General features: G+C 38.2%; 1 protein-coding gene across 18 annotated transcripts; it reads left to right on the top strand.

The window, feature by feature from the left end:
- Window positions 1-40,784: 40,784 nt before the first annotated feature.
- CDCA4 (cell division cycle associated 4) lies at window positions 40,785-54,923 on the top strand. 18 transcript variants are annotated; one of them, XM_043989502.1, is made up of 6 exons: window positions 40,785-40,942; window positions 41,460-41,740; window positions 42,106-42,207; window positions 43,050-43,138; window positions 44,575-44,751; window positions 52,595-54,923. In XM_043989502.1, exons 5-6 carry the CDS (start codon window positions 44,665-44,667, stop codon window positions 53,348-53,350), a joined length of 843 nt encoding a protein of 280 aa, XP_043845437.1. In that variant the 5' UTR covers window positions 40,785-40,942; window positions 41,460-41,740; window positions 42,106-42,207; window positions 43,050-43,138; window positions 44,575-44,664; the 3' UTR covers window positions 53,351-54,923. The 18 variants fall into 18 exon arrangements, with proteins under 18 accessions (XP_043845437.1, XP_043845449.1, XP_043845440.1 ...); XM_043989514.1 differs by lacking the exon at window positions 44,575-44,751 and adding an exon at window positions 51,366-51,519; XM_043989505.1 differs by lacking the exon at window positions 44,575-44,751 and having other exon boundaries at window positions 42,338-43,138.
- The last annotated feature ends 15,703 nt before the right edge of the window (window positions 54,924-70,626 follow it).

The following is a 70,626-nucleotide window of genomic DNA, read 5'->3' on the forward strand; positions in this document are numbered from 1 at the left end:
AGATCGAGAACAGATTTCTTATAGCATGGAAATTCTAGCCTTCCTAAACCTAATTTAATTAATTTAATTTAATTTAACCTAATTCCTAAACTTGAAGTCCTGCCACCAAACTGATGTCTCGCACCAAAAAAGGCAGAAGTCCCCTGCCAGCATCAACTTCCTCCTTCATGTTCTCCTCCCAGAAATGGGAGGTTCTTCAAGCTGATTGGCTAGTATCATTCAAATTCATTGGTTCACTGGACCCTAAAGTGGTCTCCAGTTAAGTTTAAAGTTTTTAGCTTCTGAGAACAATACCCTCTTAAGGGCCAGCCAGATGTGCTTACAATCTAGTTAACTGGGAGTAGGCTAATCAGCAGTCAATCACTCTCACTTAATTCAATCAGTTTAGATTAATCTCCAGGTGGGCCTTTGAGTATCAGCTAAATCCCCTTATCTACCACATTCCATTATCTTGACACAACCTTAAGCCTCCAAACCCTGCCAGGCACTGTTACTTGCTCATTACAGGAAAAGCTGATACAAGCAAAGTGCTATGAGAAATCTGAGACTGTAGACACATTTCACTTGGAGTGAGGTGGGGAAAGGTAAGGAAGGAAGGTTATTTAGAGGAGGTAGCATCCTAGTTGATCTTGGAAAAATGAGCCAAATATCAGCTGACTAATGGAGGGACAGATCAGTTTGGGCAAAGAAGATATGGAGTTTGATGGAAGGCACAGGGGTAGCACACAGTCCAGTTTGGTAGGAACCCGGAGTATGAAATGGGTAGTAGCATGAAATAAGGCTAAACAGGTAGGTCAAGCCAAATTATGAGAGCCTTTGAATGTCTGTCAGGAGTTTATACTGTAAGTGTAGCTTGACTTTCAAGGATGTCCAATTCCCTAACTAATAAATGGTCAAAGGATATGAACAGGCAGTTTTCAGACAAAGAAATCAAAGTTATCTATAACCATATGAAAAATGCTCTGGATCACTACTGATAAGAGAAATGCAAATTAAAACAACTCTGAGGCATCACCTCACATCTATCAGAGTGGCAAATATTTAAAAAATGGAAAATATTGGATGTTGGAGGGGATATGGGAAAGCTGGGACCCTAAACCACTATTGGTGGAGTTGTGAAAAGATCCAACCATTCTGGAGAACAATTTGGAACTGTGCCCAAAGGGCTATAGAACTGTGCATACCTTTTGGTTTTGGTTTTGGTTTTGGTTTTTTTGCAGGGCAATGGGGGTTAAGTGACTTGCCCAGGGTCACACAGCTAGTAAGTGTCAAGTGTCTGAGGCCAGATTTGAACCCGGGTACTCCTGAATCCAAGGCCGGTGCATTATCCACTGTGCCACCTAGCTGCCCCCGCATACCCTTTGATCCAACAATACCACGGCTAGGTTTATATCCCAAAGACATCCCCAAAAGAGAAAAAGACCTATTTGTACAAAAATATTTATAGCAGCTCTTTTTGTGGTGGCTAAGAATTGGAAAATAAAGGAATGCCCATCAATTGGGGAATGGCTAAACAAATTGTGGTATATGATAGTGATGGAACATTATTGTGCTATAAGATATGACAGGTAAGATGATTTCAGAAAGGCTTGTATGAACTTTTGTATAGTAAAGTGAGCAGAACCAAGAGAACGTTGTTAACAGAAACAGCAATATTGTTTGATGAAGAACTGTGAATGATTAAACTATTCTCAACAACACAATGGTCTAAGACAATCCCAAAGGACTATTGATGAAGCATACTATCCACCTCCAGAGAAAGAACTGAGAGTGATAGAACACAGACTGAAGCATGCTATTTTTCACTTTCTTTCATTTTTTTCTTTTATTCAAATTTTCTTGTACAAAATGACTACTTTGGTAATGTTTTACGTAATCATATATGTATAACCTATATCTGATTGCTTACCACCTCAGGAAGGGGAAAGGAAGGGAGGGAAAGAGGAATAAAAATTGGAACCCAAAACTATAAATAAAAATGTTGATTACTTAAAAAAAAAATGCTCAAGTTTATATGGAGCCCATGGAACCTGTTGAATCCCCTACCATATGGGTGACAACTCTTTCTTGACTTCCTTCATATTGTAGTGGCAGTCTAGTAAGCCTGGGTCCAAGTTAGTGTCATGGGAGGATTATGGGCCCCAGTCACCCCAACAATTCTCTGGGGAGTTCAAAGAACTTTTTCCTTGAAACCTCAGGGGTTTTTCCCTTGAAATCAAGTAGGCCTCTCCTTGAACACAATCAAGGACACACACAGGCACCTAAAAGAGATAAGCGGCACAGATCGTACTGAGCATGCTCCAGGACCATCACCCTTCATTCCAGTCATCCTAAGCATCTGGATGAGGTAATCCAGGAGAAGACCACCTGGAACCGCCCATCAGCAGACTGCTTAGACCCATCAGGACAAAGTTGACACCCACCACCAGATCTCTCAGGAGGGATTCTTCCTACCCCCCCCCCCGCCCCCGCACAACTCGGGAAGACCACCAGCCCCTCACTCAATAAGAGACTCTTACCCACCCCCATCTAAACCCTATAAAATGGCACCCCACAAGTTAGCCGGAGAGGAAAGCGTTTTGTTCTGGCAAAACCTTCCTCCCGGCCGGTTTCTCTTGTATCCCAATAAACCTGTTCACTTATTCCTGATTAGGTCTTGTGCGAGAGTGTAATTCTTTACAGAGGAATCCTAAGGACCCACGTGCTTTCTCCTATCGGTTTCTCCCCCATTTCATTAGGGATACTTTGACCCTGGTCTGACCATGGAGAAACATGGTTGATCAACTTGCTGTGGTCAGTTAGAGATTACTCTTTCCTTGGAAAAGCAAAGTAGTCAATTAACCAGATAGATAGTGGTTAGTCAAACAAATAACAAAGTAGACATGTCACAGACACCCAGAAAGTTGGGCGCCTTGAAATTTATAGCATGAGCCTAATTGGGAACCAAATTGTATTTTCTATGTGATTAGGACCAGGTAGTGACAATAATCTCAAGTTAGGAATGTGGCATATTTACTATTTCATGTATCCCACTCCCCAATAAAACATAAAATAAAACATCCTCATTCCCCCAAAAAGCTGTAACTTTTTAGTCCTAAGTCTCTCCCCTCTCCCCTTTTCTCCTCTATAAAACTGTCATCTCCTTTGTTCAGAGTGTTGAAGTTTATACTTCTCCTGACCATGCCTCTGTGTGCCAAATAATAAAAACTTCTATTTAAATTTTGACTGGACTGTGTGTGTGCAAGTAATTCCTTGATAGAGGATTATTTTCAGATCCAGTTTCAAGGTGTCAATACTGTCCTCCATGAATTCCCTGTGAATAGATGCCTCTCAAAGCTCTGTTCTTGGCCTTCTTCTTGTCACCATCTTTTTTGGTTACAATCTTTAATAACATTTTTTCTGCTGTACCCAGCCTAGACACCATGAACTGAACCAGTGAGGGGTAGGGATTTGCCTTTCCCTGCTTCTATCTCAGCTCCAAGAAATGAGTCTGGTGGTATTTGTTTCTGTTTTGTGTTATATGAACTACTCAGTTTCAGGTGCCAAAAGTGATCCTCAAGAGACTGGAAAGTTTGAGCCATAGAGGCCTTGGAGCCAGGATTGATTTACAAGTGAGGTGGTACAGCAAGCATAGAAACCCTGAGAAGCCAGAGTGCCTTGGAACTCAAGCCCTGGGGCAGGTTTGGACTTGGAAGTAGGATTGTGTTCTATGGGAACTGAGATAAATGTGCACCTAATCCCCTTCCTCTCTAGAGACTAAGGTGGTTCTAGGGGTGGGAGATTATGCCTTCCATTGTTGGGGAAGTATGTTTGTATATTTGTGATTATATTTTTGAGCACACATCCCTTAAAAAGTTCAGGCATTACATAAGCCACTAGGAGCCACTGAAAATTTTCACCAATAAGATTCTATGTGAAGCAGCATAAAAATAGTACAAAGTACACTGAATATAGAATCAAAAGACCCAAATTCAAATCCCAATTCTGTAATTTACCACCCATATGACCCTGAGAGAGGTAGTGAAATTCTCCAACAAAGTTATCTCATCTGTAAAATGGAGTTGAACCAGTTGATTTCTAAGGATTTTTCTAGCTCTGAATTCTAAGATACATAACCATTAAAGAGATTTGTAGTTTTTGTTCTCAAACTCTGAGTTTCTGACCTTAAAGGCAGGAGAGATGGAGAGATGATCTCTAGAAGGCCTTTCTTGCTTTCTTTAGGAACTTTAAACAAGAGAACTATAAACTTCACATCTGCAAATCAACTGTGGTTCCTGCCACAAGAGGGCAATAGAGTCCCAGAGCATAAAAACTGGTGACATTCAGATGCTCCTTGCAGTGTCTGTTTTGTTGGGAAAGCAAAATGTATTCTATCATTGAACAAGGCAATTCATTTACAAAGGAGCTCTAAAAGGGAATGCAGTATAACTAGGTGTTTCTTGGTTCTGTTATACTTTCTGTGAAAACGACTGATTCTTCTATAGTTTTGGCAGAGCTCCCATTTCTAGAGAAAGATCTGAGCTGATCAATCACCAGAGAACTATGAACCAAAGTCCTCTTGTCCCGATGCCTCAGGGTTTGTGCTCTGACTGAACCCTGTGCCTGGAGCAACCCAGACCAACCTAAACCAGTCTGATCCTGGTATTGCTGACCTTCACCAACGTCCTGCCTCTTTGTTCTATCCATTCCATCCATTCCAAGAACTCCCCTCCCCCAAACTGCCCCTTTGTTCCCCTTCTGTGGCTTTAGTGCTTAAATACTGTTTTGTAATCCTATACCAGTGAGCACTCTTATAGTTCTGTATTTGTGGTATCTCAGTGCACATATCCCTGGTACTATCCATATTAAAGGTACACTTCTCTGATTTTTACTCTTGACTCCTTTGGTATTCTTTATACCGCATCTGGGTTCGACACTTCTTTGCTGAAGTGAATAATGAGATAGCTAATTCAATTTCATAAATATTTATTAAGCACTTTCTATGTTGCAAGGCTCAGGGCTGGACACTAAGAGACACAAAAATGAAAAATAATACAGTTTCTGCTCTCAAGGAGTCCACAATCTAATAGTAAGGTGAGACAAGTATAATACAATGTAGAAAAGGCAAGAAATGCTATATTATTGTCTGCTTCTTCCTTAGATTCCATACTATTCTCTTCTGGCTTTCCTCCTACTTCTCTGGCCACTCTTTCTTGTCTTCCTTCATGCCTTCCTTCATATATTCCCTTTATATGGATATCCCTCAAGGCTGTGTGCTTGGTCCTCCTCTTTTCTGCCTCTGTGGAAGATTGTCATGAGCAAGCTCATTCACTCCCACAGCTTTATGACCTTTATGTAAATGATTCCCAAATCTATATCTCCAGTCCCTCATTCTTCTTTTCCTATTTCTGACTGCTCTGGATATTTCTACCAGAATGCACAACTGTCAATTCATATCAAATTCATCTTAAAATATTTTTCCCCTTATATTTCCCATCTTACCAACTTCCCTATTTCTACTGATAATACAACCATCCTCCCTGCCATTCAGGCTTGAAAACTAAGACTTCTTATTGTTTCTTTTCTCTTCTTCACTCTCACATCCAATCAGTTGCCAAGCCTTATTAAGTCTACTTTTACTATATATTTTTAAATGTGTCTCATTTCCCCCAATTACAATGCCATCATAGTAGTTCAGGCCCTTATCTATCATTCATTACCTTTATCATTATCATAGTCTCAACATGGTCTTCTGCCTCCACATTCTTCCTTCTCTACACAATCCTTCAGATTGCTGCCAAAATAATCTTCTTAATGTACAGATATGACCACATCCTTCCCCTACTCAAGAACTTTTTTGTGACTCCCTTTTGCCTCATTTTGGACTCATTTTGAATTTCTTTGACTTCTCCATCATGCCTCTGTCTGAGGAATCATCACCTCACCCCTCATTTTTAGCTTTCTTATGTATTATCTTCTCCCTTTAGATTATGAACTCCTTGAAGGCAGGAACTGTCTATTTCATGTTTGTATCCACACCGTTTAACACAATGCTAGGTACATGGTAGATACATAATGAATGTTTACTAGTTGACTGACAGAGAGTAATGAGACATAAAGCTGGAAAAGCAGATTGGATCCATATTATGGAGATCCTTAAAAGAGGAGTTTATATATTTCATTTTCTATTGTCAAGGGAATGCAGAGAAAATGCATGGAAAATCCTTGTCATATAGACCAATTTCCCTAATGAATATTGATGCAAAAATCTTAAAGAAGATTAAATAAACAAGGAGATTACAGCAAGTGATCACCAGGATAATACACTATGACAAGGTGAGATTTATACCAAGAATGCAGGGCTGGTCTAACATTATGAAAACTATTAACATAATCAACCACATCAATAAGAAAATTAACCAAAATCATATGATTATCTCAATAGATGCAGAGAAAGCTTTTGACAAAATACAGCACCCATTCCTAATAAAAACACTAGAGAGTTAGGAATAGGTGGAGCTTTCCTTAAAATAATAAGCAGAATCCACCTAAAACCATCAGCAAGCATTATATGTAATGGAGATAAGTTAGAGGCCTTCCCAATAAGATCAGGGGTGAACACAGGGATGTCCATTATCACCTCTATTATTTTACAACAAACATTTATTTTTTTTCCAGTTACATGTAAGGGTAGTTTTCAACATTCATTTTCATAAGATTTAGAGTTCCAAATTTTTCTCCCTCTCTCCCTCCCTTTCCTCCCCCTCCATAAGATTGCAACCAGGTTATATATGTACAATCCACAAGTGTTCTTTTTATCAGTTCTTTCTATGGGGGTGCATAGTAAGCTTCCTCATTAGTTCCTTAGGATTGTCTTGGATCATTGTATTGCTGAGAGTAGTTAAGTCATTCACAATTGCTCATTGAACAATACTGATGTCACTATGCACAATGTCCTCCCAACTCTGCTCACTTCACTGTACATCGATGTTCATTAGTCTTTCCAGGTTTTTCAGGGATCATGCTGTTTGTCATTTCCTGTAGCACAAGACCATTCCACTATAATCATATAGCACAGCTTTTTCCATCATTCCTCAATTGATGGACATTCCCTTGATTCTCAATTCTTAGCCTCCACCAAGAGTTGCTATAAATATTTTTTGTACAATTTTTCCCCCTTTTCTCTTTTTCATGATTACTATTGTTTTTTTTAATCAAATTAACCAATATTTTATCTATTTTATTGGTTTTTTCATAAAACCAGCTCTTAGTTTTATTAATTAATTCTATAGTTTTTTTGCTTTCAATCTTATTAATTTCTCCTTTAATTTTCAGGATCTCTAATTTAGTGTCTAATTGGGGATTTCTAATTTGTTCTTTTTCTAGCTTTTTAAGTTGCATGCCCAATTCATTAATCTCCTCTTTCTCTTTTTTATTCATGTAAGCATTTAGAGCTATAAATTTTCCCCTAAGCACTGCTTTGGCTGCATCCCATATATTTTGGTATGTTGTCTCATTATTGTCATTCTCTTGGATAAAGTTATTGATTGTTTCTATGATTTCTTGTTTGGCCCATTCATTCTTTAGAATGAAATTATTTAGTTTCCAATTGATTTTCATTCTACTTTTCCCTGGCTCTTTCTTACATGTAATTTTTATTGCATCATGATCTGAGAAGGATGCATTTACTATTTCTGCCTTTCTACATTTGACTATGATGTTTTTGTGCCCTAATACATGGTCAATTTTTGAAAATGTGCCATGTACTGCTGAGAAAAAGGTATATTCCTTTCTATCCCCATTCAATTTTCTCCAGACATCTATCATGTCTAACTTTTCTAGTAATCTATTCACCTCTTTCACTTCTTTCTTATTTATTTTTTGGCTAGATTTATCTAATTCTGAGAGGGGGAGATTCAGATCCCCCACTAGTATAGTATTACTATCTAATTCCTCTTGTAACTCATTTAACTTCTCCTCTAAGAACTTGAATGCTATACCACTTGGCGCATACATATTTAATATTGATATTACTTCATTATCTATAGTACCTTTAAGTAAGATGTAATTTCCTTCCTTATCTCTTTCATGATTACTATTGTTAACTGTTTCCCTTCCATCCTATTCCCTTCCCAATGATATTTATTCTATTATACATCTTCTTTCATCCTATGACTCTTTAAAAGGAATTTGATTCTGTCTGTCCACTCCCCCACTCTGCCCTTCCTTCTTTTGCCCCTCTCTCTTTATCCCCTTCCCCTCCTATTTTCCTGCAGGGTTAGAAAGATTACTTCACCCAATTGAATGTGTACATTATTCCCTCCTTGAGCCAATTCTAATGATATTGAGGTCTTTGAGCCAATTCTGATGAGTGTTAGGCTCATTTACTGCCCAGATTAAATTGATTATTCCACCCAGTTGGGTGTGTCTATTAGTCCCTCCTAGAGGCAGCTCTGATGAGTTTAAGGTCTTTGAGCCTTTTCTGTAAAATTCATGAGGGACCTCTCCTCTGGACAAAATTTCCTTTCTCCCTTTTCTATATTGTTATTAACATATTGTTTGTTGGCATAGGGTATTATATTTCTGTAAAATTCATTTACTGCCCTGCTCCTCTCCCATCTCTTCCCCCACTCCCATAAGCCTTTTTCTGTTTCTTTCATGTAGGGTTTCACCTCTGTCCTTCCCCCTCCCCCAGTGCATTCCCTTCACCCCTCAATTTAACCCTAAAGATGTCATCACCTAGCTAGGTGACACAGTGGACAAAGCATCACCCCTGGACCCAGGGGGATCCCAGCCAAAACCCAGCCTCAGACACAAGACAGTTGCCCACTGTACAACCCCAGGTATATCCCCCAGCTCCAATTTTTCTTTTCTTTTTTTTCTTTTTTTTTTTTTTTTTGGTGAGGCGATTGGGGTTAAGTGACTTGCCCAGGATCACACAGCTAGTAAACGTCAAGTGTCCGAGGCTGGATTTTAACTCAGGTCCTCCTGAATCCAGGGCCAGTGCTCTATGCACTGCACGACCCAGCTGACCCCCAGCTCTAATTTTTTTTTTAATTGAGTCATTTGGGGTTAAGTGACTTGCCCAGGGTCACATAGCTAGTAAGTGTTAAGTGTCTGAGGCCAGATTTGAACTCAGATACTCCTGACTCCAGGGCTGGTGTTCTATCCACTGTGCCACCTAGCTGCCCCGCCAGCTCTAATTTTTTATGATCCTCTAGGGTCTTGTTTTTGAAAGTCAAATGTGCCATTCAGTTCAGGTCTTTTAATCACAAATATCTGAAAGTCTTCTTTTTCATTAAAGTCCCATTTTCTCCGCTGAAAGGTTATGCTGAGTTTTGCTGGGTAGGTGATTCTTGGTTGTAATCCCATTTCCTTTGCCCTTTGGAATATCATATTCCATGCCCTCTGGTCCTTTAATGTAGAAGCCGTTAGATCTTGTGCTAGCCTGACTGGGGCTCCACAGTACTTGAATTCTTTCTTTTTGGCAGCTTGCAATATTTTATCCTTGACCTGAGAGCTCTAGAATTTGGCTATAATATTCCTAGGAGTTTTCTTTTTGGGATCTCTTTCTGGAGGTGATTGGTGGATTCTTTCAATTACTATTTTAGCTTCTTCTTCTAGAATTTCAGGGCAATTTTCCCTGAGAATATCTTGGACGATGGTGTCTAAGTTCTTTCCTTGATCATGGTTTTCAGGTAGGCCAATAATTTTCAAATTATCTCCCCTGGACCTATTTTCCAGGTCAGCAGTTTTTCCCAGAAGATATTTCACATTGCCCTCTATTTTTTTTATTCATTTGGATTTGCTTTATTGTGTCTTGGTTTCTCATAAAGTCACTGGCTTCCATTTGTTCAATCCTCATTCTTAGGCAATTATTTTCATCAGAGAGCTTTTGTACCTCCTTTTCCATTTGGCCAATTTGACTTTTCAAGCTATTGACTTTTTTTCATGTCTCTCCTGCATCTCCCTCATTTCTCTTTCCATTTTTTCCTCTACCTATCTAACTTTATCTTCAAAGTCCTTTTTGAGCACTTCTGTGGCCTGAGACCAATTCATATTTTTCTTGGAAGCTTTAGATATAGGGACCCTGATGTTGACATCTTCCTCTGAGGGTGTCCCCTGGTCTTCCTTGTTACTGAAGAAACTTTCTATGGTCCTCAGCTTTCTCTGTCTGCTCATCTTGCCTTTCTTTTACTTGACTTTTAGCTCCTTAAAGTGGGGCACTGTTTCCAGGCTGCAGTATCCCAAGCTTAAGAAGTCCCAGGTGGTATGATTTAAGGAGAATCAGGTTCTTCACTCACCTGGCCTGTTCCCTGGTCTGTAGATGACCCCAGACCAACTTGCTAATCAACTAGCTTTGGGTGTTGTGGTTGTCAGCTCCAACAAGCCTGTGTCTCTTCCCCACCTGGGCCACTGCTACTGGAGCCTACCTCCTGGTTCTCAGCAGGGGTGAAAAATCCAAGTTCTGCCTCAGCACCAGCATAGACCCCTGTAGTCTCCCCTCTGCCCAGGGCTCAGCCAGACTGTGAGGTTAGTTCCAGATGACACTGGCACTTCAGCTGATTCAGAAGCTCTGGGGGTCTGCTTCTCTGGTGAGGCCTTCCTGGGACTGGATCTGTGTCAGGGTGACTGTGGGGTTGGGCTCGACTCCTGTATAAGCACAGTACCTCCCTCCTTCTGACCTTCCAAGCCATTCTTGGTTAGAAGATGATTTCAGCACATTCTTCTGTGAGTTTTGCTGCTCCGGGCATTTTCCTATGGCGTTATTTAAATGTTTTTTGGAGGGATCATGTCATGAATTTGAGAGCTCACTGCCTCACCTCTATTATTAAAAAAAAAAAAAAAGACAAAACCCATGAAAAGCCAGGCTGTTGTATGCCTACATACGAAATTCTACCCTGTCTTCCACCAATTCCAAAGGTTTCACCTCTGTCCTGAGCCCACACTTGGGAAGTCCTATTTTTAATGTCCTTGGACTCAGCTTTGACAGATACTAAACAAATCCAGATCATTTTCAGATGGTCCAAGCAAAGGTTGAAGAAAGAGGTTACATAGTTGCAGCTTTTTAGCAACTAGGAAAAATCCATTTCTGGAAAGAAGGCTATAGAAGAATCTTAATCTTAGCACTAGGAGCTTCATCTGGTGTCACAGAAGTTACTTTGCACTTTTACATCCCAAAGACAAACTGTTAGATCTACACAGTAGATGATAAATGACTTTTAAAGAGAATTGAAGCCCAAGAGGATTCACTAAGCTTTAAATAAACAATTCCCAGGGAAGTCTCAAAGAATTATTGCTTAATAATATTAGCCTTTAGAAAGAAATATTTACTTGCATTGGGTTTGAGGCTCAAGTCTGCTACTGAAATGCTTTGTGAACTTGAATAATTCACTTTACAACTCTAAGCCTCAGTTTCTTCGGTAATAAAATAAGGAAGTTGGTCCAGAGGGGGGAAAAAAGTAAAAACAGTTGGTACAAAACAACCTCCCAGAAGTCTGTGACACAAGTACACAGAGTCCAAGGGAAAGTGAGCCCAAATTTAGAGCACATGTGGGGAAAAGGGGTTACTCATATCTCCTGGAAGATCTTCTGCTGGCAATTTCAGAGTCTTAAACTTATTTTTTTTTCTTACACAGTGTTATAATGTTTGCAAAACTTTTTTAAATTTTTATTTCTTTTAATCAGCCAAGATCTGCCTTCTCACCCAACATTTTTTCTTTGACCCAGAAGCTCTGGAATTTGGCTATGATGTTCCTGGGAGTTTTTATTTTGGGGGTTTCTTTAAGGAGGCCAATTCTATTTCCACCATGCCCTCTGGTTCCAAAAGTTCTGGTCAGTTTTCATATAAGATTTCTGAAAATATAATATCTAGGTTCATTTTTATGGTAATGTCATTCAGTTGGTCCAATGATTCTTACCTTTTTTTTTCCCTTCTGTTTTCCAGATTCGTTGTTTTGACCATTATATACCTTCCATCATCAACATCTTCATCATCTTAATATTATTATTATCATCGTCATCCTTCTTCCTCTTCTTCATCAGTCTTTTGACTTTGCCTTCTATTGGGTTCGATCTAATTTTCTGGGAGTTTGTTGTTTCGTCAAGATTTTATACCTCTTTGTGCTTCCAAAGCGGTCTGATCCAGAGCAAAGTCGGTTTGTTGCCTTTTGGTCTGAGTTCTATAAGTTCCTGATCTAGGTTTGGGTCTGTGGAATAGTAGGCTGCTGCCGGACTCTGCTTTTATAATCTAGCTAGAAAAGTCTGTTGCTTCAGAATGGCAGAATTGTAATTTCCCCTGTAGTCTGAGATTTCTGCCTTGGTTATTCTTTGTAGGCTGGGATAGATACTGGAAATGAGACCCTGCTCTGAGTAGAGTCTGAACCAAAGTGCTGCTGCTTACTTGCTTCTGAACTTCCTCCTTTCTGGGTACACTACTCAGAACCTTCCTGCCTGCACAGGTCCCCTCTTAATCTGCCCTGGATCTGGGACTCAGAACTGGTTAGTGGGTGACAAAGCTTCCAGTTCACACCTGTCCCAGGACAGTGCCCTGTCTGGGTCTAGGGTAGCCTGGGGTAGGTCTGGCACTTCTTGACCTGGTGCATAGATTTTTCCTGGGCACAGGAATGTTCCTGGTCTGACTCTACTCCTAGCTACAGACCTTGTTGTCTGTCTCCCTGTGCCAAATTGAGCTGGACAAATGACTTACTATGACTTTTTCTGGATTTCTCCAATAAGATTCAGTGTGGCACATTTTCTAGATGTTTGCAATTTATGAGTTTGCAATTTATGAGTTTGCAATTTATGCTTACCACACTGCTTCCTATTACTCTTCCACCTTGACTCCCACCTTGAAGCTACCTTCCTTATTGCATCCAGTCCATTCTCAATTCCTAATTCGAACACTGACATCACTTGCTAGGTGTGTGAATTGAGGACTGAAACCAGTTCAAGGCTCTACTCCTCCCACTACCCCCATGGATGACTTCTCAGGGATTTAGCTGGAATGCTTTCCCCTCTCCTCTGTGAAGCACTAAAATCTCTTGGCTGTAAAAAAAAAATTATTATTAACTAATCTAGTCTAGTTTGAAAAAATTTATATAATTGGACTTATGAAAAATTATAAGTTTAGAAAAATATAACTGAGCCGTAAATCCCTTCGCGGTCACCATTCAAATGTAGAAATAGTTTTTGACTGACTTGTCTAATTTGGGGGAACTAAATCTATTGGAGGACTAATCTGGAGACTTTTGACTGACTGGCTATCTGACTGCTATTAACTTAGCATGTGTCATTTATAAAGTTCCACCACACTGCTCCACTCCCAAAATTGATAAGCAAAGGATCAAGAAGCCTCTTAAGTAAATAATCAAAGCAGAGTTTATTTATGAGATACTATTTAAAATTAAGAATACAGGGAAATAAAATGTACAACCTGACTGCATTCAGATGCTTCCACCTGTTGCCCCTGGAACTTTTTTAATACAATAAGGACCTTAGCAGCCTCTTGCCTTAGGGTATGTTCCACTTTCACTACTCAGGTCCTTTCTATCTCTGTGCCCCTTTCACTTTGTCTATCCCTCTGCTTCTAACTTTCCTCTCCTTATTGTTCTCTTAATCTTCTCTTTCTCCAGCCTCTACCCTGTGCTGACCACTTCTGTGCTCTCCACTGCCTCCTGTTCTGTCTGTCTGCTCCATCAGTCTTGTCCTTCAGCCTCCTTTTCTTGTCCGCCAGCCCCCCTACTCTGTCTAACTCCCAGGTCTATACATATCTTTCTTTTCTCCCCTCAAATCTCAGGGCTTTTTTTGCCCCCACAGACCAAGCTAATTCGCCAGCCAGGGCTGCGGATGGGGCTGGGGGGACGCTCGAGCATCACATGCCTCAGCACAGGCTATGCCAGAGCCCAGCCTGGACAAGCCCGAGATCTCTCAAACAGATCCACTCAGGACAGAGGGAGCTGGGGGCTTTTTCCCCCCAGCTGTCTGACCTGGAATCTCATACAGCCCATGGGGCTTTTTGGCTCAGCTGAAGCAGAGGGGGAGGGGCACCCACACAGAAGAGACCCTGAGGGCCTAAGGCTTTCTAATCTCAGCCCAAAGGTAGGGACCCCAAATCAAAATAAATTTCCACATGGCCAAACTAGCTTGATATTTTATAAATAACACCAGGATGTGACCAAGTATGCTTGTTGCTTCTATGATAGATTGATTCATTAAAAAAGTGTTCTAACCAAGTTAAAGTATCAGGCTTATTATCTTGACAATTACTTTAGAGGAAGGAAGCAATATAATTGATTCACTCAATCCACCCCACTTACACTTGGGCACTAGTAATATCACTGAATTGATAGGGTATTACTGCTTTGTCAATGGTATATGCTCCTTTCATTTGTTCTTATACCCTTTCCCTTAGGAATATCATTCATACCCCTGACTTCAACTAATTTTAATTCCTTCTTGAATTTTTTGAAGTTCCAACTACCTATAGGACATAATTTCCTGGATATCTTACCAGCACTTCAAACACAACATATCCGAAATCAAGCTGGGATCAATATTGAATAGAGAGAGAAAAAACAGCTGGATTGAGTTTGGGAAATTATACAATGCTTTCAGTGATGTTAAGTGGCTCCTTGAAACAAAAATTCATCTTTTTAACATCAATATTTTTTTAGAGATGTTACATGAAAACTCATACTTACAGGTGATCCAAAAGGCAATGAAGAAATCTGTGGAGGTCATAAATAAGCTACATCATATTACCAACCATGATTTGTGCACTTGAAAATATTATTCAAGAATTATTTTTTTTTTGGTGAGGCAATTGGGGTTAAGTGACTTGCCCAAGGTCACACAGCTAGTAAATGACAACTGTCTGAGGTCAGATTTGAATTCAGGTCCTCCTGATTCCAGGGCCGGTGCTCTATCCACTGCACCACCTCATTGCCTTGCAAAACAAACAACAACAAAAAGAAGAAGAGAAAGAAAGAACCGATCTTAAACAGTCTAAGTCAAAAACCAAACCAAAAATACAATTCTATTTGTTATCAGCCCTATGTTTCTTGTTATGTGCTTCTGTGTGACTTTAATTATGTGCTTTGGCAGAGAGCCTAGAAGGATAGAGTTGTAAAAACAACCAGACTGGCTAGCAAAGCTTTAACCCTCATAAATCTGTAGTGAGGAAGACTTTACCAGTATGTGCTCTGTCTCTCTCTTGTCATTATCTATGTTTAAAGGACAAACTAGCTTTTTTTCTGAAGAGCAAGAATTAAGAGAAAACTTTTTTTGAGGAAAAATGGATCTCTTTCTGTCTTTTAACTGTGGCCAGGTTGAAAGAGAACACAAATAAGGGGAGTTGAATACCCTCCAATTTACAGAAATTTATGACATTGTAAATTATTTTGAGACTAAATTTATGACTGAAATATAAGTTCTCAATTGTGAATCTCTAAATTGTGGTTTAAATTTTTAAAATAAATACTGCCATACTCTAGCAAGTTTGGGGTTAATATTCTTTAGGATTTGTTTTTTGTTTGTTTGTTTGGTGTTTTTTTTTTTAGTGAGGCAATTGGGGTTAAGTGACTTGCCCAGGGTCACACAGCTAGTAAGTGTTAAGTGTCTGAGGCCAGATTTGAACTCAGGTATTCCTGACTCTAGGGCTGGTGTTCTATCCACTGCACCATCTAGCTGCCCCTTTTGTTTCTTTTTTAAATTCAATTTTGTAAACTAAGCGACTTTTAAAAGACATTTTAATATGTGCTGTGGGTGGGGCCATTGGGCCTCAAAAGCTACCAGAATTCTTTTATTATCTCTTTCTTTTTGAGAGAACCAAGAGTTTTGTTTTTGTTTTTGTTTTGTTTTGTTTTTTTAACCATGAGTTTTAATGAGTTTTTTTTTCTCTTATGGGATTCTGTTTAAAAAAAAAAAAAGGAGGATTATTGAACGCTATTGCTTGATCTTTCAATGAACATATTGAATATTGAATCTTGCTAATTGAAGCCTTATTTCTTTTTGATAAATTGATCACCACTTTAAGTATCTGTTACTGATATACTAGAGAATTCATGTATAATATGATGTGGTTTACTTGCTAAAAGAAGATAATGTAATAATGTCTAATATAATTAGCTATTTACATTCATTTATCATTTATATGTCATTATACTCTGGGTATGGTTTGGAATTATTGTACAGATTACTAGTATATCTTCAGTTATGCAGCATAACACGCATTTTTACCATCATAATGTCTTTGGTAAAATTAATATGAGATTTATGAAAAATGGAAACTTATTATTTCATTATCTACTCTTTTTTTTTTTTAGTGAGGTAATTGGGGTTAAGTGACTTGCCTAGGGTCACACAGCTAGTAAGTGTTAAGTGTCTGAGGCAGGATTTGAACTCAGGTACTCCTGACTCCAGGGTTGGTGCTCTATCCACTGCGCCACCTAACTGCCCTGAAACTTATCATTTCAGAGACGTAACTGACTCTTACAGTAAGCTTGATGCAGGCCCTGGAGAGAATATGTGTGCAACAAGAGGAGAGATGGGTACAAGTAAGTCCATAGTTTGCTTATGATGGCGACTATGTAGAGCAGTCCAGTTCCTTCCTCTCTCCCTCCTAAAATAACCTAATTTAACTGAACTTGTTTTCTTTTTGTCTCAGTCTAATCACCTGTGGCCTAACAGAATCACTGGCTGTCTCAAAACCATGACATATGGTATGATAATCTTTCCATAACATTTTTCAGGTGTCATGAACACATACTAAATTTGGCTTTGATCCAGACACATGGTGGTAAGAAGTGTTATAGATTGCATAACTACCTCATGTAATTTAATGTATTAATTTGATCATTGACAACATTATGCTAAGGTTTAGTAAAAATCCAGCAATTCAAACAGTTAAAGAAGAGAATCCAGTTTTCCAGTCCAGAGTCCAGAGCCCAGTTTTCCAGACCAGAGTCCAGAGCCCAGTTTTCCAGACCAGAGTCCAGTTTCCTCCTGATGACATCTTACCACTCCAAGAAGACAATAGAACTCAGAGACTTTATATGAATAGTTTTGTTTTGTTGATTTTGTTTTCTCTTTCTGTTATAATATACACCATCTGTAACATGCACTCTCTGCAGAGGCCCTCCCTTTGCAAGACCTATGTCAAAGCATGGTTCGTGAGGGACTGCCCCTCTGGACAAAACTTTCCTCTCTCCCTTTTCTATATTGTTATTTACATATTGTTAGTTAGCATAGGATATTATTTTTGGTTGTTTCATTGAAAAAAGGCATTCGTAGGGGGCAGCTAAGTGGTGCAGTGGATAGAGCACCGGCCCTGGAGTCAAGAGGACCTGAGTTCAAATCCGGCCTCAGACACTTAACACTTACTAGCTGTGTGACCCTGGGCAAGTCACTTAACCCCAATTGCCTCACTAAAAAAACAAACAAACAAAAAAAAAGCATTCATTTTTCAAATGAAACAAAAGGGGGGATTGGAATGATTGGAATGATGCCACCTACTGGAGACTTACTATAGGAAAGCTCCACCATGCCTCAGAGGGCAAGGCCATGCAGCTTTTCCTTGACGTCAAGAAGTGATGTTTGCTCATGGGTACTGTCTATCAAGGCCACCAGTCAATCAACTTGAGGAGCCTCCTATTTTCTGGGAGGGGACAGGAAGGAGGAAGGAGGGCCTGCGCAGAGAGCTCTGTGTCTTTTGGGTTCCTGATTTGGTGGGGACGGCAGGAAAAGACAGAGGGGAGCTGAGGAAAGATAGGATTATGAGGTTGTAAGAATTATGTTCTCAATCTTTCTCTTTCTATATTTCAATAAACCCTTAAAAATCTAAACTTGTTTTATCAGTGATTTTAGTCAGTTTCCCTCAAAACTGGGGGAACAGATTAGAACCCACATTTAGAATTTTACAGAATTCCTTACAAAAGTGAATTTGTTCTGGTCTTGTTTTAAGTGAAATGTGTCTCTCCTAATAAGATGTCAGAATTTTTCCTACTATTTTCCATTAATAAGTATTTTTTTTAATGCATGAATCAGGGGGTAACTAGATGGCGCAGTGGATAGAGCACTGGCCCTGGAGTCAGGAGTACCTGAGTTCAAATCTGGCCTCAGATACTTAATACTTACTAGCTGTGTCACCCTGGGCAAGTCACTTAACCCTAATTGCCTCACTTAAAAAAAAATTAATAAAATAAAATAAAATGCATGAATCAGGTAATTTGTTAATTGTGTGCTCTTAAAGCAAGTCATCTCAGCTTATCAATCTGTAATGTAGATAAAGATACTGCCTAAAATTAATTTTATAATTCATCATATTAGAAATATTGGTAAAATTGTAAATTCTTTTAAAATATGGATTCTTTTGGGGTTATTGATTCAATTGTTATAGATTCAATTTGGTTTGTGGGGCTTTGAGGGGGTTTTGTTTATAGATTCAATTGTTTAAAGAATCTTAAATAGAACTGTGGAGTATAGATGCTGATTGAACCATATTATTTCTTTTGTTTTGGGTGCTGTTGGTTTTTTTTTTCTTTCTATTTTGAGGTTTTGCATCACTGCTCTGATTCTTTCTCTTGTAACAGGATTAATGCAGAAATAGGATTAATGTTATTATGTGTATATATATGTGTGTGTGTGTGTGTATATATATATATATGTATATGTATAGAGATATATAGATATAACCTATATCAGATTACCTGCTGTCTAGGGGAGGGGGGAGGGAGGGGTGGGAGGGAGAAAAATCTGAAATTGTAAAGCATGTATAAACAAAAGTTGAGAACTATCTTTACATGTAATGGAAAAAATAAAATACCTCATACATTAAAAAAAAAAGAATCTTAAATATTTGAAACTGTTCATTTACAAATGCAATAGATAATAATAATGTTTTACTTTGAATTTAATCTGGCAGAAATCTCTTTAAGATTATCTTCATCCATATAATGCAGAGTTCAAAGATCTTACAAATTTTACAAGTATAGTGAGGTATTTTAATAAAAAAAATAGCTTGTCATATTTGGCCCAGCATATTTTGAGTTAACCTAACACTGAATTTAAACCAATAAAGCCTTATTTGTCTTATGGGATTTCATTTGACCTATGTATTATATTACTTTTAAAAAATTAAGTCTATAATGATATATGAAACTTATTTTGTACAAATGCCTTTCCAGACTATTAGGATTGTGATTTTAAAAACCATTTGTAAAAGGATGGATGATTTTTCTATGTAAAATATTTTGGAAATGCATTAGACTAAATTAAAAACATGTGATTAGTGTTAAGTTTTGGTTTTGGTTCAAGATATAAATATTATTGTCATGTTTCTAAATTTTCTTGTATTATAAATTCTAGAAAATCACCGTATTAGAAATGCTATTAAGGAAATGTTAATCTTATGTCATTGGATATTTTAATACCTTTTTATTTGGATACTGTGAAATCATTAATTTAGTAGAGACTATTGCTATGATTTGACACCTACCTGTCAAGTATTTAAATAGATATGTTTTAAAAGGGGGAAATAAGAATTGCTTACTTTTTGGAAAAGAAAAGGGGAGTTAAAGAAAAACTTTATATTAATAATTTTTAAAATCTCCTGTAAGCCTGCCAGCTTCAGCAAGGTCATGGATCATTACCAGTCTTGTGAAAGAACTTCTGTGTCAGTTTATTTTGGGAACAGGATCCCCTCCCCTATTTTTTTTTTTTTGTGAGGCAATTGAGGTTAAGTGACTTGCCCAGGGTCAAACAGCTAGTAAATGTTAAGTGTCTGAGGCCAGATTTGAACTCAGCTCCTCCTGAATCCAGGGCCAGTACTCTATCCACTGAGCCACCTAGCTGCCCCAATCCCCTCCCCTATTACAAACACTCTTTGAATAAGGAAAAAAAATGGGAAAGAAAGCAAACTTAGTGTATTTATAGTACAGAAATCCTTTATGTGATGATTTGTGGTTATGATAGTTATGAAGTTTTACTTGGAATCATGTGTACTGAAGTTAAATCTTTAACTGACTTAGTCTTAACAGACTTGAGTCATGCTGATTTATTTTTGCTTTAAAAGTGTTAATATACAATACTTTAAAAAAAGAATATCAGTTAGTCTGGACATTATTGTCAGTGTTTTGAGTAAACTATCACATATTTACTATCTATGTAAACTTACAGAATGTGATTATTTATTAAATTCTAGTAAATGGCTTTTGCATCAGTTTGAATTTTAAGTTTTATTTAAGAAAGGGAAATATTAGAAGAAGAAAATGTTACATAAAATCTTCTTTGTAACCTTTTAAAGATGGCCTGATAATTTCTTATTGCTAAACTGATTTATTGCACAACATGAGAGTAATTTGTTAATAACTATATCCAGTCTGAACATGGTTAGTGAAATTTGCTATGTGAGGTAAAATCTCATGGGACTGCAACCTAATTTCGATTTCAAATTTGTTATATCCTTGAGACACTATTTCACCTCTTCAAGAAAAATGCCATCAGATCAAAGCCTGTGATAGCTAAGGTAGGACCTTTTTAACTAAGTTTCCCATGTGGGAACCCTTTACATCTGCTTAATTCTGAGCCTGGCTATAGTTTCATACACTTGACTTCTACTATTCTTACTATTCTACTACACTTACCTGAAATCAAATGGATCTGAGGATGCTTTGTCCTGTTATATATGTGTTAAGTCATTTTGTGCCCTTGGTCTTAGGCCTAGAAGACCAATATTGATGCTGCTTCTACCTTTCATAGCAAATCTCCCTTACCAGGGCATGTTAAATTGTGATATAATGTATCTTGTTGCTGCAGTGTTTTAGCACCTCTTCATGGCTTTAGGATACAAATATATGTGATTTTACTGCTTTTAATCTGAGATTATAGTCATTTCCATACCTTAAGAAACTGAGTAGATGTGCATTTGAACTCTTTATCTGCCTGTTTATAATTATGTTCGTCTCAAAATGTTATGGGAACAATTGGACAATTAAATAGAAGTTCATGGGACTAAAATATTAATCTAATGATTAGTAACAGTAAAATCAGAAACATCTTCTGTTTTGTTTTAAAGAAAAGAATTTTAGTGTAGTCACTTTTTTTTTTGCAGGGCAATGAGGGTTAAGTGACTTGTCCAGGGTCACATAGCCAAGTAAGTGTCAAGTGTCTGAGGCCACATTTGAACTCAGGTCCTCCTGAATCCAAGGCCAGTGCTCTATCCACTGCGCCACCTAGCTGCCCCATCACTTTTCATAGAGGAGAGTATCATATGGAATATTTTGTGTTACCTCAAAGAGTCAATTTTATTTAGGTTTATTACTGTTTATGAGGCATTGCCTGTGGTGTGACCATGTTTTATTATTAGACAACTCACTTAATATGCACTATTATTTGTATACAATTTAGAATTATTTACTTAGTGTGTTTATACATGCCATCCCAGAACTTTTTTTTACTACAATCAGATTACAATTTGTAACTTTTAAGTAAATTAATTTGTGTATTACAGGTCATCTTCTTATAAAAAGTGTTGTTATTGGGGCAGCTAGGTGGCACAGTGGATAGAGCACTGGCCCTGGATTCAGGAGTACCTGAATTCAAATCCAGCCTCAGACACTTAACACTTACTAGCTTTGTGACCCTGGGCAAGTCACTTAACCCCAATTGCCTCACTAAAAAAAAAAAAAAAGAAAAAGAAAAAGAAAAAGAAAAAAAATAAGAAAAGAAAAAGTGTTGTTACGTATGTTTTATGTGAGGATTAGATCCTTGTCAGTCTCTACTCCTCCTAAGGGGGAAATTGGATGGGAATTGAATTTTAATTAATTGAAATTAAGTGATTTTAAATTTGGAATTCTAAATAACTGCAAAATTGAGTAAAAACATTGAGTAAAAATTTTGAGACAGGAATAATATCAGATATATAGATATTTCAAATGGTTTCAAGAATTTTATCTTCTGTGGTATTGGGGGGGGGGGGAGGCAATAGGGGTTAGGTGGCTTTCCCAGAGCTACACAACTAATATCTGAGGAAGGATTTGAACTCAGGTCCTCCTGACTCCAGGGCACCACCTAACTGCCCTGCTTCTGTGGTATTTCAAAATATTTAGGTTCAGATTTTTCAGTTTGAATTTCTTAAATATACCAATGTAACAATTTACAAATTTCCATTGCAGAAAGTTAATGATAATGGAGTCAATGCTAATTTAAATAATCATTCTTAGTCCTAGTTTATATGCCTACTTAAGTATATTAAATCTTTAACAGAGGGTCTCATTTTTAAGTAAGACTCTCATAGACCCTTTTTCAATTCTTTAGGCTGTTGTTGGGCAATGTTAATATCAGGTATAGGATTTAGAAAAAGATGGAGACAGGAAGAGGTATTTAAGAACTTAAATTCTTGAAGTGCAAGTAAACTATGGGTTTCTAATTTGATATTCTTCTTAAAGCTTCTTATAAGATCAGAACCACAGGGTTTGAGCTAGTTTTCACCATGTGAATTAGAATTTTAGTGCATTAGTGACTTTTTTAGTTGGCTCTCTTTTGGCCTTGGAGATGTTTATCCATCTTCTTTTCAGGGACTCCTTACTCCCCTTGTATGTGCCTCGATCCTCTTTTTGGGAATCAAATGTTGCCTACATGTCTCTTTGCTTCTTGTATTGGAGTCCTGTTCAGCTGCACCTGGAAGTAATCCAAAGTCTTGTTGGTCTAGGGCAGATTCCTGGTCCACCCTAATCAAAAGCATGGACTGTCAATCTATGGGAAAATCTGGGCCCTTACCCCTGCTCTGACCAGCAGTTTCTAACTGCCGCCAAGAAGACTCCATACTCCAGCAGTTTCTAACCAGCCCTGTTCCCAGACAGAGATAGTTCCAAGGACATTTTCTGTGACCTTGTTCTTGTAATCCCTCAACACCTTCAACACTCCCTTCCTGTAGTTCTGCTGTTCTGTTTATCCAGACTATATATCCTCCTGCTGTTTCCCACAACTATGACCTATAAGAATCCCCTTTTCCCCTTCCTCCCTGGACATCCCTGTCTGAATAAGGCAGTGGGTTGTCCTGAATTGCAATTGCAATTCCTCAATCCTGAATAAATGTATACTGATCACTTAGTTGGTCTGAGCTTTTCCAGGTTGAGTCCACACAAAAATGGTTAGGAATCCTTGGGAGGGATAAGTCCCAGGACAGACATTTCTCTCCAATCTCTAGGAAGTTGTAAATATGAATACATCATTCTCTTGTGTTTTCTCCTTAGATCTAGCAGAATACTGCTTTTTTTTTTTTATCTTTCTCCCTTCCTGGGTGTATGCTATTTCTCTTTCTCTTGAATTCAACAAAGACAGTAATAGGCTGGCCCAACTTTGATGATTATGAAAGCTGATTTTAAAAATGGTTAAATGGGAAGAGTAAACAAACTCTTTTTTTAATATAATAAACATTTTTATTTATAGCTTTGGGTTCCAAATTTCATCCCTCCTTCCCTCCCTCCCCTCTCTCCTCCCTGAGGTGGCAAGCAATCAAATATGGGTTATGCATGTATGATTATGTAAAACATTACCCTATTTGTCGTTTTGTACAAGAAAACTTGATTAAAAGAAAAAAATGAAAGAAAATGAAAAATAGCATGCTTCAGTCTGTGTTTCATCAATATCAGTTCTTTCTTTGGAAGTAGATAGTATGTTTCATCAATAGTCCTTTGTGATTGTCTTAAATCATTGTATTGTTGAGAATAGTCAAGTCGTTCACAGTTCTTCATCAAACAATATTGCTGTCCCTGTGCACAATGTTCTCTTACTTCTGCTTACTTCACTATACATCAGTTCATACAAATCTTTCCAGGCTTTTCTGAAGTTGTCCTGCTTGTCATTTCTTATAGCACAATAATATTCCATCACCATCATATACCAGTTTGTTTAGCCATTCCCCAATTGATGGGCATTTCTTTGATTTCCAATTCTTAGCCACCACAAAAAGAGCTGCTATAAATATTTTTATACAAATAGGTTTTTTTCTCTTTTGGGGGATGTCTTTGGGATATAAACCCAGCAATAGTATTTCTGGATCAAAGGGTTAAACAAACTCTCTCTCTCTCTCTCTCTCTCTCTCTCTCTCTCTCTCTCTCTCTCTCTCTCTCTCTTTTGGTGAGGCAATTAAGGTTAAGTGACTTGCCCAGGGTCACACAGCTAGTGTCAAGTGTCTGAGGCTGGATTTGAACTCAGGTCCTCCTGATTCCAGGGCTGGTGCTCTATCCACTGTGCCACCTAGGTGCCCCAACACACTCTCATTTGCAGGAGATGGAGGGAAATGGAGAAGGGAACCAGCTCCCATCTCAAAAGTCCAAGCTTTTCCCCACAAAAAAAAAAAAAGTCCAAACCATTTCAGCAACACAATCCTGTGCTGGCTTCTCATACACTGCATGTAACCTTGGTCTTGTCTCCCTGACATTTTTCTCCCTTCATGGCTCCTGGCCTCCCTAGGTCTCCAGCATGGCTATCAGATACACCTGGCTCCTCAGTCAGCCATACACTCTGGCTTCCTAATATCAGGTTTGCTTTCGTTCTGGCCTCTTGTGTTAAAATTGTATATTGTTCTGGTTGCCCTGCCCACCCACCTCCCTTCTAGTCAGTATATTCATTTTACAAGTATTCAGTATAAAGTGGCAATAGCAAGAAGTCAGATTGCAAAGTGGGCCCTAGAAGTCACATACAGAGCATCCCAAAAAGCAAAAGAGCATAATTTGCATATTATATTATATATTAGCTAAAATTTGCATTCCTACACTTTGTCTAAGGGAATAGGGAATAGCCATCTAGGCCTTGTTGGTGGGGCCTTTTGGTCCTGTGATATGAAAATCTCAGATAAATTTCCAGAAATCCATAGTAAGACCCCAGAACTCCAAATGTTACTGATAATTTTGAAATGCAGGATATATGTTACTTAAAAAGTTTTACTGACAGCTTTGAGATAATTTGGATATTTTAATGAGCTAACCCCAAGGTAGCACAGAGAAGAGTTTGTCTGTCCCTTCCAAAAACCCTATAAAAGTGAGACCTCAAATGCCTGCCCCTCCTGCAACCCTGCCCCTTGCAACCTTCCATCTCTATTGGGTCCATGACACTGAGAGCTCCCAACTCTAATCCATGGTTATGTGAATTATGCCTTTGCTCATCCCCATCCCCTTCCCACAACTACCTGCTTTCCTCTACCATCCCATCCCCTTCTAGCTTCAAAGAGAGAGAAAGAATCTCTGAGTTGTCTAGAGGATTGGGGGGGGTGGGGGAGGATGGTAGGATATGCTTCCTCCCAACTGACTACAAGTTATGAGCTCAAGGCTTCCTGGTAAACCTGTTCCTAGGACTTTAATGACTCCCTTTTGTTTCTTGCTTTCTTTGTCATAGTGTCTTGTGAGATCTCAGAAGCAGCTGGAATCTTCCCCTCCCCAGGCACGTGAGCAACAGTGAGCACTACCATAGCAATGGGTGGCCAATGCAGATAGGCCAAAAAGGAGAATCTTTTTGCAGAGAGACAGACCACTAGAAGGAAACATTACACTTAGTGACTCGTATATGCTCAAAACTCAATCAATTAACAAGTATTTGTTAAGTACCTGCTAGGTGCCAGGCATGGCCCAGATGCTGGGGTACAAGTACAAGGAATTAAACCAATCCTATTTGCAGGGAACTTACATTCTAATGAGAAAGACAGTGAATAATTAGCAGTCCTCACAAAGAACAGGAACAAAAATTGTTGTGCAGGAACTCTCAGGTGAGGAAGCTCCTTCTGCCATTCCAGTGGCAGATCTGGCTCCTTCTCTGCAACTTAGAGTATTTTTCTCTCCATCTTAATAGTATTTTTTTTCCAATTACATGCAAATATAGTTTTTGACATTCATTTTTATAAAATTTTGAATTCCAAATTTTTCTCCCTCCCTCCATTCCCTCCACTCTCCCCGAGATAGCAAGCAATCTGATATAGGGTACACATTACAATCATGTTAAACATATTTCCACATTAGTTGTTTTGTGAAAGAAGAATCAGAGCAAAAGAGAAAAACAACGAGAAAGAAAAAACAAAAAAAAAATGAAAAGAGTATGCTTCTATCTGCATTCAGACTACATAGTTCTTTTCCTGGATGTGGAGAACATTTTCCATCATAAGTCTTTTGAAATTGTCATGGATCATTGTATTGCTGAGAAGAGCTAAGTCCATCATAGTTGATCATTACACAATGTTGCTGTAGCTGTGTTCTGCTCACTTCACTCAGTATCAGTTCATGTAAGTCTTTCCAGATTTTTCTGAAATATGCCTGCTCATCATTTCTTACAGCACAATAGTATTCCATTTCTTATAGCACAATAGTATTCCATTATATTCATATACCACAACTTGTTCAGCCATTCCCCAGTTGATGGACATCCCCTCAATTTCCAATTCTTTGTCAATACAAAAAGAATGGCTATCAATACTTTTGTGCATGTAGGTCCTTTTCCCTTTTTTATGATCTCTTTGGGATATAGACCTAGTAGTGGTATTGCTGGATCAAAGGGTATGCACAGTTTTATAGCCTTTTGAGCATAGTTCCAAATTGCTAGCTAAAATGGTTGGATCAATTCACAATTTCACCAACAATGCATTAGTGTTCCAATTTTCCCACACCTTCTCCAAGATTTATCATTTTCCTTTTCTGTCATATTAGCCAATCTGATAGATGTGAGGTGGTACCTCAGAGTTGTTTTTGTTTTTGTTTTTTATTTTCATTTCTCTAACCAATAGAGATTTAGAGTATTTTTTCATGACTGTGGATAGCTTTAATTCCTTCATCTGAAAATTGCCTGTTCATATCCTTTGACCATTTGTCAATTGGAGAATGACTTGCATTCTTATAAATTTGCCTCAATTATCTATATATTTGAGAAATGAGGCCTTTATCAGAAGCACTGGCTGTAAAAATTGTTTCCCAGTTTTCTGCTTTCCTTCTGATCTTGGTTCCATTGGTTTTGTTTATGCAAAAACTTTTTAATTTAATGTAATCAAAATGATCTACTTTCTGCAACTTAGAGTCTTAAAGAGTTCCATAAGGTTAAGTGATTTTTCTCAGGAACAGAGAACCAGGATGTATCAGAGGTGAGACTTAAAATTGTCTTTCTAGTTTTGAGGTTTGTTGTCTATCCATTATACCATTTACAGTAGAAAGTACTAGCAATGAAGAAAGAAAGCCTAGATTGAAAGCCTACCTATCTCTGAAACTTAGTGCCTGTGTGATTTTGCATAATACAAAAGGGGGAATGTGGTAAAAATTATTGGAGTTTAGCTGACTCATTTGGGAGAGGCCACACCTGGCCCACCCTGAAGTTATATATGTTACTGAGGTCAGAAGGAGAAACCTCTCCATAGGCAGTTTTTGAAGGACCTCCCCTTTTGGGAGAGCAAGATTGAATGCTCACTGAGGGGAGGCTGAGCCGCTTCCAGAACACACACACACTCTCACACTCTCTCACTCTCGCTCTCCCTCTCCTCCCCCCCCTTCCCCCCACCCTCGGTTTTCCAGTGGTGTGAGAAACTAGCAGAAGTCCCAGGTGTGGTGAGTGAACACAAAAGCCTTGTATTCTTTTGAATTAGCTTAATTGGAAACAATCTGGGGATTTATAGACTTAGGTTAGAGTTAGGAGAATTTATCTGTATTTCTTTTCCTTATCTTTGATTTTATTTAATTTCACATTTGTTGTTTAATTAATTCCCAAGTAATAAAATCTGATCCTTTTGTGGAAAAGAAGCTGTAAGGCTCCTTTCTTATTGGCCTGGGAGAAATATCTAAAGGGGCAGTTCAGAGGGGAGGGAGCTTTGAACCTAGAGGTCCCTCATTATTTCTGGGACCCCAATATTTTGGCGAGTCATCCAATTAATGCTCCATATATTAAATTTGGGCCCAACAATAAGATACAACATCCTTGGGCCTCAGTTCCTCATCTGAATTAGATGAGCTTTTAGGTTGTTTCCAGATCTAAAGCTCACAAAGAAACTGAACATGTCCCAACAAGGCTCAAACATTAGACTCTCAAATGATTGTACTAGTAGTGATAAGTTACTGGATTCTGTTCTAAAAATTCTTTCATTATTTATTGCTTAGCATTCCTTTTCCTGCTTGAAAAATAAAATTACCTTTTCCATATCTTATTTATGTTGAATACTGGGTACTTCCTTTATTTTTCCCCTTTTGCAGGGGAGATCCTAGATTAGAACCAAAGGTGAATTTGTTCCTCAGGAATCTGAGATGAGGTTGAAAAGAAGCATTGAGGAGTCTAATTACCCTACTGAGAAAACCAGCAGCCCTGGAACAATGAATTCTGGGCAAACTTCAAAGCCAGACTCTATGGCCTCAGTCAAGCTGTACCTAGCAAACCATGGTACTAGACTACACAGGAACTACAAATTCCGAGACTCCCAGGAGAAACTCTGGGAGGTAGCAAATGATCCAAATACATGTTTTTGTTTGTTTTCTTTTTTTTTAATATGCCCCTCAGATTGAGTCTAGTTCAGAAACGCAGAACTCAACCTATAGGTTACACAAATAAACGTGTGGGCACAGAATTCCAACAATCTGCTTTCAATCAGTTAGCAAGTTAACATTTAAACCAACTTTTGATCACCTAGATAAAATATTTGAAGTAGTTGGACCAAAAGTACATCTCTCTTCAAGAGACAGGTACTAAAGATGGGCAATTCCAAATTGAACAGATCAAACTGGATTGTATTTGGGAAACTGACATGATTTCAATGATACCAAACTTCTCCAAGACTCAAAAAGCTATCCTTACATCCCATTATTTTCTGGGTTATGCTCCATGGCTACAAATCATGTATAGAGATGTAAAGATAAGGGATATCATTCTACACAATGATGATATAAGGAAATCCTATCACTAATGGTAGGTTGAAGAAGCAAAGAATTTGTAGCTCCCCTTTCAAATAGGATAATCAGTAAGTCATCTCTGGTTCAGTAAATACCAGCTATGGTCTACAGTTTTAAAATGCAAAAGGATGGTTTCCATATTGTACAAATGATGTCCCCTACCTTAGAGGAAAACCCCCAAATATAGCACTCATTTCCCCATTAAGATTTTATCTCTATTGAAGTTTCACAGAATCCAAAAGAAAAACACACTTGCATCGTAGTTAAAATATATTTACACTAAGAAATAATAGAACCCAACACCACCTGAGTAAAAACGATTATCCATCTGCCACTTCCCTGAAATTTGCACACCAAGTTTTCTCCTTTCTGTCCAACTCCTCCTCATCAGGATCTTGGACTCTACCCCTAAATTCAGATGAGCAAACTTCTACCTCCTACCTTTCTAGATCCAAAACACTACCTCACAACATGACACCAGCTTCATAATCTCCCACTTTCCTTTCCATCTCCCATTTAAGTGTTGTCTTTCCCCATTAAAAAATCTTGAGAACTGGGGACTGTCTTGATTGTGCACACTTATAACTCTAGTTATTAGCATTGTCCCAGGCACATAGTAAGTACTTAATATATACTACCCTTAATATATAATATATACTTAATATATAACATATTTAATAATACATTTAATATTCTCTCCCATACACACATATCTAATGGCTGAGATCACATATTTATTCTTCCCAAGGGAACTACTTTGCTGCTTTTTACATGTATTAATAATCTGCCTCACCACCCCCTAAACAGAACATACAAAAAAGAAAATCTTTATCTTCTAGAAATGGAATGAATAATGAGTTTACCAATCACCTTGATTTGCTTGAGCTCCCTTATTATCCAGGAAAGGTTGAAATAACTTGGGAATAGCTCTTTTGGGTTCCTGACTTGATGGTGGTGGTGACGGCAGAGTACTTCACAGGAAATTTAAGGAAAGATAGGAATGCCAGGCTGTTGGAATTCTGTTCTCAATCTTTCTCTTTCTATCTTTCAATAAACCCTTAAAAACTTAAACTCGTTTTATCAGTGATTTTAGTCAGTTTCCACCAAAATTGGGGGAACAGATTAGAACCCATATTTAGAATCTTAAATTACACAGTTTGGCTGACCATGAAGAGGAAAAGCTGATCCTCAATCTTCTGATCAAGTTTGGTAAGAATTTTTTTTTTCCTTCCTTATTTGCACATGTGCCTGTCTCTTTAAATTGAGTTTCTCTTAATGGCTAAGTACCTAGGTTGAGTATATATTTTAACCCTTAAGTACTCTTAGCCTCCTATTTTCAACCCTTGCTCCCTTTTACAAAATGGACTGGGAACTGCGGAACCAAAGAGGACTAAGCCTCTTCCCCTGGCTTTTCAAGCATGCCAGGACTGACCTTCTGTTTAAGTTTGGTCCTTATGAATTCAAATGTTCTATTCCTATTTTAATTTTAATTTTAACTTTTACTTTTCTTTGTGTTATAGTGAGGAAATTTTTGAATTACTAAAAGGGGGTGGAAGATAATACATTTTATATCATTCATGACTCCCCCCTTGGGAAAATAATTGCAGCTTGGGACACTTACAAACTACCAATTCAGCCAGGCATGACAAAAGCAAGGCTTATCAAACTGTGTTTTATGTGGCATAAGAAATATTCTAGCTTACTGGGAAACAAATAGTTAGAGAATGGATCTTTTGATCACTTAACACTGAAAACTCTACAAAGGATCCTTCATTTTGAGTCCCCCAAAGATGTAACTTATTGGAACCTCTGGAATGTAGCAAGTGAGGAATTGACTGAAAAGGGAGAAAATGCTGTGGGTGGGGCCATTGGGCCTCAGAAGCTACCAGAATTCTTTTTTCTTTTTTCTTTCTGTTTGTAGAACCATGAGTTCTAATGAGTTTTTTGTTCTCTTTTATGGGATTCTGTTTAAAAAAGAGGGTGATTGAACCCTATTGCTTGATCTACCAATGAACATATTGAATATTGAATCTTGCTAATTGAAGCCTTATTTCTTTTTGATAAATTGATCACCACTTTAAGTATCTGCTACTGTTATACTAGAGAATTCATGTATAAGATGATGTGGTTTACTTGCTAAAAGAAGATTATGTAATGATGTCTAATATAATCAGCTATTTACATTCATTTATCATTTATATGTCATTATACTCTGGGTATGGTTTGGAATTATTGTATATATCAGTAGTATATCCTTAGTTATGCAGCATAGCACGCATTTTTACCATAATACTGTCTTTGGTGAAATTAATATGAGATTTAGGAAGTATGGAAACTTATCATTTCAGAGACTAACTTGCTGTGAACTCTGATACAGGCCCTAGAGAGAATATATGTGCAACAAAAGGAGAGACAGGTATGCATAAGTCCATGGTTTGCTTATGATGGCGACTATGTAGAGCACAATTGCTAGACACAGTCAAGTTTTGTCCTCTCTCCCTCCTAATATAACCTAATTTAACTGAACTTGTTTTCTTTTTGTCTCACTCAGTCTAATCACCTATGGCCTAGCACAATCACAGACTGTCTCAAAACCATGAGATATGGTATGATAATCTTTCCATAACATTTTTCAGGTGTCATGAACACATACTAAATTTGGCTTTGATCCAGACACATGGTGGTAAGAAGTGTTATAGATTGCATAACTACCTCAGCCCTCTATTATATAAAGGAGGGAATGTAATGGAATTTATTAATTTGATCATTGACAACACTATGCTAAGGTTTAGTAAAAATCCAGCAATTCAAACAGTTAAAGAAGAGAGCCCAGTTTTCCAGACCAGAGTCCAGTTTTCTCCTTATGACATCTTACCACTCCAAGAAGACAAAAGAACTCAGAGACTTTATATGAATAGTTTTGTTCTGTTGATGTTGTTTTCTCTTTCTGTTATAATATACACCATCTGTAACATGTACTCTCTGCAGAGGCCCTCCCTTTGCAAGACCTATGTCAAAGCACAGTTCATGAGGGACTGCCCCTCTGGACAAAACTTTCCTCTCTCCCTTTTCTATATTGTTATTTATGCTAGTTAGCTAGCATAGGATATTATTTTTGGTTGTTTCATTGAGCAAATGCATTCATTTTTCAAATGAAACAAAAGGGGAGACTATAATGATTGGAATGACGCCACCTACTGGAGACTTACTATAGGAAAGCTCCACCATGAGGAGAATGCCTCAAAGGGCAAGGCCATGCAGTTTTTCCTTGGTGTCAGGAAGTAACATTTGCACATGGGTACTGTCTACCAAGGCTACCAGCCAATCAACTTGAGGAGCCTCCCATTTTCTGGGAGGGGACAGGAAGGAGGAAGGAGGGCCTGCGCGGAGAGGTCTGTCTCTTTTGGGTTCCTGACTTGATGGTGGTGGTGGTGGCAGAGGACTTCACAGGAAATTTGAGGAAAGATAGGAATGCCAGGCTGTTGGAATTCTGTTCTCAATCTTTTTCTTTCTATCTTTCAATAAATCCTTAAAAACCTTAAAAAAAAGAACTTGGGAATCAAAATCATCCAATCAAGAAGTAGAATGAGTGTTACTCAAGTTTGACATACAGTGATCTTTTGTGGTGTCCACTGGGTGAATCCAGAACACCTCTGCAGTGTCAGCAACTACAGGGCCAGTTCAAATTGGTTCATACTGGCCCCAAATGGACAGAGCTTGAACAAAGATCTTGGTTCCCAGTATTCTGTATTCCTCTAATTTTCTTGCCTCCCTTTGTTCTAAAACTATATAAATCATTCTCTAAATCCCCAACCTTTAGAGAAGCAGACTAGGTTCTACTGTTCTTCTAACATTATCAGGAAATACTTCTGGCTTTGCACTGTTATTGTCACTGTATAAATTATTCTTAGATTTTTTATCTCTTCACTATTCATCAGTTCATAGAGGTCTTTCTAATGTCCTCTAAAGTTGTATGTTTCCTCATTTCTTAAGGTACAATATAGATTATAATTGGTTTACCCATTCCCAATAGGAGGGCACCTACTTTCCCTTGCCGACCCCCAGTTTCTGGGTCTGGATTAAACATTTGTCATTTTCTTCTTTTGTCATCTTGGTAAGTCTGATAGGTATGAGGTAGAACCTCAAAGTTGCTTGAGATCTTTACCAGAGAAAATTGCTGTAAATATTTCATTTTTAAAAAATAATTTTAAAAATTCATGGCATTTCCTTGCTGTCAGTTTGTGCAGTTCTGCCCTGAGATGTAGACATCCAAGCAAAACCAGGAAGGTTCTAAACTCTTTTATTTGTTTGGTTGGTTTTTGGGTTTTTTTGCAGGGCAATGAGGGTTAAGTGACTTGTCCAGGGTCACACAGCTAGTAAATGTCAAGTGTCTGAGGCTGGATTTGAACTCAGGTCCTCCTGAATCCAGGGCCAGTGCTTTATCCACTTTGCAACCTAGCTGCCCTGAGGCTCTAAACTCTTCACAAAAACCATAATCAGTCAGGCAATAAACATTTATTAAGTACCTACTATGTCCTATGCGCTGAGTTTAGCACTAGGATTAGAAGGAAAGGTAAAGGTATTCCTACTCACAGTCAAATAGGGGAGGCAACATGCAAACAACTGTGTATAAACAAGTTATATATAGGATGAATTTGGAAATAATCAACAGAAGAAAGGAACAAGAATTAAAGAGAATTAGGAAAAGCTTTTTGTAGAAGGAAGACAGAAGTTGGAGAAGAACATTTTGGCTTTGGAGACAACCAATGAAAATTTTACAATCAGGACATCAAGGAGGCTGATGTCAAACTGGATCATAGTGTGGGGAGGTGGGGGTGGAGATGGAGGAGGTATAAGAAGATATAAAAAGACAGGAAAGGTGAAGGGGCAGGTTATGAAGAGCTTTGAATGTCAAATAGAAGGGGTGGCATGGTTAGATGTGAGCTTTAGGAGAATCATTTTGACAACTGAATGGAGGATGTATTGGAGTGGAGACTTGTGGCAAGGAGATTGATCAGTAGGTTACTTACTACAGTAAGTCCAGTAGTTCAGGAGGTGATGGGAACCTGGTAGCAGTATCAGAGAAGAGAGGTGGGGCATATAGGAGAGATAGTATGAAGCTTAAATTGACAGAGAGTAAAATTGACAGGCCTTGGCAACACATTAGATGGGGTGGAGGTGGGGGGGAGGGAAGGTTGAGTGGCAGTGAGATTGAGGAGTCAAAGATGACACCTATGTTTCAAGCCTGGTTGAGTGGGAGGATTGTGTTACCTTCAACAGTAAAAACTAAGTTTGGAAGGAGGAAAGGTTTGGGGAACATGTTGAGTGGACATTTTGAGTTTCAGATACATCTATTGGACATACACCTTTAGATGGAAATAAAAGAGAGGAGGCCAGCAGAGAGATTAGAGCTGAGTAAGTAGTTCTTAGAATCATCAGTAGAGAGATGATAATTGAATCCATAGGAAGTGATGAGATCTCCAAATGAAATGGCATAGAGGAAGAAGAGAAGAGATTCCAAGACATAACCCTGTGGGACACCTAAGGTTAGGGGGGCATGCCCTAGAGGAAGGTCCAGACATGGATATTAAGGAGTAAAATGAGAAAAGAAAAGGGTAGCCAGTGGAAGGGTAATGGTCTGGGAGAGAACTGAAGAACTGAGGAATTGAGAGATTGGAGGGCATGGTGTGGGGTTAAAAGGCATAAAGGTGGACTTCTGGGGTGGAGTCAAAATGGCGGAGGAAAGGCAGTGAGCTCTCAAACTCATGACATGATCGCTCCAAAAAACATCCAAATAACGCCATAGGAAAATGCCCAGAGCAGCAAAACTCACAGAAGAATGTGCTAAAATCATCTTCTAACCAAGAACAGCTTGGAAGGTCACAAGGAGGGAGCTGCTGTGCTGATACAGGAGTCGTCCAGCCCAACCCCACAGTCACCGTGACACAGATCCAGTCCCAGGAAGGCCTCACCAGAGAAGCAGACCCCCAGAGCCTCTGAATCAGCTGAAGCACCAGTGTCGTCTGGAACTAAGCTCACAGTCTGGTGAGTGGGCTGAGCCCTGGGCAGGGGGAAGACTACAGGGGTCTATGCTGGTGCTGAGGCAGAACTTGGATTTTTCACCCCTGCTGAGAACCAGGAGGTAGGCTCCAGTAGCAGTGGCCCAGGTGGGGAAGAGACACAGGCTCATTGAAGCTAACAACCACAACACACAAAGCTGGTTGATTAGCAAGTTGGTCTGGGGTCATCTAAGGACCAGGGAACAGGCCAGGTGAGTGAAGAACCTGATTCTCCTTAAATCATACCACCTGGGACTTCTTAAGCTTGGGATACTGCAGCCTGGAAACAGTGCCCCACTTTAAGAAGCTAAAAGTCAAGTAAAAGAAAGGCAAGATGAGCAGACAGAGAAAGCTGAGGACCATAGAAAGTTTCTTCAGTAACAAGGAAGACCAAGGGGCACCCTCAGAGGAAGATGTCAACTTCAGGGCCCCTATCTCTAAAGCTTCCAAGAAAAATATGAATTGGTCTCAGGCCATAAAGGTGCTCAAAAAGGACTTTGAAGATAAAGTTAGATAGGTAGAGGAAAAAATGGAAAGAGAAATGAGGGTGATGCAGGAAAGACATGAGAAAAAAGTCAACAGCTTGAAAAGTCAAATTGGCCAAATGGAAAAGGAGGTACAAAAGCTCTCTGATGAAAATAATTGCCTAAGAATGAGGATTGAACAAATGGAAGCCAGTGACTTTATGAGAAACCAAGACACAATAAAGCAAATCCAAATGAATAAAAAAGTAGAGGGCAATGTGAAATATCTTCTGGGAAAAACTGCTGACCTGGAAAACAGGTCCAGGAGAGATAATTTGAAAATTATTGGTCTACCTGAAAACCATGATCAAGGAAAGAGCTTAAACATCATCTTCCAAGATATTCTTAGGGAAAATTGCCCTGAAATTCTAGAAGAAGAAGCCAAAATAGAAATGGAAAGAATCCACTGATCACCTCCAGAAAGAGATCCCCAAAGGAAAACTCTTAGTGTGATGAAATAATGGGATTTAGCAGATACTCAAAGACCCACCTGGAGATTAATCAAGACTGATTGAATCAAGTGAGAGTGATTGACTGCTGATTAAGCCTACTTCAAGTTAATTGGATTGTAATCACACCTGGCTATCCCTTAAGAAGGTATTGTTCTCAGAAACTAGACTGTGAACTCAACTTGAGAACACCTTCAAAGACAATGAATTTGGATGACGCCAACCAATCAGCTTGAAGCAGTGTGTAAGGACTGCCTCTGTTCCAGACCTATAAAAAGCTTCCACAATCAGCTTGCTAGAGAGTTCCTGATTAAAGCAGGCTCCTGGAGGATGACTTCAGGAAGAACCCAACCAGGCTGGAACTCTAGGCTAGACTGATGCTGAAGCTTCTGATTTAAGGCGACCACAATTTAGATTTTAAACATCACATTAGGAATATTATAGCCAAATTCCAGAGCTCTCAGGTCAAGGATAAAATATTGCAAGCTGCCAAAAAGAAAGAATTCAAGTACTGTGGAGCCCCAGTCAGGGTAGCACAAGATCTAGCAGCTTCTACATTAAAGGACCAGAGGGCATGGAATATGATATTCCAGAGGGCAAAGGAAATGGGATTACAACCAAGAATCACCTACCCAGCAAAACTCAGCATAATCTTTCAGCAGAGAAAATGGGACTTTAATGAAAAAGAAGACTTTCAGATATTTGTGATGAAAAGACCTGAACTGAATGGCAAATTTGACTTTCAAATACAAGACCCTAGAGAAGCATAAAAAATTGGAGCTGGGGGAACATACCTGGGGTTGTACAGTGATCAACTGTCTTGTGTCTGAGGCTGGGTTTTGGCTAGGATCCCCCTGGGTCCAGGGGTGATGCTTTGTCCACTGTGTCACCTAGCTAGGTGATGACATCTTTAGGGTTAAATTGAGGGGTGAAGGGAATGCAATGGGGGGAGGGCAGAGGTGAAATCCTACATGAAAGAAACAGGAAAAGGCTTATGGAGTGGGGGAAGAGATGGGAGAGGAGCAGGGCAGTATATGAATTTTACAGTCATCAGAAAAAGCTCAAAGACCTTAAACTCATCAGAGCTGCCTCTAGGAGGGACTAATAGACACACCCCCAATTGGGTGGAGTAATCTATTTAATCTGGGCAGTAAATGAGCCTAACACTCATCAGAATTGGCTCAAAGACCTCAATCTCATTAGAATTGGCTCAAGGAGGGAATAATGTACACACTCAATTGGGTGGAATAATCTCTCTAACCCTTCAGGAAAATAGGAGGGGAAAGTGATAAAGAGAGAGGGGCAAAAGAAGGAAGGGCAGAGTGGGGGAGGGGACAGACAGAAGCAAATCCCTTTTGAAGAGGGATAGGATGAAAGAAGATGGATAACAGAATAAATATCATGGGGAAGGGAATAGGATGGAAGGGAAACAGTTAACAATAGTAATCATGAAAAAGAGAAAAGGGGGAAAAATTGTACAAAAAATATTTATAGCAACTCTTGGTGGAGGCTAAGAATTGAGAATCAAGGGAATGTTCATCAATTGAGGAATGATGGAAAAAGCTGTGTTATATGATTGTAGTGGAATGGTCTTGTGCTACAGAAAATGACAAATAGGATGATCCCTGAAAAACCTGGAAAGACTAATGAACATCGATGTATAGTGAAGTGAGCAGAGCTGGGAGGACACTGTGTGTAGTGACAGCAGTATTGTTCAATGAGCAATTGTGAATGACTTAACTACTCTCAGCAGTGCAATGATCCAAGACAATCCCAAGGAACTGAGGAAGTTTACTGTGCACCCCTATAGAAAGAACTGATAAAAAGAACACTTGTGGATTGTACATATATAACCTGATTGCGATCTTGTGGAGGGGGGAGGAAAGGGAGGGTGGGAGGGAGAAAAATTTGGAACTCTAAATCTTATGGAAATGAATGTTACCTTACATGTAACTGGAAAATAAAGTAAATGTTTATTGCATAGGAAAAAAAAGGCATAGAGGAGAAATGACAACAACCTGTGATGAGATGAAGGGATTCCAGAGTTCATGAACATGGAAGTGGTGCATTTTAAAATAATAACCATTTATATTTATAGTTTTGAGTTCCAAATTTTATTCCTCCTTCCCTCTCTCCCCTCCCTCCTCTCTAAGGTAGTAAGCAATCAGATGTGGGTTACACATGTGCAATTATGTAAAACATTACCCTACTAGTCATTTTGTATAAAAAAACTTGAATAAAAGAAAAAAATTAAAGTGAAAAATAGTATGCTTCAGTTTGTGATCAATATCAGTTCTTTCTCTGGAGATGGATAGTATGTTTCATCATTAGTCCTTTGGGATTGTCTTGGATCATTGTATTGCTGAGAATGATTAAGTCATTCACAGTTCTTCATCAAACAATAATTGGGTCTCTGTGAACAATGTTATATTGGTTCTGACTCACTTCACTATACATCAGTTCACATAAGTCTTTCCAGGTCTTTCTGAAATTACCCCGCTTGTCATTTCTTATAGCACAATAATATTCCATCCCCATCATATACCACAGTTTGTTTAGTCATTGGGCGTTTCTTTGAATTCTAATTCTTAGCCACTACAAAAAGAGCTACTAGAAATGTTTTTGTACAAATAGGACTTTTTCTCTTTTTGGGGATGTCTTTGGGATATAAACCTAGCAGTGGTATTGCTGGATCAAAGGGTATGGACAGTTCTATAGCCCTTTGGGCATAATTGAAGAGGTGCACGTGTGAATGATAGATGGCAAGACCAACAGTATGACCATCTTTGTATGTGGATGAGGTGAAGTGGAGGAGCACACTTTGTAAAATGTTGAGGGACTATAATTTTAGTATGTCTGAGGGAGCCTCAAATACATATTTAAAGTCCTCTAGTATAAATTCAGGAGTTGGAGAAACAAGAAAGACTGTGAACAGGCACTGAGCTCACTGAAGAAATAAGGGGAGTGGACAGGATGTTTGGCAAACAGCTACCAGAATTTTGATTAGGTAGTGGATATGCATTGAGTGAGTGGGGGGGGAGGAGGATCCACAGGAGGTTTGAGGAAAGATGAAAAAAAGTGAACCTCAAAAGAGAAGAAAGCTTACTTACTAAATGATGGTGGTACAAGAGCTTGGAAGTGACAATGAGTATTTTAACTTCCCATCACCTTGAATAATGAATCAGGAGAAATGAGTGAAAAGTGTAACCAGTGCTGAAAAGGAAAACCAGGAAGGCTGTGTGTCATCAGAAGGTAGCCAGGTATCAGTGACAGAAACGAATGAGTGGAAAAGGAAAAGATTTAAGATGAAAGCAAGTTGGTGGCAGGTAGCACCCTGGAAGAGGTGGGGTAGTTTTAGAGTGGGACACTGAGCAGGAGGGGGTGGGAGAGGATGGGTTGAATGGAATGAAAAATAATAAAGTGAAAGAGTAAGAGAGCTTGACAACCAGTGGTTCATAATCCCTGAGATAGGGAGTAGATATGGGGAAGGGGAGGGGAAGAGTTTGTTCATCATTGAATTTTATATTTTCATGAGGATTTGGCCTTGACAGTGTGGGGTCCCCTCAGGGACACCTCTCAGGAACAAGCATTTTAGGTGAGGCTATTAGCACTGGGAGCTAAAGAAATGATGATACTCTCCTTCCTATAAGGCATCAAATCTGGAGATTTGATGGAATGGTCTTTCTCCTCAGCCCTGGAAGGGAGGAGTCTGGTGCTTAATGGAAGGGTGTTTTTCCTCTTCCTGTGGGAGGAAGGAGAGACTTGGTCAGATGGAATGGCATCCTCTCCAAAGCAGGAGACAAGTGTTCTATGGAATAATGTTTCTCTTCTTCCCAGCGAGGCCAGGCAAAGAGACCCTGGCATTTTCTCACGTTATTGACTAGACCTAGAACTTGTGAAAAAACATGACAGATATGCAGACAGGAACACTGCATGCATCATGTTAGATTAAAAAGAAGAGAAGGGGGGGGCAGCTAGGTGTCGAAGTGGATAAAGCACCGGCCCTGGAGTCAGGAGTACCTGAGTTCAAATCCGGCCTCAGACACTTAACACTTACTAGCTGTGTGACCCTGGGCAAGTCACTTAACCCCAATTGCCTCACTAAAAAAAAAGAAGAAGAAGAGAAGGACAAAAGGTGTTGTGATCTGGGTTGGAAAAGGGGGTGCAGAGAAGTTCGAAGACAACCTTTAATTTTAAAAGTGTTTGTAGAAATTCAAATAAATAACGATAACGTGCATAGATGCATCTTTTCTGAGCCACACCAACAAATCTGCGGCTAGTATTTATCCCCATTTTCCAGATGGGTCAACTGAGGCTCAGAAAAGTTCAGTGACTTGTCCGCGGTTATACAGCTTCAGAGACATTTTATCAACTCAATTCGTCCTAATTCCAGGTCCAAGATTCTATGCATTAGGTATAGTACGCTGCCTCCTGATCTCTGAGGACGTGGCCACTGGCATCCATCCGTTCACCCGCCACAGCAGTCCCGTCCGGGCAGCCATGAGTTTCTCCCAGACAAGTAACAGCAAGCCCTCAGAGCCTGCCCGACTAGGAGCTGGAGAGCGTGTCCACGGGAGGTCGTCACAGTCAGAGCCAGACTACGAGGTGTACACGCGCCCTCAACCGCCTCCGAATCTTAAAACCAGGAGAGCGGGAACAACAACCACCTCGTACCCTCCCCCACGCCCTCGAGATTTGAAGTCAGGAGACACCCCCGCCTCCCAGCTCTAGGTTCTCAGCCAGTCAGAGGCCGTGGCCGCTCAGCCGTCCCCATGGTTACTCTTTGTGGGAGGTGAATGGCGGAGGCAGCGGCGGGGACCGTCACTCAGCGGCAGGCTCCTCCCCCTGGATCCTCCCTCCCTGCTCGCTCCTCCCCTTTCCTTCCTCGAGGGCTCCGCCTTGCTTTCCTTCCCTGGGCGCTGTGAGGAGTCGGAGCTGGAGCGGGTTTTGGAGCTCAAGCTGTGAGTAAACTGGGGCCCCCGAGTCGGAGCCCGGAGCCGGAACGGCAGCCGAGGCAGCTTCAGGTGAGCTCGGCCTCTGCGGGGGCAGGACGCTCCGCCCCGGGTTGGGTGTGTGTTCGGGGTCGGGGGTTACGGGGCACCCCGGTGATGGGGGCTGCCGCTACTGAGGGGGCGGAGGCCGGTCCGGGAAATCAAAATGGCTCCCGCGGCTTGGCTCCCCCTCCCCCCGCGGCCTCATCCTGTCCCTTCCCTCCCCCCTCTCTCTTCTGCCCTTTTCCCTTCCTGGGCCTCTTCGGCCCTGAACCCGGGGCGGGGGAAGCCCGGCACCTCGCCCGACTTGGCCTTTGTGTGCCCGGGCCCGAGCCGCCGGCGTGGCCGGCACAAAGACGCCCGCCCCGGGCGGGCCCCGCGGCCCGCGCTCGGCCCCCGCCTTTCCCGCCCGCTCCTCTCCCTCGCGGCCCTCGCCCCTCCGGGCCCCCGGAGCAGGCGCGGCCGGGAGTGCGGCGACTCTGGCAGACCGGCTCTTTCCTGGCTAATCCCCCTATTTCTTTTTCTTTTTTCTTTTCCTACTTGCTCGTAGATTTCTCTCATCTCGTCACCTTTCCCATACCTCTTTATTGCCCCCTTTCCCATATATATATGTGCGTGTAGCCCACCTGGCCGAGCCCGAGAAGGCCCCTCCTCGTAGCGGAGGCACACGGCAGCGCCAGTTTCAAATGGATCCCCGGGGCCGCCTCCGAGGCAGAACAAACTTCCCGCTGTGGAGGAGGAAACGTACTTTGAGTAATGGAAAATCACTTCTACCAACCATTGTAACTCCATCCAGAGCCGCTGGTGACATCTTAAATCTCTAGTGCAAAGGTCGAGTTGGTTTATTAGCGTTGCCAGGTTTCTTCCCCAAATGCAACGAATTATTTGTGAAAATACATGATTGAGGGGAGGGCGTTCTAGTTTATAATGGGAGTGGTGGGGGGGTTGGGGGGGGGGTGATGGTGATGGTGTGTTGGTGGTGGTGGTGGTGGTGGAGGGTGGTGATGGTGGTGGTGATGAGGGTTTGGGTACCTAAGGTGGTAGGTTTTCTTTGTTGACCCTTTCCAGGTTCCACAACAACTTTTAGACTTCTCAGCAATAATCATTTATATGAGGCTTTAAAATTTGCAAAGAAGGAAAGGTTTTTAAAAAGTGTATAAAAAGTTATATTGCATGTTGCTAATCTCACATTCTAGGTGCCACAGGCAAAATCCTGGTATATTTCATCAATCTGTCAGCCCTTCAGTGAATTTTATTTATTGGCACAGGAGTTTTTGCCTATATTTGGTCACTGAAAGGTATTGTATCATTTCTTATGAAGTCAAGATTATACTTTAAAAAAACAAACAAAACTTTTTGTTCCTCAGAGCAGTTTTCTGTGAGTAAAGAAGGTGCTACCACTGAGAAGCTGAAGCTCTTTGCTTACAGATCCAGCCAGGTGGACTAAAGGAGAGCAAGGTTATCCCAATGTGGTCCGTCCTTCATATTGAACCTGGAAGAATGGGAAGGCTGCTTCTAGGATAATAAGTCTATTCAAAACTGTCTAATACTCAGTCCTAACTGAAATTATAAGATGGATCAACCCTGTTGGATATGAAATTGGGGTCTTATATGGACTACAACATACAACTGGTTTGAATTTTAAACACTGTAACTTGTATCTTGTATCTGTCCTATCAATCCTTCCATTCATCAAAAAAATGCCACCATATAAATTTTCTTTCTTGAATTCCTTGCAGAGGTAGAAATGGGTAGTAGATGTTTGCAGTGGGAAACTTGAATTTCATCTTAGCCACATTTAGCAAAACCTCACATGGTGGACTGTTGCCTCTTTAATTTAGCCACTCTTTACAAAGTATAACAAGTGATCAACCATGAAACATTTTAGTAAAAAAAAAAAAAAAGCATGCTTCTTTGTGGCTTGCTTTCAGATGCTGATATGGTGAGTGTTCTGTTTTGAGTGTTTTTAAATTTTCCTTTAAAAAAAATTATTTGAAATTTTATGGAACAGTTCTCCTTCCCCATCCTACAGTAGGAAGCAATTGCACTGTTAGTATTGTCAGTATATATCTGGAAGCACAAAGATTCCACTGTGAGTGGTTGAAAAACCTGGTGCTTGTACCTACTACTTCCCTTTCAGTCTTGTTTAAGCTGACCAGTCAAATGGAGACTGACGACAGGGAGGGAAATAGGATGTGGGAAGAGGACAGTTCTCACAAACATTTACTGGTAAGTAAACTTTATCTTTATTGGTCTCCACTTGCCTTGTCCTACTGTAGTGACATGTAGAAATAGTAATTAATGAGAGTAGGAAATTTTCCAGAAAGGTAAATTTTCCTAATGCTTCTGTGACTAAAATGAAAGACTTAAAGGAGAAATCAAACTATTTGTAGTGTGTCCCAGAGAAGTATTAGACCAAATAGAAGTTTTCTGGGTGCCATAATCATCAGATGGATAGCTTTCCCACCCCCAAACTGGGAAAGTTAGAATAGTGGGGAACAAATTGTCATACTTTAAAAGTGAGTTTGTTTTGTTTTTTTTTAATTAGGATAAAGGACAGTTCTAGATCCCAACACTAATATAGTTTAACAGCTTCTCTGCAATTTTAAAGTCTCAGAAAATTTTGTAGGGCAGAGAGGTTAAGTGATTTACTCAAGATTATATGGACAGTATGTATCAAATGGAGATGATGGCCCAGGGTCTTCCTAGCTTTAAGGCCAGTAGTTCTCTATCCACTGTGCCACATTGCCTCTCAGTGACTTAATTTTTTTTAATTGGCTGAGGTTTTTATGTTTTAATTTGTTTTGCTGACAAGTTACTATCAGTATTACTTAAGATTGAGCACTGAAATCAGTAGCCATAAAGACATTTATTTACATGATCCTATTTTTAGGGAAAAACTCTTGTCAGATGCACATGTGGATTGATTTTTTAATCCAGCTGTTGATTTTTCTTATTTTGAGGGAAGAGTGGTAAGTTTTGTCATATTCCAAATAATAGTGGATTTGCCTCAACTTTCATTAAAAATATGCTTATTGAATGGGTAAAAGGATTTCTATTTTCTTTTCTTGGTAAGTAAAAAAAAGTGATTGTATCTTTTAAGACTCCATTATGATTTACTTGCAAAAGTCAAGTTCACAACTGGCATTTTAACAATCTTAACATCATAAGTATAGATAATCCAAAAGTTATCAGCTTTTGATTTGGGGGTATTTTAAGTCATGTTTTATTTAGATAATAAAATAAGGCTTAATTCCATGAGATAAATTGATTGACAACATAGAACTTTGGATAAACATCCTACACATTGATAACTCACTTTTTTTTAATGACTGGTGATTGTTGCCTTAGATTCTACCTCTGGAATCGATTTTTGAGAATAAAATGCCACTTAATAAATAGTAGTAATATGAAATAATTGTAAAGTGCTCAATACAGTCCCTGGCACATAGTAAGTGCTATATAAGCATTAGCTATGATTATAATAAGATATATAGCTCTTCATGAAGTTTAGTGATATATAGAGTACTTTGGATTCAAAGCAAGGAATGTAAGACCTTTTTCACTGTACCTTCCTGTCTACATCCCTGTTTAATCATATAATCAGTCAGTCTCTAGTCCTCATGCTGCTTTCTTTCTCCTCTCCCCACCACCCCCAACTTTAGCTCCCTACTCAGGCCTGCCCTAGCTTCCTCAAGTAGTCCTTGCTCCAAAGGTACAACCTTCAGCCTCATGAATTCATAACTAAAGTGTGAATGAAAAATCCTCAACTACTTCAGCAGTACCAGATTGCTCCAACTGATAGAATTTCAGACAATGACAAAGTGAAAAGAAAAATTCAGGTAGTATATAAGGAATTAATTACCAGATTTTTTAAAAGGATTTATACATTGGATCAGGGAATCAGAGACTTTGCAGACAATCTGTTCTTGTTTCAATTTCCCTAGAATGCACCTACATTTTCATATAACCTTTGAATGCATACATAGAAGTTGAGTGTCTACCATATAGTGCATATGCTACTTTGGGTTTGTGATATTTTGGTATTTGAAATCATCTGATAGTCTTTTTGTTTGTCTTGAGGAAATTTTTAAAATATAGTACCACATTTCATTTTTTGTATGCAAATACTGTTATAACATCTTATTATTTTCACTTTTTTAAATTAAAGCAGTTAATTGTCTTGATTCACATTTAAAAGAATTTGGTATGTGGAGGATTGCATATGTACAAGTAAAACCAAGACAAAGCTAGATTGAGTTTCTAGCAAGACTCCCTTTCTGCTCTGGGATTCAGCTGCTATCATAACACTATTAGCTATAAACTCCTTTTGTCTTCTTTGGATTATCTGGGTAGCAGCTATAACTACAAGCAATCAGCTTACTGCTTACTAAAGAAGCTAGCTATAATATATGTACTTCTGATCTGAAATTTTCTTACTAAAGACCTTGGGGTTTTAACAGCTTGGGTTTCAGAAATTCACAAGCCCTTTAGTGTGCTTAGGGATAATCAAAAGAAATACCTATGAACTTTTGCTTATTCTAAAGCAGGGGTATCAGACTTGCTGCCTTCAAAACTGGAGTCCAAGTGAGGCCTGAACCAGATTAAAATATAATCAAGAAATGTTTTAACAAAATAAAATGCAATTCAACATAGATAATATTAATTTGTGGTTTTCTAAGTCATGCCCTCATGCAGGGATAGTTTCTATTTTTGATGTCAATGTTCTAAAGTACTCACCAATCAACTTAGTTTTTAAATTGGTTTGTCATATGCCATGCCTTAGTATTGCAAAATGTTTCTAATAACCTTTATTTTTAAGCATTTTAAAAGACTCCAAATGGTGAAATTTTTATCTCATTCAAATTTTTATATTTTTCGATATTTAAGTAGGTAAAGGAGCCAATTCACTTGGGTATGCCTAGCAATCTGGGGGAAGGGGAAAATGCTTATTTCTAAATCAGTAGGGAAGTTTTGGATTTGGAGCCAGAGGACCCAGATTTGACTGATAGTCCCTGTTACTGCCATTTTGACCCCCTATGTCACACTTAGCAAGTTACTTAATTCTAGTCTGCTGTAGTTTCTTCTAAAAATGAAAGAGTTGGACCAGATGATCCCTAACAGCCCTACCAGATCTAAAACTATGACCTTGTAAAGTAGAACCTTTGTTTGGAAAACAGTGATTTCTCCCTAATGGGTTTTTTTTTTCTGTTATAAATTTGGTAATTCTAAAAGTTGAGAGGAGAGGCAGTGTGGCAATAGATAGTTTACATTGACCTTGGAGTGGAGTCCTGTGTCTCTGACATGCAACATATGTAACATAGGGTTACATATGTAGCCCTGGGCAAATCACTTAATCTTTCAGGGCCCCACCAACTCTAAAGAAAACAGGAACTGATCTGTAGTCTGATTTGGTAGTGCTTAACAGGGAGCTCCCTCCTCTGACACTGATAAAAGTATAGGTATTGTCAAAGAGGAAAAAGAGGAAAAGGTGAAAAAATAGGGAAAGTGATTAGCCAGAAAATTAAGAACTTGTCAGCAGTATGAAGAAGCCTATTTATGCATATGCTAGGTAATACTCTAACATAACAGTTTTAAGAAGAAAAAGGTGTAAAAGTATGCATGTGCACTACACAGAAATAAGATGCACATACATACAATATAAGTTTCATCCCCTTCAAAAATCATTTTGGGAGACTTTGTATTTGAATACTTCTAGAATGTTTTGTCTTTGCTTAAAATATTTTGGAATTATTCTTTGAAGGTGGGTTTAATTTTGGGGACTAGCCAAATTGGCTAGTGTTATGGAATAAGGTCAGTGATTACGCTAAATAACACTACTGGTTTTGGTTTTAGTCAGCAACATCCATAGTATACTGAAAAGTGCTGGAGTAAGGAGATTTAATCAGATTTTGTTTCTTACTAGCAGTGTGACCATGGGAATCTCTGAGCTGCTGTTTCCTATTTGTAAAATGATGATGTTAAGTTCTGTGTGAAAAGCACTTCATAAAATCTAAAGCAATATGTAGAGTTATCTATGTGATAATTATAGTTAATATTCATATAACACTATGTGCCAGGTACTGTGCCAAGTGCTTTAGAATTGTTGCTTCAGTTGATCTTCACAGCAACCCTGGGAGGTTGGTGCTATTATCTTAATTTTACAAATGAGGAAACTGAGACAAAGAGAGGTTGTGATTTTTCCCAGGGTCATAGAGTATCTTGAGGCTGTATTTGAACACAGGTCTTCCTGACTCCAGGCCCAGTGTTCCATGTACCTAGCTACTACTTATTATAAAATTAAGGAGACTGGATTTTCTTGTATGTGGCTTTTAAACTGGTTCTGCTATTCCAAAAGAGAATTTAGTATTTAAACTCAGTGTTTCTCCTACCTCATATATAAAATTAATTGCTGACATGTAATGTTTTGTGGTTTTCAAGATGCTTTTTACATATTTTATCTTGTTTGAGCCTAACAACAACCCTGTAAGGCTACAGTTATTCACGTTTTTATACCCTTATTTTTTTTTTAAATGAGAAAATTGAAGTTTATAGAGGTTGTGACTTGCAGGTGATCCCATGCAGGATCACAAGTGGGATTTAAATTCAGGTCTTCCTAACATAAATCCATTGTGCTTGCCTGTAGTGTGTGACCTCACTTAGGTGATAAGGAAGTATTCTCTTATAAATGAAATCCAAGAAGTACTTGTGGTATGCTAAGTGCTGAATTTGGTACTGAATGAAATAAAAAGTTGAGATAAAGACAGTTCCTTTCTTTTAGAAGCTTAAAATCTAGTTACACGTTGGGCAGGGTTTTGGTGTATATGTTTTGGGGGGGGGGTTGTAGGCAGTCTGGTTTACACAGCTAGGTCAAATTTAACAAGGGTCTTGAGTCCAGGTCCTGTGCCACCTAGCTGCCCATATGCTTTATGAGACAAAGATAACAGCTAATTTTTCCCAGAAATGATACTGGCTATAGGTGATAAATACCTGCTTTTTGTCATTTTTGAAAACTTACATATGCTAGTATGGTTTTGCAATAAAGGTAATTGTCCTTGCAGATCTGGTTGGGCCTTAGTGCAGCATCTAATAAATGATTGTTGACCAACTCACTTTTTAAAATAAGTTAATTTTTACAAAAAGGAAAATAATACCCCTCTACTAGATTTCACTTAAATTGCCTGTGCACTTAGATTTTAAGGTAATAGATTTATATAGGTTGATTATCTAAAAACGTGCTATACAGGCTGTCTTGAGTTTAGCAAGTAATTTGTGTGTAGATACACATATTAATCTTCTGAACACTTTTCTAGGTAAAATTTTATTACTGCTTATGAGGTTTGTCATTTCATAATTCATTTCTTACCCAACTGATGGGGTGACGCTGATTTGCAACCAAAAATCTAAGTGAGTAGATTGTTAAGTGAAGGCAGCAAGAAACTCTGCTAGGTTCAGGGCTTGCTATTCTAGTAATTCAAAATCTCATTAGAGTTTAATTTGATTTCATTATGGCTTGGGGGAAGAATTTTGTTTAAATCAGATTTGTCATAATTTAAATCACTCGTTGTGAAGACTAATCATTTTTCAACAAAAACTGCTTTTGATAAACCATGATCAGAGCTTTTATAAATTGAATAATTCGTAAATCTCACTCTTTTAGAAATTTTAGCTATTGTACAATGTAAATAATATCAGGGATCTGTGGTATTATTTGATTAATCCATTGGGAAAGCTGGCAACCCTACCATGCCTTCCAGTTTATGATTCTAATCCATCGTCTCTCATAAATCCTATAGATAGGTTCTGTACAAAATACTGTTGGTATTCCTTTCAATCTTTTTGACATTTTGTAGGTATAGTGTCCTAACTTTTATACCTCATTCTCACTATATAGTTCTGGATGAAAATTTTCTAAGAGTTGGATTACTTTTCTTTTTAAAAAAAATTGAAACTACATTAAAAAATTATTTCCAATGCTCAGTGAAATAATTTCAAAGTAACTGGGGAGAGAAGGGGATTGAAAGCCTTTCCAGTTTAACAATTTCAATTCATAACTGTTTTTAAATCGAGTATAGTATAAAGCCATTGGGGATGTAAAGACAATGAGCATGGGGAATATATGTTCTCAGATAAATGAAGGTAATCTGAAATGGGAAATTGTGCATATTTTTGCCACAGTATGTTAGGTAGATGAAAGAATTGCAAAAATGCCAAGAAACATTCTGTTTAAAAGAAGAAAAGGCTAGCTTTCCTATATTACAAGCATGATTGGGAATGATTAGCATAGCACTTTTATTTTTAAATTCCTAAATGATTCCTCAATTTAGAATTCAGTGAGAGAAAATATATTTTTCTATTCATGCAGGAGAAAAGTTGTTCTTCATAGCTGGATTGGTAAGTGAGTTTTTAAAGCGACATCCACCAACTTTATTAAACATTTAATTGCAAATTTTTCTTGAATAATAAGGTAATTCTTGAGTAATGTGATTGGTTTGTCAAGAAAATACATTGTATTAAAGAGGGATGGTTTAAAGTTTGTTTACAAATATATGAGTTTTAATAGAAATTTTAATGGTTTTAAGGTATTTTTAATTGCTGTAATTCATTCTCATGTTATTCCTTTCCTCTCTGAAAAGTGTTTATATACTTGATTAATTATACTCACATGTATAATAATTATTCATGTTGTCATTATATTTTGGTGAGTTTTATGACATCCCTGAGATTATTAGTTGAGGCTTTATTTCGTGAGATGTCATTGTGTTAGTAGTGAACACTGGTTTGGAGAATATTGACTTTTAAAGGTCGTCAGTGCCTTTTATTTTTTGATGACCTGGTTTCAAATAACAAATATGCAAATCTGTAGAGATGGAGCTTTGAAGGAATTTTTTTTTGTATGATTTAATTTAACACTTGTAAAGAGAAAAAAGTTGGGTATATTTGTATTACATGCTTAATATCTTAAGGTTGGTGTACACAGTTAAATTGTTTATGTAGGATGTTTCTTTACGGATTGATTGCATAGTGGCAAGCAAAAAGGTAAGGAGAGGAGATCAGTTTTGAGGACTTATTTTGTAGTTCTCTTTATTTTTTTAGAGTAGGTAGAAAAGCTGAAAGCACTTGTGAAATTTTTTTCTGGAGCTTAGTTTTAATGTTTTATCTGTTTTTCTGTCCTTCCTGTAGTACTTACTCTTATTCCTTCAAACATTTATTGAATGCTTACTATGTGCAAAGTGCTGTGGAGAATACATAGATGAATCAGGCAAATTTCTGAACCTCACATGAAGAACTGGCCATAACTTTTTCAAAATGCAAATGACAGACACGTTTTTAAATGCCTAGTTAATTTTGTTCTCTTCCTACCAAGGTACGTGTTGCATTGCCCCTTAAAAATGTTTAATTATAGTTGCCATAGAGAAAAGAAAGGGGCTTTTAATAGTAAGAATCAGATTCAATGGCAATTTAAGCAGCTTGTACTCCTATTAGGCATTATTGTAATGGTGTTTCTATGTTGAGTTGATAGTGGTAAAATGGGTAAGGATCCTTAAGGATGGACAGCCTTTAAAATAATTACTGAATTTCAAATTTGTGAAGAAGTAGCATATTACAGAGAAAAATGTTGTAGAGTGGCATTTAAGTCTGAAGACTTGGAATCAAGATTTGGTCTGTTGCAACCTCTTTATAGACCTCAGACAATATTTCTCTGCCTCTTTAAAATAAAGGGTTCGGATGAAATAATCTCTGAAGATAAATTCTATTCTCTAATCTTTGAAGTAGGATTTTGATTAGATTAGAAAGGAAAAGGGGGATGATAAAGAATGGGAGGCAGCTACACAAATTGGGAAGGTATCCCTACACTAACAGTTTATTGTAATAATTAAGACCGTAATGTGTGAAGAAAAAAGAATGAAATAACTCAAATTCCGAGAGTTGATATCAAAGTATATTTGGAAGATGATCAGGAATCTAAATTCTTAATAGTTTGCAGTTTAATTATTTGCAAGGATAAGAGAGTTTGATAATTAATGATGAATCACATTATGTTCATCCTTTAGTAAGGAACTTTTGTCTCTGGTGGTCTGCAAATAGCAGAATGTTATCACTTCCTAGCATTGTGTATGGTAAATTAACTAAAAGATATTTCCAAATATTGACGTTGCCTCAGAAGTCAGAATATCTCTGGGTTTCTAGTAGAAGCTTGTCTCAAAATAAAAGGCACAAATTTGAAAGCAGTTGTCAGAATTCTCCTGGTTTTTGATATGAACTTTGTTCTTTAAGCCATTACTTTGCTTTGCCTTCATTAAAAATAAAATTAAAAACCCTGGTATGTTAAAGACTTTATTATTGACTGATGTCTTCATAAGTATTTATACAATTTTCATATTTTAAAATTCAACACTGTGTAGTCATCCTAGTAGCAATTTGAAAATAAAATAGTATTTCCTTAATCTTATAGTATGAATGAGAGTGGCAGCTTGGTGTGAGTGAATATTGTTGGAGTTGGAGTCAGGAAGACCTGGGTTCAAATTCTGCCTCTGACAGTCACCTCTTTGACCATGAGAAAGTCACTTAACTTGAGCCTTGAACAACTCTGTAAGACTTAGATAGAGGTGGGTTGTGATCTATGGTGAAGAAGTTAAAAGGCATTAATGTATTTACACTAGTTTTTCTTTTTATAATAATTTTTAATGGTTTGGATTTATTTACAAATAGGTGTGGGTAACATTTTTTAAATTTCCCTATTAGATAACTGGAGAAAATGACACAATGAGGATACAGATGTTAAAACTGGGAAGGTGGAGAGGCTTGTTGCCACTTCATTAAGTACTTTGCACAGTACTCCTTTTGTTAGATATCTATGTAGGTTAAAACTAATCAGGTTTTTGTTGTATAAAAGTCTTTCAAATCATAGCAGTTTATCCTTATTTCTGTATTTAGTTATCTAGATTTACTGTTTATTTCTAAGTCACAGTTCTACAATCTTAACTAATGATGCAAATATAACAGGTTATCCAAAAGTGAGTTTTATTTGAATAATAATTCCAAAATAAAAGATTCATCTTCAAAGCAAACCTAAAACATAATACAACTATGATTCTATATTTGCTTCAAGGAAGCACTATTTTAAAAATGAACTAATTTATTTGTCCCATTGTATAAATATAGACATTAAGGAGAAAACAGAAGTTTGAAAAATTATTTGGAAAACTTAATGACTATTAAGTAGAATGGTAGATCCTTAATTTGGTAGCATTTCCTTTACAAGTAGTTTTTGGAGACTTAAGTCCCCTATTCAGCTATACCAAGTCTCCAAATTTATCTTGTTATAGGCATAAACACTTCTTTTGACTTAGTTTTCTATTGTAATGTGTAAGAGGGACACCTGGTTTGTTTGGGGTTTTTTGCCTACTTTGCCTGTCTAAAAATGAACCAGATTGATCTGCTGTAATTTGAAGTTGATCCCAATGTTTAATAATCCTCTATAGTTGTTAAATTAGCTAAAATTAAACCTACTTAGCTATGTCTTAACAGGAATAGTTTAGTGCTAATTATGATTAATCTGTCACCATAAAGATAGAAGCTTTGGCTAAATGCTGTACGTTTCATTTTATGATAGTTGTGTGTGTGTGTTTTCCTGAAAAAATATTTTAAATTATGCTAAAATGACTTATTTGGTTTCAACAGGACACAATGTTTGCAAGAGGAATAAAGAGAAAATGTTTCGATGGCGAAGAAGATATTGAAGGAACCCTGGCTGGTTTTAAGTCTGTTCCCTCATATAATCTTCAGCGGCAATCGCTTTTAGACATGTCTCTGGTAAAGCTTCAGTTGTGCCACATGCTTGTTGAACCTAATCTCTGTCGCTCGGTTCTTATAGCAAATACTGTAAGGCAGATTCAAGAAGAAATGACCCAGGATGGAACTTGGCAAGTGATAAATGCTCAGAATACAGGACAAGCTTCTCTTGATCGCCTAGTATCATCAGATATCCTTTGTCGTTCAACAAAAGAACAGGGTGAAGGGAAACTTGTTCCAAGTTATAGTAGTTTCTCAAAAGACTTTGAAGATATCCAGTCCCAAGATATTATTTCTGACCTGTCCACAGTTACATCAGTACAAGCTCCAAGAAGCCCTCAAAGTAATGTTTGGGAAATGGAGAACCCTCAAGAAAATAGGGGAAACTTTCAGAAGTCACTAGATCAAATATTTGAAACTTTGGAGAACAAAAATCCTAATTCTGTAGAAGACTTATTTTCAGATGTCGACAATTCTTATTATGATCTTGATACAGTATTAACAGGAATGATGAGCAATACAAAAATGGGACATTGTGATGTGCTTGAGAGCTTTTCATCTCAAACAACCACAAATTCTAACTCAAATTGTAAATCTGATATAAATGAGCTTGACCATATTGTGGAAATCCTTGTTGAATCCTGAAATGGTTAAATACAAAATATGATTCTTTGAAGAAGTCGAGAACATTTGAAAAAACAAGCCTTCAAATAGTTTACTATCAAATGTATATGTAATCTACATAAAAGATAAAAAAGCACTTCATTTTGTGAAATAGTGTTATCTTTAAAGCTAACATGCTACTTGCCTTTGACAATTTTGGTTTGTTGACTCCAATTTAAATATATACTCTAATAAATTAGTTGCAGGGCATGAAGCTTACAAGATTAGGCTTAGTGTACTTACTTTTTCTTCCTCAAGACAGAGGGAGAGACTGGTACAATGAGTTCTTGACTTTCCATTTTAACTTTTTTTCAGGGCCCTATACTTAAAAATTCCCAATTGCCCTGATTTCTTTTACCTTCCCTCTTTCTCAGCTACAGTCACCAGCCTTCAACTTAATTAGTCTAGATAGATTTTTTTTATCAGTTTTGTATGTTTTAGGCAATATTTTTTGCCTTTTAAAAATATATTTTTGAAATTTTTTATACTTTGGTGTTTAGATTTTCCAGCTATTTTCCTAAAAGTATATTTTTACTATAAATGTCCTTTCTGCTGCTACTTCAGTAACTTTTTCATAGAATAAACACTTGGAATTGGTGTCTTTCTGTTAAAATTTTAAAAGGATTTTTGTTTTACGAATTAATATAGTTCAGTAAACTGTAAATATACAACATGCTTTAAAATGTAAGAGCTGTTTTCATAATCGTGTAGTGCTCTATTAAAGTTGAGAAACTTGTATTGCTTTTTATACTTGAGCATTGATAGGAGAAAAAATGCTGATCGTAGATACAGTTCTATTAAAGCCATGTTTCATGTTAATTCTGAATATAAATTATGTAGGGTTTTATTTATGTATATTTATATGTAAATGTCATCACAGTGAATTGTTTATCATTGAAGTCTAGGATCAAATTTGTTTATGTGGGAGAACTCTTGCACTAATTACTAAGTAAAGTGTTATTCGGGGCCTTTGAATCTCTATCATTGTGTTTTGTTGATCTATATTAGTATGTTTTACTTCTGTGTAAGTTTTTTGTATAGCTGTTCCTCTGAAAGATGTTGCTTAGTTCTTTTATCTACTTTAAATAATGAATACATTCGTTGTAGAGTGTATTTAATGTCAGGGGATCCATTTAGGAAAGGGTAGTTAGAATGAGAAAAGTCCAGTTTTACTGTATTAAACTGTGCCTGAAACTTTTTTTAAATCAGGCAGTAGTCTGCTTGAAATAAAGAGATTTGTATACATTTATTTGGCTATGCCACCTTTTCAGAATTTGAAAAAGATGAAGTCAATATGAAGGGTGGAGTAAAGGTAGCAAAAATGGAAAGATTTGGGAAATGGAATCAAGACTGATAAGTGCAATGAGCTACAAAAAAGTAGGGAGAGTCAGGGAAGGACTTTTTTAAAAGACATTTTCCTCTCTTCAAGGAAAAAAAACACTTTTTCATTTCTTATCTTACACTTTTTCTGTTCCTGTATAGATTGGTATGTCACTTCTAATACTTTCTTGTGCATCTGACTAATAATCATTTTAATATGAATTTTCAAAAATTGTAAAAGTGTGTGTGTGTTTTTTTCTAAAGAAAATGTAACTAAACATGATTGGCAAAATTAGAAATGAATATGTGAATTAAGATTTACAGCATAATTAATGTAATTGTGTGCATTGGAGTCTTATTTCATGATCTTTAAATACTGATTTTGTTTATAAAATGTTTGACCAAAACTTCAGGATGATTGAGCTGAAAACCCTAAATTCCATTTTTTCTGGAGCTTTACAATAGAAGTACCAGCAGTATAAGTGAATGAAGAGCATGTCAAGGAGACCTGAAACAAAAGTGCTGCTTCTTGACGAATACTAGTTGTTTGTGCCCCTCAGCAAATCAATTAAATCTCTGTGTTCCTGGGCAATTTTTTAATTATAATTTGCAGGCAGATTTTTTTGAGGTTTTTTTCCAGCGCTCCCTGTACCACCTCCCACCCCCATGCCTCCCACTCCTCAACATATACACAAGGGTTGGAAGAAGGGAACATAGTAATAAGGGATTACTTTGCCTGGTAATGTGCTAAATGCTTTATATGTTATTTCATAAGTTTTCACAATAACCCTATGAGGAAGGTGCTATTATATTACTGTTCTCATTTTAATGTTAAGGAAATTAAGACAGATAAGTGAATTGCTCTTTAACCACTGGGCTAGCTAGCTATCTTTTTTTTTTTTTTTTGGAGGTGAGGCAATTGGGGTTAAGTAACTTGCCCAGGGTCACACAGCTAGTAAGTGATAAGTGTCTGAGGCTGGATTTGAACTCAGGTCCTCCTGAATCCAGGGCTGGTGCTCTATCCACTATGCCACCTAACTGCCCTAGCTGCCCTAGCTAGCTATCTTTAAAATGCCATATTTGAGACTGGCATCTGTACACTTAAGGAAAAGGGAAGCTCTTGCTATTTCTCTAACTCCAGAAAAAGGAGTAATATCTGCATTTACAAATAATTTTCTGATTTCCAGTGTAAGAATTTTGGCTTTTCAGAAAATAAATTCAATTCCAGTCTTATTGGTAAAAGTTCATGTTATGTACATTTTAAGTAAAATTATCTAATTTCTAAGTTATTTGGAATCTCTAAAATATCTGTTATTCTTACCAGCATTCAACACAAGTCATTCTCCACAGATTTTCAGATAATGTGACTCTTTAAACATTTAGGTTACACAATAATGAACAAAATAAGCTTATTTATTAATTTTGACTATCTTAAAAATAAGGACTGGGGCAGCTACATCGTGCAGTGGATAAAGCACTGGCCCTGGATTCAGGAATACCTGAGTTCAAATCTGGCCTCAGACACTTTACACTTACTAGCTGTGTGACCCCTGGGCAAGTCAATTAAATGGCTATACTCAATTCATTGTGAAGCTAACTTAGATGTGGACATAGTTTGCTGAAATTTAACCAGTGCTCCTAATTGTTCTTGCTGAACATTTTTTTTTAAGTGAGGCAATTGGGGTTAAGTGACTTGCCCAGGGTCACACAGCTAGTAAGTGTTAAGTGTCTGAGGCTGGATTTGAACTCAGGTCCTCCTGACTCCAGGGCTGGTGCTCTATCCACTGTGCCACCTAGCTGCCCCCTGAACATCATTTTTAGATCCGAATTTTAAGATACTGTGGTAGGGGCAGCTAGGTGGCACAGTGGATAGAGAACCAGCCCTGGAGTCAGGAGGACCTGAGTTCAAATCCAGCCTCAGACACTTAACACTTACTAGCTGTGTGACCCTGGGCAAGTCACTTAACCCCAATTGCCTCACTAAAAAAAAAAAGATACTGTGGTAGATTATGGCAAATTTGTTTTTCAATTGAAAATGTGGGTTTATTTGTAAATTTAAAGGATAGGAAATCACATTGGATCAAACTAAATAGTTTTGATTTTATCAGAATACTCTACTTAACATGTTTAAATTCTAGGCCCCTGTCTTCCCCACTCACAAAGGCAGCTCATTTTTGGACTCAAGCAGTATACACCTGCTTTAAGGTGGTAGTTGATTTGTTCAGCTATTCATTGGGAAAATAGAACTGTTTTACCAAGGCCAAGTGAACTGGACTCAGCTTTCCATAGCTGTCCTTAAAGAATACCCTCATGTAGTTTTTATGCTGTCTTCAATCATCTTAACCTGATTGTACCTATGTAAAAGTTCTGGTTTAGGGGGAAAGGGTGGGGACCATAGCCCTCTAAAGATGGTCTTGAACTTGGATATAAATTCAAAGTTAGATCATATACAACCACTGTTTTAAGTACTCTGGTTCAAGATGTTTTAGGGCATGCCAAGGACACTACCAGGTCTAAGTGATTTAGAACTTCTTGCTAAGCAACTAATATTTAGCTGGTTATTCTGAAACTTGTTTGCATAAATGTGGTTGCAAATTCTGCATTTGGACTTTATATAACCATGAACTATGATAGTTTATGGTTATGCTTGTTATTTGGGTTTATTTATATAATTTGGATTGTCCTATTTTTCTTTGCTTTTGAAATTTTGTAGATGAAGGCTGGAAATGCCTTTAAGCTAAAAAAAAAAAACAAACCTTTTGTGTAACCTTCCAAAAATTCATTGCTTCCTAAAGGCCTCTTAGAATCCTTAATATAGAACTTAGGAAGGGAAATGGACCCAAACCTTAAAGTTAGCATACTTTTATTGGAAAAAAATGAACAGGGACATATCATTTAAGATCCTAGGACAATTAAGGCACAGAGAAGTAATGACTAGTTAAGAGAAATTGTGACTGCCAAACCTTTTTGGGAAGAGTAACTGGATTCTTGTTCCAGCTTTGCTTCCTTGTGATGGACAAATCACTTCCAAGTTCTGTGCCTCAGTTTTCTCTTTGGCAAAATAAGGACTTAGGAGGTGTGTGAAGTTCTTTCTAGCTCAAAACTTAGATTCATATGGTAGGATGGTTTTTGAAAAGTAGATTTATAGTGTATATATGCCAGGATGTATATTCCTTTGCCTAGCACAAATAAGTTTGCAAGTTTGTCTTTGATCGGATTGTCACTTCATAAAACAGACATTAGCAAAAAAAGTAATCCCCTGCCCAAGGAAAGAGGGACTCTTTTGTTGTATCCATAAAATGAGGGATTGTATTAGATTACTTTTCCAATTCTGATGCTACCAATCTCGCTGCAACCAACACTGAAAGAGTTTTATGAGGGCATTGTACCTCTTAACAGATTTTTCAGTCGTCAGCAGTTTAAAGGGTTTGGGAGAAGTTTTGTGGCTAAATCAAATTCTGATTTTGAAATATGTGGGCTTTCCACCTACCTGACCTGCCCCACACTTTAGAGACTGGCATTTTGATTGTTAAGTTCAATGGTGGGGAAATCCTGGGAGTAGTTTTTTAATATATACGAATTCTGCAGAAAAATATATGCTTTAGGGGCTAATTATGATACTGTGCAATTTGTTCTTTAAGATGATTTACAGTAATTTCTTGTGGGTATTAACATCACATTTGTTAAATCGTCTTAATTCCTTTTAGAAACTACACTGTACCCAAGTGCCTAATGTGTTGTGCTAACTAGCTGGTTTGTAAACTAGAGGGCCCAAAAGAATATGTTCCAGATTTTTTCAACCAGGACTTGTTAAGTACTTACCTGTGCCTGTCATACCAGTAGCCAAATGCATGTGGTTGGGGAAATGACCCATTTAGGACCTCTTTTAATTTGCGTGCTTTTCAGCCTCAAGCAAGTCACCTACTGAACTACTTTTTCCCTCCAACTTCCTGGACAGAATTTATTCTTTTCCACCTGAGGAACTGAACTCAGGGCTACTAGTTTTTCTAGCCTCCAAAAGGTAACAGTTTAGAAACTCGTTGTTGGGGATTTTTCCCGTTTATTTACCCTACATTTGTCTATTATTCGGTTGTTTGTCGTGTCCTGACTCTTCGTGACCCCCATTTGGGGTTTTCTTGGCAAACATACTTGAATGGGTTTCTGTTTCCTTCTCCAGCTCATTGTAGAGCAGTTAAGTGACTTGCCTAGGGTCACACAGCCAGGGTCTGAGGGCGAATCCTGATTGCAAGCACAGTGCTCTATCCACTGTGCTACGTAGTTGCCCCAAATTTCTCTCTAGTTTTCCATCCATTGCTACTAGTTCTGTTTCCTTGGACAAGCAATATGGCTCTAATCCCTCTTAAAATTTGGACAACTATAACCACCTCCAAATCTCCATGCCAACTTTCTGCAACCGACATTTTCTAGTTCCTCACAAACGTGCTACAGAGACGAGACGTAAGCTGCAGGGCAGGGCCCTGGCTGCAGCTAACTGACGAGAGAAAGCCAGCTCCTGCAGCTAGGGAGCTCTTCCCGGGAGCTTCGCTTGATGGGCGGGGCGAATAGCCCGCGCGGAAGCTTTTAATCTTCCAGCCAATCAGAAAAGAGTTACTGGGCAGGCCCGGGTCGGTCCCAGAAAATCCGAAGTGGCTCGCCAGAGGAGAGGCGTGGTTTTCTGGAGTGGTGGGTGGCCCTCGCGCCCTGGGGCGGGCTGGTGGTAAGCCGCGGGGCTGTGGCACCTGCCTGGCGGCGGGTGTGCACCCCAGTCTTTAAGTGTCTGGAGCTGCGTTTCTGCACCCTGGGGTTCGGGAGGGGCTTCTCCTAAGCTAGGGCGGTACTGCAAAGTTGCAGGAACGTGACGAAGGCTCCGAGCCTACCCGCGATGGAAATGCTTCGGCCCACGCCAGGGGAATAGGGGCGGGCGTGACTTTACATGCCCCTGTGCCGCCTTCTCCCAGGTCCCTTTCCGGACGCCCACGGTGAGGGACATTGTGAGGAAGAGTCTGAAGGGAGGGTGTAGAGGTGGAGGTGGGTAGGGAAAGAGACCCTTTCTGTCCCTGGTCAGTGCCCGGGGCCGGGGCAGATGCCTCCACTTGCTCCCCCCACCCCCCTCCCCCACTGGCGCTTCTTGGAGAGGAGCGGCGGGCCAAAAGAAGACTCCGCCCCCAGGGGAATCCCCGCGGGAGTGCTGTCTCCCAAATCTTTTGTGTAAACTTGTTTTTTAATTTAGCTTATTGTCTAATATAAATAGTGCCTTTTTAAATTAAATATTGAATAATGTTCGCTTTAGGAATTTAATTTTTAAAAAATTTTTTTTAGTTCATACCCTAATGAAATGTACTTCACTGACAGGATTCTTTCGTATGGGGAACTATGGCTTTCTGTTTTCTGGCCTGAAACTCACAAAACCAGAGCTTAGCACAGTGCCTGTCACATGGTAGGTGCTTAGTAAAAGCTTATTGATTTCCTGAAACTCAGCTTTTAATAGGTCTTCATGCAACCATTAAGAACAAAACTTTCTCTTGTTTTTAACTTTATGAAGTAGGTAGTTCTATGAGGAAATTCTATGCAGCTAACTGCATGAAGTCTATCGTTTAATATCTCCTTTTCTGTCTTAGTCTATCAAATAGCATTTACTCCGGGCCTAGTATATGCCAGACAGGCACTATGCTAGGTGCTGAGGATATATATGTGTGGTTGGGGGAGAGGGGATGTATGTACCCCCCCACACACACACACACACACACACATACAGAACACTATGAAACAGTTTTCTAGGAGCTTACATTTTAAAGTAGAAAATAAATTGGTTTGTTTAATTGAGTCTCCTAGTTATCCAGGTAACCAGAAGACTGTATGGGGACATGGTTGAGATACCAACAATTCATTGCAGGACCCAGAAGGGGACCCTCTGAAACAGTTCAAGCTAATATCAGCTCATCTACAGAGAGTCTCCCCTGTCTTTGTCATCCTGTTTATGCTCCAGGCTTGAAGAGTCAAATTGAAAATGGAATGAGGAACCCAAGTGTTTGTTGTTATAGGCACCAATGGCAGATTCTTGATTCCACAAACATCTCTTTACCAGGAAAAAACAAGGCCATAAATCTTAACTGTACCCCCCTAAAACTATGACCCTGCTGTTTAAAAATCCCCTTGTATTTTTATAAATTTGACTCAGTTCTCTATGTATTTGAGAAATGAGGCCATTACTAGAGATATTTGTTTCAAAACTTCTTTCCCCGTTTTCTGCTTCCCTTGTAAACTTGGTTACAATAGTTTTGTTTATGCAAAAGCTTTTTAATTTTATATAATCAAAATGATCTTTTGAAAATTTATTTTTAGTTTACCTTCTTTGGGCCTAAATTCTTCCTCTGCCCATAAATCTGACAGATAAATAATTCCATACTTCCTTAATTTGCTTATGGTATCATCCTTTATGTGTAAATCATGTACCCATGTTGACCTTATTTTAGTATGTGGTATGAGATGTTGTGTAAGGGCCAAATTTTAATTGGGGAGTGTTAATTAGGCGGTTCACCATAATATTGGGATAAGGAAGGAAATTAACAGCCTCTTTCAAAAAACAAAACAGGGTTTATTAACAGGAAAAAATTTAAAACACAAGTAAGATTAGAACTAGGGACAAGGGGAAAAGGGAATGTGGGAGGAAAATAATACGACCTGAAATCACACCAAATAGACTCATCTACACTGCGTCTAACCCTCTCCCTCATGCCTGCCAGAATGGAGAATCTCTCCCCTTTTCCTTCCCAGAAACCCACCCCCACACACACAGAAAACAGGGAAGTCACACACATACAGCCCCAAGCTAATTGGCCGGTAGCCCTGATTGACAGAATCAACAGGCGGCTGTACGAATGCCAGCTGCCCTCACCAAGCTTCCAATCATAATTTGGCCAGGCCCACATAGGCATCGGCGCAAGGTGGGTGGAGCACTGTGCCAGTGTGGAGGTGGCGGCGCCTGAGGCCAGCCGGGCACACTGGGGCTTCTAACTTTAGCCAAAGATGGGGTCAGAGAAACCTCAAATCATAATTCATTTGTTACATCCCCCCACTTGTTTCATCAAGAAACACGGGGTATGGGGCAGCTGGATGGCACAGTGGGTGGAGCGCCGGCCCTGGAGTCAGGAGTGCCTGGGTTCGGGTCCGGCCTCAGACACTTAACACTTGCTAGCTGTGTGACCCTGGGAGGGTCACTTGACCCCGGTTGCCTCACTAAAAAAAAAAAAAAAAAGAAAAGAAAAAGAAACACGGGGTGTTTCCTTGATGAAACACTAGTTTCTGCAATACTGTTTTTCAGTTTTCCCAGCAGTTTTTGTCAAATAATGAGTTTTTGTTCCAAAAGCTTGGATCTTTGGGTTTATCATATACTAGATTACTATAGTCATTTACTATAATGTAATTTCTATTATTCTGTTCCACTGATCTACCTCTTTATTTCTTAGCCAGTACCAGATTGTTTTGATAATTACTGCTTTATAATACAGTTTGAGATCTGATACTGCTAGACCACTTCTTTAGTATTTTTTTCATTGATTTCCTTGAATTTTTGTTTTTCCAGATGAATTTTGTTATTATGTTTTCTAGCTCTATAAAATATTTTTGATAGTTTGATTGGTATAGCACTAAATAAATCAATTAACTTAGGTAGGATTACCATTTTTAGTATATTGGCTCTGCCTATCCATAAGCAATTAATATTTTTTCAATTGTTTAGATCTGACTTTATTTCTGTGAAAAGTATCTTATGGGGGCGGAGCCAAGATGGTAGAGAGGAATCAGCAAGCTGCCTGAGCTCTCCTTCTGTTCCCTCAAAAAGAACACTAAATCAAGCCTCTGGATGGATTCTGAAACTACAGAAACTGCAAAGAGACAGAAAGACACAGTCTTCCAACCAGAGATAATTTAGAAGACTTCAGGAAAGGTCGGTATGACTCAGGCAAAAGGGAGGTGCAGTGCAGGGCAGCAGCCCAGCGCCGAGGGGGTCAGGGCAAGTCAGCAGGAAGCTGCAGGCCACAGCCAAACAACTGAGGCCCTTGGATCCTGGCTCAAAAATCTGGTGGCCCAGCAAGGCAGTGGAAAAACTTACCTGCACCAGCAGAGAGGGCAAGTTGCCAGCTGGAGGGCCAGGATAGGCGCGACTAGGCCCACTGATCCTAGTGCACTCAGACAGGAAGTGTAGGGCGGGAGAACTGCACACACCATAAAGGCCTCAGTGTAAAAAGCTGGTGACACAACACCTATACCCCTGCACAAGAAGCCCAAAACAGGGACCCTGGTGCCCCCAGAGCAGACCTCAACTTAAAAAATAAATAAATAAGCTACAATAATGAGTAAGAAGCAAAAAAGAGTCCTCTCCATTGAGAGCTTCTGTATCAACAGGGAAGAAGCAAACACAAACTCAGATGAGGATAATACCCTCAAATTGCCTACATCTGAAGCTTCACAAGGGAAGGTGAATTGGTCTCAAGAACAAAAAGCTTTCCTGAAAGAGCTCAAAAAGGACTTTAAAAATCAATTGAGAGAGGTAGAAGAAAAAATGGTGAGAGAAATGAAAGCAAAACAAAACTATGAAAAAAGAATCAGCAGCTTGGAAAAGGAAGCACAAAGATTGACTGCAGAAAACAATTCCTTAAAAAATTCATCTGGGGGCAGCTAGGTGGCGCAGTGGATAGAGCACCGGCCCTGGATTCAGGAGGACCTGAATTCAAATCCGGATTCAGACACTTAACACTTACTAGCTGTGTCACCCTGGGCAAGTCACTTAACCCCAATTGCTTCACCAAAAAAAAAAAAAAAATTCATCTGGCCAAATGGAAAAAAAGGTGCATAATTTCACTGAAGAAAACAATGCCTTAAAAATTCATTTGGCCAAATGGAAAGAAAGGTGCACAATCTCACTGAAGAAAACAATGCCTTAAAAAATTCATCTTGCCAAAGGGAAAAAAAGGTACATAATCTCATTGAAGAAAACAATGCCTTAAAAATTAAAATGGGACAGTTGGAAGATAAGGAATTCATGAAACACCAGAAATCAGTCAAGCAGAATCAAAAGAATGAAAAAATAGAAGAAAATGTGAAATACCTCATTGGAAAGACAACTGATCTGGAAAACAGATCCAGGAGAGACAATCTGAGAATCATTGGACTGCCTGAAAGCCATGACCAGAAAAAGAATCTAGCACCATATTCCAGGAAATGATTAAGGAGAACTGCCCTGATATCATAGAATCAGAGGATAAAATCATCATTGAAAGAATCCACATACCACTTCCTGAAAGATACCCCAAAAGGAAAACTCCAAGGAATATTGTAGCCAAATTCCAGAATTATCAGGTGAAGGAGAAAATACTCCAAGCAGCCAGAAAGAAGCAATTTAAATATCATGGAGCCACAGTCAGGATTGCTCAGGACCTGGCAGCTTCAACATTAAAGGACCTCAAGGCTTGGAATATGATATTTTGGGAGCCAAGGAACTTGGATTGCAGCCAAGAATCTATTACCCAGCAAAAATGTTCATTCTCTTTCAGGGGAAAAGATGGATATTCGATGACATTGGGGACTTTCAATGTTTCCTGATGAAAAGACCAGAACTGAATAGAAAATTCAATCTTAACATACAAGACTCAAGAAAAGTTTAAAAAGGTAAACAGAGGGGGAAAAAAAGTTACTCAATTAGGTTAAACTGTTTATATCCCTACACAGGAAGATAATACTCATAACTCTTAAGAACTCTAAATGTATTTGGGCAAAGAGAAGGACTTTACACAGAGGGTATAAATATAAATTGTCTTTGATGTGATGATACAAAGAAAATTAAGGGGTTAGAAAGGGAGTCTATGGGGAGGAGAGGAAAGGGGAGGTGGAATGGGGTGAATTATATCATATGAAAAGGTGAAAAAAAAACCTATTACAATAGAGAGAAAGAAAGGAGGGGTGAACATTGTTTCAACCCTACTCTCATTAGATTTGATTCAAAGAGGGAATAACATATACATTCATTGGGATAAAGAAACTTAGCTCATTCTTTAGGGAAGTAAAAGGGGAAGGGAAAGGGGGAGGACTGATAGAAGAGAGGACAAAAGAAAGGGAGAAAAGGGTAAAGAAAAGGGGGAAGTGATAAAAAGAGAGGGCAGATTGGGGGAGGCAGGGGTAAGAAGCAAAATGTCGGTGAGGAGGAATAGGGTGAAAAAAGGGGGGAAAAGTACAAAGGGGGTAAATAGAATGGAGGGGAATAAACAGTTAGTAATAATAACTGTGAATGTGAATGGGATGAACTCTGCTATAAAATGGAAGTGAATTGCAGAGTGGATTAAAAACCAGAATCCTACAATATGCTGTTTACAAGAAATACATTTGAAGCAGAGAGATACACGCAGAGCAAAGGTAAAAGGCTGGAGCAGAATATATTATGCTTCAGCTAAAGTAAAAAAAGCAGGGGTAGCAATCCTTATCTCAGACAAAGCACAGGCAAAAATAGATCTCATTAAAAGAGATAAGGAAGGAAACTTCATCTTGCTAAAAGGTACTATAGATAATGAAGTAATATCAATATTAAATATGTATGTGCCAAGTGGTATAGCATCCAAATTCTTAGAGGAGAAGTTAAATGAGTTACAAGAGGAATTAGACAGTAATACTATACTAGTGGGGGATCTGAATCTTCCCCTCTCAGAATTAGATAAATCTAGCCAAAAAATAAATAAGAAAGAAGTGAAAGAGGTGAATAGATTACTAGAAAAGTTAGACATGATAGATGTCTGGAGAAAATTGAATGGGGATAGAAAGGAATTTTTTTCTCAGCAGTACATGGCACATTTTCAAAAATTGACCATGTATTAGGGCACAAAAACATCATAGTCAAATGTAGAAAGGCAGAAATAGTAAATGCATCCTTCTCAGATCATGATGCAATAAAAATCACATGTAAGAAAGAGCCATGGAAAAGTAGACTGAAAATCAATTGGAAATTAAATAATTTCATTCTAAAGAATGAATGGGTTAAACAACAAAATAGAAATAATCAATAACTATATCCAAGTGAATGACAATAATGAGACAACATACCAAAATCTATGGGATGCAGCCAAAACAGTGCTTAGGGGAAAATTTATAGCTCTAAATGCTTACATGAATAAAAAAGAGAAAGAGGAGACTGATGAATTGGGCATGCAACTTAAAAAGATTGAAAAAGAACAAATTAGAAACCCTGAATTAGATACTAAACTAGAGATCCTCAAAATTAAAGGAGAAATTAATAAGATTGAAAGCAAGAAAACTATAGAATTAATCAACAAAACTAAAAGTTGGTTTTATGAAAAAAACAATAAAATAGATAAAATATTGGTTAATTTGATTAAAAAAAAGAAAGAAGAAAACCAAATTACCAGTATCAAAAATGAAAAGGGTGATGTTACCACCAATGAAGTAGAAATTAAATCAATAATTAGGAATTATTTTGTCCAATTGTATGCCAATAAATTTGACAATCTAAATGAAATGGATGAATAATTGCAAAAATACAAACTGCCCAGGTTAACTGAAGAGGAAATAAAATCCTTAAATAAACCCATATTAGAAAAAGAAATTGAATAAGCCATTAATGAACTCCCTAAGAAAAAATCCCCAGGGCCAGATGGGTTTACCAGTGAATTCTACCAAACATTTAAAGAACAATTCCAATATTATAGAAATTATTTGAAAAAATAGGTGAAGGAGTTCTAGCAAATTCATTTTATGATACAAATATGGTAGTGATACCAAAACCAGGCAAAGCAAAAACAGAGAAAGAAAATTATAGACCAATTTCCCTAATGAATATTGATGCTAAAATCTTAAATAAGATATTAGCAAGGAGATTACAAGAAGTGATCACCAGGATAATACACTATGAACAGGTGGGATTTATACCAGGAATGCAGGGCTGGTTCAGCATTAGGAAAACTATGAACATAATCAACCACATCAATAAGAAAACTAACCAAAATCATATGATTATCTCAATAGATGCAGAGAAAGCTTTTGACAAAATACAGCACCCATTCCTAATAAAAACACTAGAGAGTTTAGGAATAGGTGGAGCTTTCCTTAAAATAATAAACAGTATCCACCTAAAGCCATCAGCAAGTATTATATGCAATGGAGATAAATTAGAGGCCTTCCCAATAAGATCAGGGGTGAAACAGGGATATCGATTATCACCCCTATTATTTAATATTGTACTAGAAATGTTAGCTTTAGCAATCAGAGAAGAAAAAGGAATTAAAGGGATTAGAATAGGCAAGGAGGAAATAAAACTATCACTCTTTGCAGATGATATGATGGTATACTTAAAGAATCCTAGAGAATCAACTCAAAAATTACTTGTAACAATTAACAACTTTAGCAAAGTAGCAGGATATAAAATAAATCCACATAAATCATCAGCATTTCTATACATGACCAACAAAGTCCAGCAGCAAGAGATAGAAAGAGAAATTCCATTTAAAGTAATGGTAGATAATGTAAAATACTTGGGAGTCTACTTGCCAAGACAAACCCAGGAACTCTATGAACACAACTACCAACCACTCTTCACACAAATCAAATCAGATCTAAATAACTAGAAAGATATCAATTGCTCATGGATAGGCAGAGCTAATATAGTAAAAATGACAATACTGCCTAAATTAATTTACTTCTTCAGTGCCATACCAATCAGACTACCTAAAAATTATTTTATAGAGCTAGAAAAAATAATAACAAAATTCATCTGGAAAAACAAAAAAATCAAGAATATCCAGGGAAATAATAAAAAACAAATCACAGGAAGGTGGGTTAGTGGTACCAAACCTGGAGCTTTACTATAAAGCGGCAGTCATCAAAACTATCTGGTACTGGCTAAGAAATAGAGTGGAGGATCAATGGGATAGGCTAGGCACAGGAAACACAATAGTAAATGACACTAGTAATATAGTGTTTGAGAAACCCAAAGACTCCAGCTTCTGGGATAGGAACTCAGTATTTGACAAAAACTGCTGGGAAAACTGGAAGATAGTATGGCAGAAATTAGGCATAGACCAACATCTTATACCTTATATTAAAATAAGGTCAAAATGGATACATGATTTAGACATAAGAGGTAAATTAGGAGAAGAAGAAATAGTCCACCTTTCAGATCTTTGGAAAGGAAAACAGTTTATGACCAAACAAGAGATAGAGAATATCATAAAATGCAAAATGGATGATTTTGATTACATTAAATTAAAAAGTTTCTGTACAAACAGAAGCAATGCATCCAAAATTAGAAGGGAGGCAGAAAGCTGGGAAACAATTTTTATGGCCAGTACTTCTGATAAAGGCCTCATTTCTAAAATATATAGGGAACTAAATCAAATTTATAAGAATCCAAGTCATTCCCCAATTGAGAAATGGTCAAAAGATATGAACAGGCAGTTTTCTGATGAAGAAACCAAAGCTATCTATTCCCATATGAAAAAATGCTCTAAATCTCTAATGATTAGAGAGATGCAAATTAAAACAACTCTGAGATACCACCTGACACCTATCAGATTGGCTAAAATGACAAAAAAGGAAAATAGTAGATGTTGGAGAAGCTGTGGAAAAATTGGAACACTAATGCATTGTTGGTGGAGCTGTGAACTGATCCAACCATTCTGGAGAGCAATTTGGAATTATGCCCAAAGGGCGATAAAGCTGTGCATACCCTTTGACCCAGCAATACCACTTTTGGGTCTTTTTTCCAAAGAGATCATGGAAAGGGGAAAAGGACCCACATGTACAAAAATATTTATAGCTGCTCTTTATGTGGTGGCAAGGAATTGGAAGTTGAGGGGATGCCCATCAATTGAGGAATGGCTGGACAAGTTGTGGTATATGAATACAATGGAATACTATTGTGCTGTAAGAAACGATGAGCAGGAGGAGTTCAGAGAAACCTGGAGGGTCTTGCGTGGGCTGACAATGAGTGAGATTGAGCAGAACCAGAAGAACATTGTACACAGTATCATCAACATTGTGTGTTGATCTACTGTGATGGACTATATTCTTCTCATCAGTGCAATGGTACAGAAGAGTTCCAGGGAACTCATGATGAAAGAGGATCTCCAAATCCAGGAGAAAAAGAAAAAAAAAAACTGTGGAGTATAGATGCTGAATGAACCATACTATTTCTTTTCTTTTTGGTGCTGTTGTTGTTTTTCTATTTTGAGGTTTTTCCTCATTGCTCTGATTTTTCTCTTATAACATGACTAATGCAGAAATATGTTTAATGTTATTATACACACACATATATATATATATATATATATGTATATATATACCTGCTGTCTGGGGGTGGGGGGGAGGGAGAAAAATCTGAAATTGCAAAGCTTGTATGAACAAAAGTTGAGAACTATCTTTACATGTAAGGGGAAAAAATAAAATACTTTGTTAAAAAAAAAAAGTGTCTTATAGTTCTGGTCATATAGTTGCTGTGTTTCTCTTGGTAGGTAGACTCCCAAGTATTTTAGATTGGCCACTGTTATTTTAAATGTAATTTCTCTTTCTATCTGTTGTTGCTGGACTTTATTGGTAATATATAGAAATGCTGGTGATTCATTCATGTGTGTTTATTTTGTATCCTGCAACTTTGCTAAAATTGTTAATAATTTCAAGTAGCTTTTTAGTTGATTCTCTAGGATTTTCTAAGTATAATATATCATCTGCAAAGAGTGATAGTTTTATTTCCTCATTACCTATTCTAATTCCTCTAATTTCTTTTTCTTCTCTTACTGCTATAGCTAACATTTCTAGTACAATATTAAATAACAGAGGTGATAATGGGCATCCTTACTTCACCCCAGATTGTATTGGGAAGACTTCCAGCTTATTCCCATTACAGGTAATGCTTGTTGATGGTTTTAGATAAATATTACTTATCATTTTAAGGTAAGTTCCTTTAATTCCTAGTGTTTTTAATAGGAATTGGGTACTGTATTTTGTCAAAGCCTTTTCTGCATCTACTGAGATAATCATGATTTCTGTTGGTTTTGTTATTGATATGGTCAATCTGTTTCTTTTTTCTATGGAAGACTGGTTTCTGTTTCTGACACTACTAATATTAATTTTAAAAATCCATATAGAAAAACTGACATCCTTTTGCTATTGGAAATAATTAAAATAGTGACCTTGGTCTTGAATGGAATCAAAAGAAAGTTTGTTTTCATCAATCTCTGGATTGTTAATACACCACTGTGCTTGCCTTTCCCCATCCAAATTTCCTTTTGCTCTTCTATTGATTAATGTTTTATGTATGCTCTTTTCTTTCTTTTAAAAAGTCACTATCCTTCTCTGCCCCTCCCCCAATAAAAGCCCTCCCTTGTAACAAGTATAGTTAAGTAAAACAAAACCACACATTGATTTAAAATGTATGTCTCACTTAAATGAACTGATGATGAGTGAAGTGAGCAGAACCAGGAAAACATTGTGCACAGTAACAGCAACACGATGTGATGATCATCTGTGATAGACTTTGCTTCTCTCATCAATAGAATGATCCAAGACATTTCCAAAAGACTCAGGATGGGAAATGCTCTCTACAGCTAGAAAAAGAACTGTGGAATCTGAATACAGATTGAACCATACTATTTTTACTTTTGCTTTTTTTTTCTTTCTTGAGGTTTTTCCCTTTTGTTCTGATTCTTTCACAACATGAATAATGTGGAAATGTGTTTAATGTGATTGTACATATATAACCTATATCAGATTGCTTGCCATCTTGGGCATGGGGGAGAGAAGGGAGGGGAGGGAGGAAGAAAAATTTTTGGAACTGTATATGGAAAGATCTGGGATAAGTATATAGGTATAAGTGAGGTAATGGCTGAATATGATAGAGGCTAAAACATTTACCAATTTATAATCTTGAACATTAGTGAACT

This window comes from Dromiciops gliroides, chromosome 2, assembly GCF_019393635.1.
Source record: "Dromiciops gliroides isolate mDroGli1 chromosome 2, mDroGli1.pri, whole genome shotgun sequence".
Taxonomy (NCBI): Eukaryota; Metazoa; Chordata; class Mammalia; order Microbiotheria; family Microbiotheriidae; genus Dromiciops; species Dromiciops gliroides.

What these genes read in the sequence shown, in the direction of transcription:
- CDCA4 (XM_043989502.1), top strand. Translation starts at nt 44,665, where the DNA reads ATGAAAAATCCTCAACTACTTCAGCAGTACCAGATTGCTCCAACTGAT. An exon ending in AAGTGAAAAGAAAAATTCAG is followed by an intron (nt 44,752 to 52,594) that starts GTAGTATATAAG and finishes TGGTTTCAACAG; the next exon opens with GACACAATGTTTGCAAGAGG.